At 38.0% G+C, this 72,089-nt stretch overlaps 4 protein-coding genes and 2 pseudogenes across 9 annotated transcripts in view; 2 read left to right on the top strand and 4 right to left on the bottom strand.

The window, feature by feature from the left end:
- The window catches only part of LOC117721831 (olfactory receptor 10J1-like), a 9,716-nt gene extending 6,090 nt beyond the window's left edge, over positions 1–3,626 (bottom strand). For 3 of the 4 annotated variants that reach the window (XR_013104478.1, XR_013104479.1, XM_076914528.1), the window contains exons 1-2: positions 3,365–3,626; positions 1,602–1,776 (exon numbers count right to left, since the gene is read on the bottom strand). The gene's annotated coding sequence lies outside the window, so the exon portion shown is untranslated. The remainder of the gene's footprint in view (positions 1–1,601; positions 1,777–3,364) is intronic. The other variant, XM_076914527.1, reaches the window with a different exon arrangement.
- A 24,580-nt stretch (positions 3,627–28,206) lies between these two features.
- Positions 28,207–28,915, bottom strand: LOC117721367 (PIN2/TERF1-interacting telomerase inhibitor 1 pseudogene; annotated as a pseudogene).
- Positions 28,916–28,964: 49 nt separating this feature from the next.
- On the top strand, positions 28,965–31,791 carry LOC117721366 (PIN2/TERF1-interacting telomerase inhibitor 1 pseudogene; annotated as a pseudogene).
- Positions 31,792–37,959: 6,168 nt separating this feature from the next.
- On the top strand, positions 37,960–44,188 carry Fcer1a (Fc epsilon receptor Ia). The gene is made up of 5 exons (XM_034520970.2): positions 37,960–38,054; positions 38,468–38,488; positions 39,668–39,922; positions 42,564–42,821; positions 43,798–44,188. The coding sequence occupies exons 1-5, from the start codon at positions 38,006–38,008 to the stop codon at positions 43,953–43,955; spliced, it is 741 nt and encodes a 246-aa protein (XP_034376861.1). The 5' UTR covers positions 37,960–38,005; the 3' UTR covers positions 43,956–44,188.
- A 3,920-nt stretch (positions 44,189–48,108) lies between these two features.
- LOC117721917 (olfactory receptor 10J3-like) lies at positions 48,109–54,383 on the bottom strand. Of its 2 annotated transcripts, none has more exons than XM_034520793.2 (2): positions 53,861–54,383; positions 48,109–49,998 (listed from the first exon to the last, which is right to left on the bottom strand). In XM_034520793.2, exon 2 carries the CDS (start codon positions 49,791–49,793, stop codon positions 48,852–48,854), a length of 942 nt encoding a protein of 313 aa, XP_034376684.1. In that variant the 5' UTR covers positions 49,794–49,998; positions 53,861–54,383; the 3' UTR covers positions 48,109–48,851. The 2 variants fall into 2 exon arrangements, with proteins under 2 accessions (XP_034376684.1, XP_076770640.1); XM_076914525.1 differs by lacking the exon at positions 53,861–54,383 and adding an exon at positions 52,889–53,842.
- A 4,114-nt stretch (positions 54,384–58,497) lies between these two features.
- Positions 58,498–66,613, bottom strand: LOC117721908 (olfactory receptor 10J3-like). 2 transcript variants are annotated; one of them, XM_076914523.1, is made up of 3 exons: positions 66,106–66,613; positions 62,758–62,905; positions 58,498–62,206 (listed from the first exon to the last, which is right to left on the bottom strand). In XM_076914523.1, exon 3 carries the CDS (start codon positions 62,179–62,181, stop codon positions 61,240–61,242), a length of 942 nt encoding a protein of 313 aa, XP_076770638.1. In that variant the 5' UTR covers positions 62,182–62,206; positions 62,758–62,905; positions 66,106–66,613; the 3' UTR covers positions 58,498–61,239. The 2 variants fall into 2 exon arrangements, with proteins under 2 accessions (XP_076770638.1, XP_076770639.1); XM_076914524.1 differs by lacking the exon at positions 62,758–62,905.
- Positions 66,614–72,089: the final 5,476 nt, after the last annotated feature.

Below are 72,089 nucleotides of genomic sequence, written 5' to 3'. Positions count from 1 at the left end.
ATAAAGGACTGTACTTCTGTGTTGTAAAAAAAATTATGCAGGCTTCCCCAGCACCTTACAAATGTCTGTACTCTCTCATGCACTTGTCTGCTTCATGAACACACTTCCACAGATCATTCAGCATCTGCAAGCCCGACTGTCCCCTATTACATTTTTTAAAACAAAGAATATTGCCCTCTTTCTTCAATATTGGCAGATGCCTCCTTTTCCTCAAAAATTTTTCTCAGTACTAGATGTAACCTGTCAATCAAGCTCCTTGTTGCCCAGCAACTTATTTTCCTGGATTGTGTGCATCTCCATGCAAAGGTACCTGGTCTCACTAGAGTAAGCTATCTTTTCTAATTTTTTTTTCAAGATAATACATTACATAGCTGCAGGGAAACCAATATTTTAACTTCTGTTCTCTCACTGAGGGATAATTTAGAACCAAAAGTTGCTTATGTTCAAAAATAATTGAGTAATGATAAGCAGTCCCTTGTAGCATTTTAAGGTTTTTTTCCATATGTCATTCAACATTATCACACCCTATATATTAGTTTATTTGTACTTCCCATCTAGCAGTATGGAAATTATGACACCAAAGTCAAATTTGCTCAAATTAATGCAATCATTTCCTTCTAAAACTAGGGTGGTTTGTTCTACATTACAGCTACCTAGGAAGTATCAATGGCCATAACATATATGAGAAATAAGATGACTTCTCATTTTTATTGGAAGAAAATATGTATTTTCCTCTTTCTCTGGGAATGAAATTACATGGTAAAGATATGGAAACCCAGAAATAATTTGGAAAACCAGAAAAATTTTAGAACCTAAAAAACTGAGAAAATATTAGCAGGTTAGTGATAACCTATACAAACTTTCCTTGAATTAATATTTCCACCTCTGATTATGTATTTTTAGTAAACGGTCAGATATGTGTGTCAAAATGTATGTACTTCAAAGAACTGACAATTATTTTTATTATGATAATCAAGGCCAGAAACAATGTGAATTAATAATTAACTGATAATTAAAATAATTGCCATATGCATCTGATGGGAACTGTGTGGTCAGTTCATAGTTAAATAGAGCAGACATGGGAAGTTTGATGGATAGGAATATCACAGACTGCAATTTACAAAACAAAACAGAATGAAAATGAAGAAGTACACACACACACACACACACACACACACACACACACACACACACGGAACACTAAGGAGGCACAGCAGAGATTATGCATGTATTCGTAACAATGACAACTGATGAAAAAACGGAGGACATGAATTTGAAAGTTAAAATGAGGAAGACATGGAGAGGTTTGGAAGAGGAAAGGAAAAGGGAGGAAATGATGTAATTATACGTTGATTTAAAAATTAAAATAAAAAATTTTTTTACAAAAAGGAAATAAACATTCAATAACATAAATAACATTAAAATGAAGAAAATCCACTCAAAATCTCCAAATGTTACCTTTTTAATCCAGACTTTTATATTTAATTATTCCTTTAGAACTCTAAAACTAAAATTTCTAAATATTTCTTCCCAGTCAAAATATATCATTCGATGGCAGAGGGGCCCAAGGAAGACAGATGAGGACAGGTGACTGAACTTACCTCAGAGAAGAAACAGTTGAAGGCACAGTGCCTCAGTGAGTTAGTCTTTGAGCAGGAAGTCGGTGGGAAGTCAGTCATGGATAACTTCCTGAGCAGTGATGGGGGAGACTAAAGCAGCGATGCTCATCGCGGGTGTTAAAGAACCACCAAAAGGTGACGACGACGATGCCTGAGGCTATATTTTAAAAATAGAATTAAATAAAAAAAACTTACAATGAACTAAATATCTTCGTTACCCTTACTACAGTGGGGTGCGAGGAGCTGACAGAAGAAGAATAATTTGGAATTTGTAACTAAAGATTTTGAAAAACAGTGAGAAACAGTTTGATAATATAGAGATATGGAAAAAACCCAGATAATACTTGTTTCCTTTGGAGAGTGTCTAATGGACTGGCCCTTAATTGCCCCTGTATAACCAGGACTCATCATATGCAAAATAAAATAAATTTAGGCAAAGTAAAAGGTTTTTGTTTTTGTTTTTTTCTTTGTAACTGGGAAGTCAAAATAAGCTAGGTTGTATAAAGACCACACGGAGCATATGAACTCTTGTGTTTCCTTAATTCTTCCTAATTAGGAAAAACGACGGCTCCTCACAATGGACAAAACAGATGAGTCCACATAGGGGCAGCTGGATCACAGTAGCCAAGGCGGCATCCCAGCTTCCTTCTGCGCTGTCCTGACCATCAAAGAAGCAACATTTTATGTAAATTTCTGTTCCATTTTTTTGGGGAGTAGAGGAAAATCTCACCCCCAGCTCCTAAAAGTGTTTAAAGAAATTCTTCTACAGAAATAAGTTCCTTCCTAGACCAAAAATCCAATTCTGAGCAAGCAGCTAATCCCACTCATTCCATCCACCAAGACTTCCCTGCTGGAAGCCAGAATTTAAAAAAGAAAAATACATTTGGAAGTTTTAGTTTATCAAATATGACTGAATCGTTGGACTCTAGGGTTAGAAGGTAATTTTCAAAGCACAGCATATATATTCTTCATATATAGTTCCCCAAATTCTGCTTCAGTGCTTCCAGTGATTAGAAATGTATTATTTTTTTTAAGTTAGTAGCCCTCTTTATAAAGAAAGGACTATGTGTGTCTAGAAAAATAAAACTACACTTTTAAATTACAAGTGTTCCCGAGTGGTGGGGATGAGCAAACTGAAAAGTTAGCTTCCTGTTCCATATACTCTGGTCTGTAGGTAATCGTGATTATTCGTCCTCCCTTAGTTTCTTTCTTTCCACTTGTTTATTTCTCTCTGGGACTTTTTTTTTGGTATATAATCTTAAACAGTTCTATACCATTTCAATTTTATACAACATAATTAGACTATACATAACAGTTCTAGTCTACCGTCTTCCACTGGAGTGTATGTCTTGAATGCTTCTGACAACAGTACAATTCATCTCATTCTTTAATCTCCAGAGATGTATACTATTCCATTATTAGCATCAACTCCATTTTTTGTCCTTAATAGTTGGAAAACATTACTTTCCACTGTCTCAATATCTATTTCCTTGCTAATTACCACCGGCCGCATCATTCCACTTTCTATGTCTTCTAATATGAGAGTATTTCACATACAGGTGGCTATGTTCATGCCACCAATAGGTTTTATGTTCCTCAGTCTATTGCCAGAGCATGATAACAAATAGCATTAATGAACAGGAGAGTCTATAGAGCCAACTACATACTGAAAACTGTAGAGGAAAAATAGCAAACATTTGAAAAACACACTGGGTATTTCATTCACATTTGTCACTGTGTCTGACCTTGGCAATGGGAAGCAGAAAGAAGAAGTGCATTCTGGAAGAAATCTTTACAACATTCTGGAACCTGCTGAGTCTGAAAACAGACACAAGTCACAAAACCCACATCCAAGAGGTATTGACAGTGGAAGCTAAGACTAATAAAATGAAGAAAATTCACCTCTCTGGTATCAAAAAACAAAAAACAAAACAAAAAAAAAATTACTGCTGTCCCCACTGATGTGGGGAGTTGACTTCTTTGGCATTAAAGTAGAAGCAAAAAGAAATATGGTCTTTTAGGTTGCAAATTTCAGGAGCTTTGATAGTTTATTTTCTCTGTTAACTTGTGAATCTCTTTACTACCTCTCCTGGGGATATTTCCTGTGGAGAATTCCTCAGGGGTCCTAAGAGACAAAAGGATGGAACCCAGTCTCAAGGGCTTCATTAAGAAGTTCTGAGACTGCTAGAGAAAATGCTTTCATTTGTTTACTGATTTGAGAACTGTCTGGGTTTCAGAAACTGATTCTGCATTGAGTTTTAAGGAAGTACACCAATTAGTATTGCTAAGCTCCAGAGAAGACCCTAAATGCTAATTTGTCTGTATTGGAAAGCCGCTTATTTCTTAACATTTATTCAAATAAATAAGATCCAATTGCTGCACCGGATTACTGGAGGCCAAGGCTTGTCTGGCTCAGCTTTAGCCTACAGTTGATTTCCTTAAGTCTCACTGATAAATGCCTCATGTTTACAGCCATTTACAGGAAAAAAAAAAAAAAAAAAAAACAAAACACCTGTCACCCACACTGGGACAAGACAGAAGTAAATCTTATTTTTTTTTAAACAGAAATTTACTTTTATTACATAAAGAAGCACATGCTTTCTCCAAATACAAACAAACAAACAAACAAAAATAAAACAGAAGTTTTTTTTTTAAGAATTAGGGGAATGGAAACAATATTAAAATAGATTTAATAAAATTTTGATACAAAATAATAATAGCAGAAAACAAACAGAAAAGATTAAAAATTATTAGTTCTCTGAGAATTTTATCCATTTTTTTTGAGACAGGAGTCATTCTTAGACCTCTTCCTTTGTTCCTTTGGCTTATTCTGGGTACTTTCTGGGAATAGGATGCTATGGCAACGTTTTGGTGGTCATCCCCACAAAGATGATCTCTGGTCCCGTGGGGAACCTGTGAGGAAGCACTTTAGCTCCTCCCTATTGCAGAAAATTGCCACAATGATCTCCAATACCGACCAAGGACATGTCAAGCACCACACAATTTCCTTTTCAGAGGTCAGCACAGTGCGCATTCATCACAGAGAAACATAAATACATATTCTTTACATGTATATGTTTATTTTTATCTTATGTGTATGGGTATTTTGCCTGTTTGAGCTTCATGTTCACGCAGTGTCTGCCGAGTGCAGAAGAAGGCATTGGATCCCTTGAAACTGGAGAAACAGTTGTGAACTGACGTATGTGCCTGGGAATGGAACCCAGTTCTTCTGGAAGAGCAGCCAGTGCTGTTAACCACTGAGCCATCACTCCAGCCCTACATAACTTTTGTATGAGCTGCATTGCAGAGGTCCAGAAGCTGCCACTGTCTTATTTTCCAGCATTCCTTTGAAATCTGGGTGGAAGCTGTAGCTCTTAGAGTCTCCTTGAATAGGAAACCAGCATCAAATGCATGGTGCCAAGGTTACGCAGTAGCTATGCACCCTTGGACCATGGCTGCAGGGATCTCTGAGTGCCTGGAGAACTGATCTCAAGAAAAACTCTGGGGGTACATTTGAACTGTCTTCTCAAAGCAAACTATCAAAACCTCCAAATGAGCTCAAACATTTGTTCTCTTAACCCTGTAATAGGCCGGGTAAGGCCAATTCCTATGCTATGCTCATGTCAGTTTTCCTATTAGCCAGACCCAAAGTTCTTGTCAAATATATTTTTCAGCAGTCACCCTTTTCTTGATTCCAACTATACATGTGCTTCTATTCTGGCCAAATCTTTAGATTTCCAAGGCTTTTGTTTGTTTTACTTTGTTTGATATTTGTTCCTGATTTTCACCCTAAATCTGAAAAAAAAAAAAAAAAAAAAAAAAGAAAGAAAGAAAAAAGCAGCCAGCAAAATGGATGTCATAGTCTGAAAACCATACTGTCTTCAGATTTTATCTATCAAATTAATCCATCACTTTTAAGTTCAGTTTTATTCAAAGTGTCAGGGCACAGACAAACTATAGAGAAATAATTTACAGAATTATTTCAGTGGCTCTGATCCAGGTCTCTACAAAACACTCATTTCCACAGGATATCTGTGGGCAGAGTCTCTACTGTCCAGATTTATCAGCATAAGGGCTCCTTTCAAATTTTTGTTTTATTAACAAATTATGTGTGTACATATGTCTACAGATGCCACAATGCCAGATATACTTACAATAGAAATTTCTTTATTGTTTACCAGATGTTCAACTTTAACTAATCAGCCTATATTTTGTCTAGGAGACTTAATTAAGGGGCAAATACACCATGTAACAACAATAATTAAAGAATAATAAGACATGAATTCAAGAGGGAGCTAGGGGTATATGGAAGGGACTGGAGACCAGAGGAGGAAGGAAAAACTGACATAATTATATTTTAATTAAAAAATTAAAAATTACAAAAGCAGGCACACAGTGCTTATTTGTTCAATTCTAAACAAATATAATTTAAAAGATTTTATGATTTCATTTCTTTGTGATTCCATACAATATATTTTGATAACAGCCTTTCCTCTCCCCCAACTCCTCCCAGATCATCCCTTACTCTCACCCACCCAACACTGTTCTCTCTTTCTTAACCAAAATAAATAAATACATAATATGCCTCAGATATTAAGGTCACATTATAAACCAAATATAAACCATAGTGTGTCAATTTTGAAAATTTGTATTTAATTTGCCTCGAAAGGTCAAATGATCAGTGTTTCTGAGGTAACAGCCTGATCTTCCATTTAAACTGCTCTCATCAACTGAAGTGGAAACTTCTATTTCTTTGGAAAGTTAGTTATATCAAATGATGTTTTGCTGGAACACACAGGTGAAAGGATGTCTTACTAAAGAAAACAAATGAAAGAATATTTATCTGAAGCAGACACAGGTAAAAGAATATTTTGATATAGCAAACATGTGAAAGGACACTTGATGAAGAAGCACAGATATGATGTCACAGACAGTGGGGGATGAGCACTGAACCTTGGTTGGTTCACTTCACCATGCTATTTTTGGCTACAGACATGCATGAACTGGTTCACCTTACATAGTGTTGTTGACCTCAACTTGTAATAACTCCAACTTTAACAGAAACTCACCCAAGAACTGCTTGGGAGGTTCCTGCAGCAGCTTGCCACTTCAGGGGCCTCACCTCAGGCTGGTTGGTGAGTCTGGAGGTTTCTTCAGGATTAAACTACAGCTGCCTGGTGTCTGCCTGCTGAAAGGACTGGACTGTAGCTGCCAGTTTACCTGCCTAGAGGACTGGTCTGCAGCTTCTGAATCGTATTTGGTGTTTACTACAAGACCAAACTGCTGCCCAAGAAGATAGAGCTCACCCCCAAAGAACTATTGCTGAACAAGTCCACTTCCTTCATAACCTAATAACTTTTCTCTTCCACTACCTCTACTGGGTGGCAGGATAGAGGAGAGGCTGAACCCTTATTAAAAGTAGGTTGCAAAAAATTTATGCCTGCAATCAACCTAATAATTTAATCATTTGATAATTAACCTTTAAAAATTTTATGATAAAGCATAAGATGCTACTTCAATCATTTTATTCATTTATCTCTATTGCAGTAAAATTTATATTTTGTATAGAAATTTCTTGCATTAGTTAGGTGCAATGTAAGCTACAAATGCAATAGACCCAAATCCTCATGTACAACACATTTAAATGTACAACTGCTGTTCCTTTATATCCAGTGAAAGAAGTAAATGCATTCACCTTTGGTTTGTTAATGATACATGCCTACAAATAGTCATGACCTGACCAACGTATGCAATATAATTAGCAAAGGTATGAAATGGCAGAAGTATACTATGGGACAGGACTGTATCTTCAAAGTCAAGGAAATGTATGTGATTTCCTAAGCATGACAGATAGATAGATAGATAGATAGATAGATAGATAGATAGATAGATAGATAGATAGAGACTCTAAGTAAGGATTATACTCAGAAGAGAAAAAGAAATGATGCAGAATTAAAAAACCTGTTCTGTCCTCTCATCTGGGCCACAAATTTTAAGCATTGTCTCAAAATAATATTTGCATCCAAGTAAACCGTCATGAATGATCCATGTAGAACAGAACTGCTTGTGATTTTTAGACAATAGGGATTTTGTTCATAAATAAATCATAAAAGGCTGAACGAAGGAGACGTCTTTAGCCATCTGACTGGAATAGTGAGTGTCTACAGATTGGGACTTGGCAGGACTGGGAACTTTTTCTTCCCTTTCATTTATTTACTTTATTGTGCTGTATTTCCAGTTAATTAAATTTATAGTCACATATCCCATGGTTAGAACAGTGGAAAGAGGATTATAAAGTCATTTTATATATTCTGAAAAAGACTGACAGGCTATCAGTCATAAAGGAAAACAGTCTATGATGCTAATTACCATGGAAATTAACTATAGAATATGTCCTAGGGGCTGGTTTTTTTTTTAAGCACAAATGCACAGACAAGACTGGTAGCTCCAAAAACGGATGAAGAGCTGGATATCAAGAGTGGTCCAGTGCTCTCTAGTGCTCTTTAATGTGAATACATAGTTTAGACATAGCCATTCACCTGTTGGAAGAGAAGATGATGTATGAGGTTGTAGTATCTTGGTGGAATCATCAATGTGTTAATTGCTCCTTTATCTCTCTAATAAGTATTTATTGAAAATTTAAACACCCCCTGCACTATTGTAAGCTCCAGGGAAAAAGAAATTGATCAAATATTTGTAGACACTCAATTCAATTGAGTATATGATGAGAAGATAGATAAAAATATGCTATTGTGATACATGCTATGATTGGTCAAAACTGAAGCACCAGGAGAACAATAAATAACTGATGGCATGCACTTTAATACACTATGCACACATATCCACCAGGAAGTGAGATTACGGAGATAACTATTTTATATACCTTTTCAGGAGCTCTTTCTCTGGGGAGACACAGACAAGTATCTACCTCATCCTTACAGGACATCATTCACAGGCCAAAGTATGATCCTACCAAAATCCAGTTTGGGTAACCTATGGGGTTTTTGCCCACTTAGAAAGCCCCTGTTGGATGATACTTACAGGATCATGGGTAACCAAAAGTAGCTATGCTGTTGAGCATCACCTCAGCATGGATGCTGGCTTGCCATAGCTACACAAATGGAATCCTCAGTTCAGTTTACCCTGTATAGACCTTGTGAAACCACAGAGCAACCAATACAATTAGGGCAGAATTCTACACAATTACCTAGGTGGTACAGGAGGGAGTGGTTGAGACATCGGGTGAGGATACAATGACCTTCTCTGTACACCTTTGTATTAGTCAGGGTCCTCTCAAGTCACAGAACTTATGGAATGTGTCTCTATATTGAGGGGATTTATTGTGATTACTTACAGTCTGTAGTCCAACTAACTCAGTAATGGTCAGCTGTGAATGGGAAGTCCAAGAATCTAGTAGTTGCTCAGTCTTATGAGGCTAGTTGTTTTAGCTGGTCTTCTGTAGAAGTAGGTTCCAACCGATGTGCTGGCAAGTAAGTGAACACCATGCCTGCATCTGGGACTTGCTTTGTTCCAGGCTGACCTTGAACTTCAAGATCTCCTTTTCTCAATTTCCTGGGATTAAAGGTGTGTACGACCTGGGCCTAAGCTTTTCATGGCTACTGTACCTCAAGATCTTCATGCCAAGATGCAGGTCAAAAACTTGTGTCTTTCAGCCTTAAGATCTCAAACACAAGTGAGCCCTCCAATTCTGGATTGTAGTTTATTCCAGATATAATCAAGTTTACAATAAGGAATAGTCATTATACCACTTCAATGAAGAAATGTCAACCGTTAACAGATGATAAATATAAATTTAAATGAACATGTTACTATTACGAGTTACTCTGAACTTTGTTAGTCTTAGGCATGAGTCACAGCCAACTCTAGTAAGCTCATCTTTATAAATTGGGGCAAATGTGATAGAGACAGAGACTCTTGACCATGGAAACTACACTAAAATTTAAAATATGTAACAATTTTTACTCATTCTTTGAGAATTCCATAGATGTATACAATATATTTTTTATCATATATGTTTCCTACTGCACCCTCCAGCTCCTTTTGTATTTTTCTCCCTAAGTCCCTTTCTGAACTTTATGCCACCAATTTTTTTTTTTATTTTTAAATGATACACTAAGTGTTGATCATGTATACATGGCTGTGAGGTCATCCACAATAGGAGGAGCACCTTACCAGCACCATATCCCTAAAGGAAACTAATCGTCCTTTTCCTAGAATTCATCATTAGCTGTGGTGGACTCTCTTTTGACTCTTCCTTGGCTTTGTTAGATTATTGATTGAATTAATATCATGCAGGTGTTTCACAGATAATCGAAGCTAATGTGAGTTTGTGAGGGCAATAGTCCTGCTATGTCCAGGAGATAGCTTTGCCCCAGTCATCCTGATGGATGGTTCTTACGATCTTTCAACATGTTCTTTGGGTCTTCCAGGGAAGGAAAATGATATAGATGTCACATTTACGGCTGAACACTTGTAATCAGAACTGTAATCAGTTATGTATCTCATTAACTTTTATATGTTGCACAAAGATACACTGAAGCTTTCCAGTTTCCATCTACTTGACCACCCTTGATTCTTTTCCCACCTGAAAACTGATGAATTCTATACACTTGATCCTTCTCCATCTTGATGCTCTCTCCAGTCTGGGTTGTGTGACATTGCCAAGTCCTGGTGATACTAAAAAGGGCTTTACCAGGTATTGTCAAGGAGCATACAAGGGTTCATTGGCCTGTCTATTCTTCAGAGACTATGGTGACTGCAAATTTGGTAGTCAAGAGAACTCATTGGTCTAAATAGGTAAATGAACCACCTACTTGAGTTCCATCTTGTCACTCTGACTTATTTCCTGGTTCGTATCTGTTACATTTTGTTCATTCTGTTTTTTTCAGTCCTCCTTTGTCTTTCTCTCCACGTCATGCTCCATACGTCATACAAACACCCTCTCCCTTGTCATTTCTGAGTCCTTTTCATTGTTGTTGGTCTTTATTTGCTATTGATTAATGGTTTAGTTATACCTTTCCCACAAACCATTCTGTGGTGTTACTCTGGTCTCAAATGAAGCCAACTAAATTGGTTATCTCTAAATTATTTTTCGATTTTAACGTCTATGTTTTGATGCTTTTGTTGTTACTTTAGGACTTTTTGGTAAAACCTGAGTAGGAAACTTGAGCTAAATCCTTCATGTTCACATCGACCGACTCACTTTCATTCTTCTGCTTTTAACTCCCTTTTTCTTCAGCTTCTGCTTTCAGATCTGTCCCTACCTCCCACTGCTTTTTCTTTTCACCTGTGCCAGCTTTGAGACAGATTCACAGAAGGCAAGGTTTCTGTATGTGCTGAACTGTCACCCTGGCAAGTCAGAGAGGAGAATAAGGGACTCATCCGACAGCCAGCTGGAGTCACTGCACTTAGGCACCACCACAATGCCATATTGTCCTCTTGAAGTCCTGTACTCCTCACCACCAGGACACAATTGGATTTTAGACCCACCAAGGACCTCCAAGCACATAGTGTCCAACCATTGCACTTCATAGAAACACTGTTTTGGAAACAGTCTTAATACTGTGGTCCTATTCTTATAATGCAGCTTGTAGACCAATTCCACAGTCGTTTAGTCACTCCCCATTAGTTAAATAGCCCATTGGGGTTAGTAAACAGGAATACCACAAATACTGAATTTTAAAATTTTAAATCTTACCTTAAATTTCTGCACACTCCAGTCTCCTCTGCTCCTCTACTCACCTCCTGTATGGCAAAAGCCAATAGTTCCAATGTCTTGTTGTGTATTAGGAAGTAGTAACTTATGCTTGATTTTCTTTTTTATTATGTTTTTATTATTTAAAACACTTTACACTTAAATATATTTTGATCATATTTCCCTCCCTAAGTCCTTTCAACAACAAGATCTCCCAAAATAAAAAATGCAAAAAAACCCCCAACACTCAAATAAAAACAACACACACACACACACACACACACACACACACACACCAAAGTAACAAAAAAATATGCAAAAATCACTTATGGAGTCCATAATATGTTGGTCAATTACTGAACATAAGGCCTGTTCTGGAGTGGTTGATACACTCAGTTTCACTTCATTGGCCAAGAAAATAGATATTTTCCCTCTCTTATCAGGTAAAAATGACAATTCAGTTGCTAACCTTTACTTGAGTGGGTAGAGTTTGTTTGTTTGTTTGTTTGTTTGTTTTTTTCTTTCTTTCATTGTTCATTCATTTTTAACTATAAGAAAATAAAATATATTAAAATAAAACAAAAACTATCACAATGAAGTTAGACAAGATGAACCAACAGAAGGAAAAGATCCCAAGAGAACCAAGGAGAATTAAAGACCCACTAATTTACACAGTCCGTAATCCCATAAAAACACGTAACTGGAAGCTATAATATAAACCCAGAGGATCTGCTGTAGGCCAGTCCAGGTCCTGTGCATGCTGTGTCAGCCTCTGTGAGTGCTATGAGTTCTGCTCATGTTGATTTAGAAACCCTTGTTTTCTTACTGTTACCCATCTCCTCTGGCTCTTACACCCTTCCTTTCTACTTCCTCTTCTATGGCATTCTCTGATTTCTGATGACAGAGATTTGATGGAGACATTTATTTGGGGCTGAGTGTTTCAAGGCCTCTCACTCTCTGTGTAATGTCTGGTGTGAGTCTCTGTATCTGTTCCCATCTGCTGCAGGAAGTAGCTTCTCTGATGATAATTGAACAAGACACTGATCTATGAGTATAGCAGAGAGTCATTAGGAGCCATTTTACCACTACACATTTATTTATTTATTTATTTATTTATTTATTTATTTATTTATTTAAGGCCAGTTGTATTTGGTTACCTTATGTCCCTGGGCTATCTAATCTGTTTCTTGGTCACCCAAGCCTTGTTAGATATGGGTTCCATCTCATCAAATAAGCCTTAAGTTGATTGGTTACTCCCACAAGCCTTGTGCTGTCATTGCCTTAGCATATATTGTAGATAGTACACCATTGTAGATAAAGGGTTTGGGAGAAGAGAGAATAGAGAAGAAGGCAACTATCTTAGTGAACGGCAGCCAGGTTCTTGTTCTGTTGTAAGTCCTCTTACTGTATATTAACCCCCTTTTGTAAGTTAAGGTCAAGGAGTAATAGGCTTTCCCTTGTGTTGGTTGTCACAGTTAGTCTAACATTGATCGCCTTTCCTTACTTGATCGTTGTTCACATGTTGTTTTGTGGGCATTCCTTTTTAGTTTCTTCATAAGGATCTCTGCTTGTCCACCTTCACATCTCTAAGAATGACTTACCCATCTGAGACTTTATCATTTCACTCATCTCTTACTGCAGAAAGCCTATTCCACAGCCTCTCACTATTATAGCCCTTGTCAACCACAAATTGTCTCTCCTGGGGTAAATTGCTCTGAGGCTTGAGATTTTATCACATCTATATCTATCTAGATAGATGGATAGATGATAGATGGATAGATATTGATATGTAGGTTGTCTATGAGAGATCTAAGTAAATTCCACACGAAATTGTGTCTGTATATGACAACTCCATGTGTCCTTTTGGGGAAGTCTATCACTCCTGATACTCTCCGATAAATTCTAGCAGTCCTGAATGCTCTGGTGATACAATGCTTAGTAATTACAGCAAAATTTAGATATGAGAGTCCAACTTACAGAAGATGGAGAGAATGGTTCAATAAACCCAACTTTTGTAGCAATCATGTTAAAACAATACAACATGCTGAATGCCTTTCTTTTTCATATATAAGATACAGCAGAGACACTTTGAACAAAACCAACCTGGCTATTAATTGTAATACTAGATGCCATTCTATACCTTTTAAATAGATTTCTTCCCCTCTCCCCCACCAAAAGAAAGATCCTGGCTATCCAGATCTTTAAACTTCAAATATTGATTTGGTAAGTCATGTGATCTAGATGTCTATATCTTATGAAAGCCATGGGTGCTAGCAGAACTCATAAGATTCCTGTGGATCTTAAGTGGGAAAAACACAGCATCTGACAGACAGTAAATATTCAGTAAATGCTATGAATTAATTATGGCTGTTCCATAATTATTATTTTTACTAAATTATGTTTCAATGTTTTCATTGTTATTTCTGCCTACAGAGATTAATATTTTTAAAAAGCAGGGCATTTAAAAAGAAAAAACCCAAACCCTTTTGTGAATCTTTGTCCCTATATAGTATTCAGTGTATTGCTAACACAGAGCAGCTGCTTAATGGGTGTTTTCACAAAGCTGGAGTATTACTATGACCCAATGCATGTTTATGAAATTCAGGTTTGTTCTTGTTTTATTATCAAGACAAAGGATAATAATACAAAGTGGAAAGCTCATACACAAGTTTTCATAGCATGATAATACATTATACTACCAAGGCAGAGTTATTGAACACAAACCTTCCTTGTACAGTAGAATACACTAAGTATAGAGTCCTTGAACAGTGGCTATTCACTCCAAGGTTTACTACTTGGTCAAGTTTTGACAATAATCTGACTTGAGAATAATTCATATATTTTCCCCCTGGATTTTATGTATTTTATCTTTTCTCTCTTATCAACCACTGGGAATGATAAATCTCTGTGTGTATTGTTGGTTTTACTTAATTTTTAACTTATATGTTTAATTATTTGGTTGAAATTTAAATGTTAATGGTCTAATGATAGGTTTTGCACAACTTGAGACATTTTTCTTAAGGAAGTGTTATTTTTAGTGCGTTTTTGCAAGATGAAAAAAAATTAAGAATCTTATGCAGAGTATTATGGCAGAATCAACTGTATTATAATCAAATGGTGATAACTATTTTTCTTTTCATTTGCAGAAGGGCTTTTCAAGTGTCTACCCACCTTTTCAGTTTTCTAGACCTAGCTCATAAGCTGAGAGATGCCATCTAAGTCTTTTTCAAATGAGAACTCACATTGTCCCTGCATGCTCCAACCCCTCCAGCCCACTTGAAAGTTTCTCTGTCATTATATGCAAGAGTTCTTTCTCCCTCCTTCCTTCCTGTTCTTTGTAGCCCACTTCAGCTTGACTTTCACGTGCACCCCTCCACAGATATCACCATCATTAGTTCCCAACAACTTCCACATTGCCAGACACAGTGTCCTTTATCTACTCATTTTACTTCATCTCTCGGTAAGATTCAGCAATGAACCATTTCTCTAGAAGTATGCTCTCTTCCCAGCTCTGGTGAGGACCCTCTCATCTTATCAGCTGTTTCCTCTAGTATCTTTTCTGGACCTGTCGCCTCCTCCGACCTTGAGATGTTGGCCTTCCTTAGTGCTCCATCCTGGGATTTGCTTTGTCTTTTTTCTTTCACTTACTTTATATTTTAGCCAATTTCATCTTAGTCAGTCTCTTCAGATACATGCCAATGATCTAAATTTACATTTCTAGTCAAAACATTAATTCTTTCAAAACTTCTAAACTATTTATCATTAGCATTGTATAAAAAGAGAACAACATTCTTTAAATTGAAACACTTCATTTTCTTCCCTGAAACGGATACTTTTCTAAGCTGTAGTCCTTCCTCAGCCTTCACAAAAACACAGTGTCATCATTCACAGAGTTATTAAAGGTAGAAAATTAGGAACTATCTTTTATGCTTTCTTTATCTTCCAATCTGCCAGTAAATCCTCTTAATGCTCACCTTGGACCCATGAACCCTTTACTACCATCTCTCTAGGACAACTTATTATCATGTTTTATTGTCAATTAAATCATATTTTAACAATCTCCTAAGACTCTGGAAATCTATAACACATCTGACTGCAGATATGTCTGTGTGCATATCTATTTCAATATCTGTGCAAATAAATGTGGGCATGCATTTAATATGTATATACACATGTCATATCCATATGCATTTAAAAGCCCCCCACATGTCTCGATCGAGGGAATACATATTTATACAGGCACACACCTGTATATCTACGTGCTCTAAACAGTCATCTCATGACCATTCAAAGAAATTCTGAGTCTTTGCTATGTTCTTCAGACACTCACAATCTGTCCTGTTCTCAGTTCATCTCATTTTGTGCTCTCGTCTCTGCTCATCAAGCTTCCATCTTGCTGTTCTCTTAATTTCTGGATCTCAATGGTCTTTCTTGTTACAGGGACTTTGAATTCCCCACTGTTTGAAATTTTCTCATCTCAGTTTTTGGTGTGTGCATCTTATCTCATCCTTTAATACTGTGCCTATTGAAAGGGTCCCCCTTTAAAATAGAATTGGCCTGCGCTTCCACACAGGGACATCATTTACTTTTGGAAAACTTCAATGAAATGAAGCAGTTCTTCATAAGTTGTTTTCTTTCTGTCGGCTAACAGAAGACTCATCACAGATGGAAACCATCTTGTCTTTTAACTTTTTACATCAGCAGCCAATAATGATGTGTTTGACACATAAATATGTATACAACATAAAATGTATATGCATGATTAACTTTATTCTTCTATTGTAACTAAATGTTGTGCTGGGTTGAATGGCAGAAGGATCAAGGTCAAATCTTAGCCTGCATTTAATTCATTTTTTCTTTAGTTATGATATTTGAAGCTCAAGAATTTTCTATTTGGAAAATATGGTATGCAACAGGGTGTTTATTGAACTTCACAGCTCAACTTCTGCTTTTTTATGAGATTAGACCACATAATTTATATAAAAAAGCTATGTTTAGATTCTAACTTTAATGAGACAGACCTTGATAATTAAATTTAGTCTTCTTATTTTAGATATCAGTATTATGGCATTACTGAAATATTAAGTAAATTAGTAGTATGAATTCAGTATGAAAATTAAGAAGACAATTTTGCATTTTATTTTGACTATTATGCATTGCTTCTAATTAGGCATTGGCCCTTAGGTTAAATGAAAATAGAATTTTCTACATGTATTTTTCTGTAATATGACTTTGTACTAGTGATGATAAAGAGTGCTCTTATGTTTGGAGACTTTTATTGGTGGGTTTTGTCCCTTTATTTGAGCATTCTAAACACCCTTTCTCCATTCTAAATGCTTCTAAATGTACAATAAGACAATTAGAATTAATTATAATTTTAAAAATGGAAATGCAGAATGGTAACTTATTAACTAATCATGTAAGTAATCTGTAGTATTTATACTTATGTCTTCTTTGTTGTCAGTGAAAATATGCATGTACTGTCATTTTAAATGTGCTTCTATCCTAGGTCACTGGTATATCCAGGCTTTAGGTCCTAGCTCTCTGGGCTGTGTCAGGGGTAGGCTCCCTCTCATGACATGGGTCTCAAGATGGACCAGTCATTGGTTGGTCCACCCGTAATTTCTGCAGCATCTTTACCCCTGCACATCTTGCAGGTAAGATAAATTGTAGGTCAAAGGTTTTGTGGCTGGGTTGATGTCCCAGTCCCTCTACTGGAGGTTTTATCTGGTTACATGAATAGCCTGCTCAGGTTTTGTATCCCCTATTACTAGGAGTCTTAGGGTCACTGTCATATATTCCTGAGTCTTTCCGTTGCACTAGGGTTCTAGTTTATCCCAGAGATGCCCCAAAACAGGACTGGAAAAAGTGTGTGTGTGTGTGTGTGTGTGTGTGTGTGTGTGTGTGTGTGTGTGTGAGAGAGAGAGAGAGAGAGAGAGAGAGGGAGAGAGAGAGAGAGAGAGAGAGAGAGACAGACAGACAGACAGACAGAGACAAAGGCAGAGAGAGAAGTGAAAGTCAATGGTTTTTAACGATATTCTGCTACACTCACAGATTGGTGCCTAGTCCAATTGTTAACAGAGAGGCCTGTAAAACAACCAGCAACTGATGGAAACAAATGCAAAGACCCACCACCAAACATTAGGCAGGGATTGGGGGATCCTGTGCAAGAGGGGAAGGAAGATTGGAGGAGCCTGAAGAGTCAAAGACACCACAAAAAAACCCCACAGAATCTGCAAAGATGGGCCTAGAGGGTCTCACAGAGATTGAAACACCCAACCAGGGAGCCTGCATAGCACTGACTTGGGCTCTCTGTAGACATGCTACAGTTGTGTAGCTTCATCTTCTTGTATGACCTCTAACAGTGAGAGCAGGGGCTGTCTATGACTCTGTTGCCTGCTTTTGAACCCTTTCCTCCTGCTACGTTGCCTTGCTCAGCCTTATGAGAGGAGGAGGATACTCTTACTGCAACTTGGTAAGTCATGGCTGGTTGGTATCCATGCAAAGCCTGACATTTTCTGAAAAATAAAGAGAAGGGCGTGGGAAGAGGGAGGTGGAGAGGGAAGGGACTGGGAGGAAACAAGGGTGAGAAAACTGGGGTCGGGATGTAAAGATAAACAGACAAACAAACAAACTAAAACAAAACAAAAATCTGGCAAACCATGTTTGGGATAAAAATGGGCTTAAAGAACTGGCCAAGGAGTATTCCTGAATATTCTGACAGTGACTTTATTTTTACTAGTTAAGCATTACAGTGTTCTAATCACATGTCAGACCCTGAATTTTTTTCTGGGGCCAGATCCCTAAGATTTTTCTTGAACTTCTCCTATCTGTGAGTCTTACTAGTAGTCTGGGATGAGGGAAACACAAAGCTGTGAGCGATCCCAATGGGCCAGACTGTGTTCAGGGTGTTGTTTAGCTTTCTGAGCCCATTTTCCTTCCTAAACCTAGACCAGTGACTTCCATCCCCAATAGGGCTTGTTTGCTCTCATGCCTGTCATAACACCCTGTGGTGATCTGATATGACATCTACAGACCAGAAACTGACTGATAGATACTTACAGTAAGGTTAACGAGGGTCAGTGCTTCCTGTCTTCTCACTTACAGGACATCTCCAAGGCACTAAATAAATCTTACATTTTTATGAAATTTACAAAATTTAGATATCTCTGGTACATCCAACTACTGGACCCCAAATGGAAGAGTTAGAGGAAGGACTGAAGGAGCTGAAGGGGACTGCAACCCCATACGAAGAACAGTATCAACTAACTGGACCACCCAGAGCTCCCAGGGACTAAACCATCAACCAAAGAGTATACATGGAGGGAGTCATGACTCCAGATACATATGTAGCAAAGGATTGCCTGACATCAGTGGGAGGGGAGGAAGGCTTCATGCCCCAGCATAGGGGGATGCTAGAGGGGGTAATACGGGAGTGGGTGGGTGGGTTTGGAGCAGCCTCATAGAGGCAAAGGGGAGGGAGAGAAGGGGGATGAGATTGGGGGATTTGTGGAAGGGGGATATCATTTGAAGTGTAAACAAAAAACGGTTGGATAAAATAAGAATAAAAACAAAGATACCTGTGGTAGTAAACTTTTTGTTCCTATTTTGAAAATGTCTGGGTGCTATTAACTGAAAAATATAAAACTTTCATTTTGCTCACAGTGTGTGAGGTTCTGGTCAGTTTTCCCTCTTGCCTTTGGGCCTGTGATAAGGCAGAACATCACAGCAAGTGGGCAGACCAGATCTATTTGCCTCATGGTAGCTAGGAAGCCGAGAGAGGAAGCTCAAGGAGAACATTGGCTGAGGGCTGCTTAGCTCTGTGTTAGTGTAATAGATGGTTTAAGTAGCTTTCATGTGCAGTGATCTATTCTAGTCCTTCCTGGTGTAGGTGTGAGACCCTTCCTCCAAAGCTGGCTCTCCTGCCTTCACAGCTCAGAGATGGAAGGCTAACCAACACGCTGCAGAGTAATGCGTCTGCCAATACAGGGCATTGCACATCTGTGGGCAGAGATGGAAAGACAAGAATGAGATCTCTGTCCTGAGAAGCTAATATTTAAAAAATTATAATCTTCAGATATGTCTACTTTCATTAGCAGAAGATTTGAGTTCTTTCGATGCCTAATGAAAAGATGAGTCCCACACAGACACACAAAGTACTTATTCAATCATACAGAATAGAAAACTGTAAATACATCCCAATGATTTTTAGCCTTCATGATGGGAATCAAGCACCCAGTTGCATTAGAACGCCTGCGTGTGTGAGCATAAGCTGTCAGCTCTACAAACAATAATATCACATGTTGAAATTGCATCTGCCATGCACTCCAGCTGCAATAATGGAAAATAAACACTCATCAATGATGCTAGAGAAATGAATTATACTTGTAGATTCCCTGCTGAAGGGATATTAGAAAGTTATTCTCCAATAAAGAAAAGATCAAATAATTTGAAGTAAAAACTTGCAGTAAAAAAAAAAAATACAGTAGAAGAATGTGTATTAGCACAAGCAACAAATTAGTCTTCTCTGGATCTCACGTTTGTGTTACCAGGTTTTGTTCTTTTTAGTGTACGGAGGTTTATTTACTTGTTTCAAATAAGTTGTCATTGAAATGCCTAATATTGTATTCATTATTTTCTATTTATTCATCTTTTAGGAAGATTTTCCCAAATTACATAAATTCCAGAGTCCTAAAGCTGGATCTACCTTAATGTACTACCTACACAGAGATATATTTTCAAACCTGAACAACTCAGAATTTTAAAATGAGAAAGTAATAAAATACAGACATTTTATAAGGAAGTGGGAGAAGGGTCAGTAAGTAAAACCACATAGTCTACCACGAGCAAGGTATATGTACACTGGCCACTTTAGCTGCTGATGAGCTTATTCTTTGGAACCGGAAGATGGAAGGATGCAGTTCCAAGAATGGGACATAGTACTACTCCTTCAATATTCATGGAAGTTTCTTTTCTGTAAAATCAGGTATATATAAGAAAATGCAAAAACTGCTTTTTGCATTTGTTTGCCAAAGTCAAGATAAGAAATCATAAAATTCAAAATGATGTACAGAAGCAGGGCAGTTCTTAGCATGGAAGGCTGCCCTGGTGCCTTGGGTGTTTGGCTGCCTACTCTTTCCACAAATATCTTCCTTAAACTTGTTACTGAAACAAGCAGTCACCAATACACACACACACACACACACACACACACACACACACACTTCCCAAGGCTTTCTACAAATCTTCTTTTCTTCCTTTTTCATTTTACTGTTATTGCTATTTTGTGTGTGTGTGTGTGCATGTATGTGTGTGATGTATATGTTTTTGTGTGTATGTGTTTACATGTAGGTGCAAATATGTGTATGCATGCATGTGTGCATGCTACAGAGAGACCAGATTTCAATATTCAGTTTTTTCTTTGATAATGATCTCCTTATTTTTGGAGACATGAATCTCACTGGTTTATCTAGCCATTTAGCCAGACAGCTCCAGTGGTCTAGTGTGCCCACCTGCCATCACTGGGGTTAAAGTAGGGTGTCATTTCTCCCAGCCTCTGCATGGATGCTGAAGATCAGACCCTGGCCTGTATGCTTGGAAGGGAAACACTTTACTAACTTTTCTCCAGCCCTATTCATTGCTTTTCTTTCTTTTTGAGACAGTCTTACCTTGTCAGCTCATGCTAGCCTCAAGAACGCAGCCATCCTCCTAGGTCTGCATCCTGAGTGTAGAGATTACACCAAGAGCCAACACTAATAGCTCTCTCCTGGTTTTTTGTTTTTTTTTTTTTTTCAACTCCAAATCAGAGCTGGCTTCACTTCTTAAAACACACTTGTCACAGTACAGTGTAACCGCAGTTCTGAAAGATTAAAATTCACAAATCACTTATTAAAATGCAAATACTCAGGGCTGGGCCAAGACCTCTTGTCTTATCTGCTCACAGACTAAAGGGATTTCTTTAAAGGTAGGCTGTTTCCACACTTCGGTTCTGTAAGGAAGCATAAAACAACATTTGGCCAGTGGGCTGAGAGCATAACAGGAATTTCCATCTGGAACCACATCTGTAGATGACTTCTGGCTCCTGGCCCTATCCCTACAGGCCAGAGAGTGATGTAGGAGCTGGTTCACTACGGTGAGGACAGCACTCCTAAGTGTGACCAGACTCGAAGGATTGTCCCCATCAGCTCAGAGTGCTAGTGTTGTCAATAAAATATCACACACTAAAAGTACATTTAGCAACTATTCTCCATTCAAATTTTGTTCCTGGGAAAACGTTCACCTAAATATCTCTTCCCTAATATCGAGAACTCCATAGAAAACACTCAATTTACCAGTAATAGGGTGCCATCAGTAGGCGCAGTATCTACTATGCTTTATGCTAAGCATTTCACTGTATTAACTCATTTAACAAACACAAACAAATGCCTATAAGGCAGGTACCATCACTACCTGTAATTCACAAGGGAGGTTTTAGAAGCATAAGGAGGCAGTGAAGCCCAACCCACCAGACATTGCATCGATGCGCTGGACTGTGCCTGCCACTGCAATGGTGAATGTGTGATGAAGAGAAGAGAGAGATGGAGGAGCAGCGTGGTGCATGCGCTGTGGAGAAAGACAGACTGGAGACACGATGGTGGCGAAAGGCATGAAAGACATTGACAGTGGAATAAGTCTTTAAACCAGTGAGGTTATCAGGATGGTGTGCAGCTGCCTGGAGCTTACAAGGGTGCACTCAGCCCGGAAACACAGTCTGGCCGCGCTATCACCCTGGCTCTTGGCAATGATAGATACCGGAGATGGAAAAGGTTCACTTTTTGGATTGGACCATGGTCTGTGATGCCACTGAGGGCTACATATGGGTCAATGATCTTGATGCGGCCATGGGCCTGGTTAATGTCCTTCGCCCAGGTTACCACCTAATGCTATGAGGACATCGGTGGTCTAAATCATGGTCTGAAGCCATGCTGACATCTGCGGGCTGTGCTGCTGTTGACCAGGGCCATACTGGTATGAGTGGCCTGTGATGCCATGTTGATGTCTGTAATCCAGGTTGCCTCTGAGGGCCTTGTCTGGGTCTGTGATTCTCTGCAGCTGGGGTTATAGTCTGTGTTGCTAACAGAAACTGTGTGGAAACTCATGACCTGAGTCCCCCCGACTGTTAACAGCAGGGAAGCTATTTTGGCAATGGTATCAACGACTGCAGACATACAATTGAGGAATAGGTATATGGAAGGTTTTGTAACAACCCCGTCTCCCAAACACTCCTCAAAAAGCAATAGCACAAAGGAAGCCTTCAGCAAGAACTCTGGAAACTTGTGATAAGGATGCTGAAGTGTGGCTCTCCACTCTTGATGCCTCTGGTGTTGGTGCAGGTAGAGTATGACTTGGTTTTCTTTAGTATGCAGGCCAATGCTTAACCATGCTCCAGTAAGTATATGGACAACACAAATTGAACATTAAAAAATATCCTGTTGGAGAGACAAAGGTCACAAGTGTGGGGGTACAGACATGGACTGCCTGTGAAATGCAGTATGTTCATTGTGTATAAAGTGAAATTACTAAAGAATCAATAAAAATATTATTTTGGAAACAAGAAAAAAGAACCATAAGGCCATTTTGTACCTTGAGAAAGCTATATAGAGCATGAGCCATCTGAGCTGAGAATCAAGCTTTAAAGTCTGTTCACATCCTTTGTGAACATAGTTTCTTTGAAATACATTCAGATAATCTTTTTTATTTAAACAACCTAATATAATATTTTAATATTCAGATGACTTTTCACCACTGCATCCCTTCTGCATCTTCCTCAGCAGGCTTAGAATACAGTTCTCCCTGCTCCGAGTGCTCTGGGCATGCTCACCCCACACCTGCATCTGTAGGAAGACAGAAGGCAAGTCTGAAGCCCTTTGGGTCTCTTGGCTAGAAATGATGTTCACAGGCAAAGCTTATAGTCAGTGCACATTAGAGTTCCTCATGGCTCAGACTCCTCCTCAGCTATAAGATGCCACAAGATGCCTCACCTGCAAAGTGAGTGGCCGATTACATATCTCAAAAAGAAGTAACTTAAAAATCAAGCATGTCTGCCCTATGTGCTATAACACAGAGTATGACATAAACTATATTATGTCCAATTTTTGGTTCAACTCAGGCAAAGTACAGTGAGCCTCTGACTTTTTTGTATATTTTATAAATTAGTACCCAAGCATTGTAACACTGGTTAGTAATGTTATTTTCAGTCTATTGAGTTTTCATTTGTACCCAGAAAAGAACCACATATTTTTTACCATTCGGCTTTCACTAATGTCAATCAATTGGCGTATCTGGCATGGCTTATTTATACACAGTCTACATTATATAACTTCAATTCTATTGTTTTATTATCCAACTATGGTTGCCTTTAAGTTTGAATTACAGTATAAGTGGGAAAATTTCCACTTGATTCTTCCTTTCTAGTTAGAGAGAAATTAATCTTCAAAAGAGGGAGAAAAAGGATCATAGATGACATTATTTCTTAAAGTCTCATTTTTCTTTTTCTGGAGTAATAATCTCAATCTGCCAAGCCCAAGCCAGGGTTCATGTAATCCCCCATCTTTCTCTTTCTGAGCGGCATTTACTGTGAGTTCCACGAGTCTCCATTTATTTCTTTCAGATTATTATTATTATTATTATTATTATTATTATTATTATTATTATTATTTGTGAACCAAAAGTAGGTAACCATTCAGGTCAAGACAAGAAGTGAAAAATATCAAAGCCACTGACTTCAGTGTGAAAATGTATCAGCTAGCTAGCACCCACTTGACTGCTCTTTCTTGAGCAGACTCCTGTTTAAGGTGCTGGAAGGAAGACAAGGCAGATGCCCTTCTTGTCCTAAAAAAATCTAATGATTATGAGGGGTTGGCAAGGTTACTCCAGTTAAGACTGTTTACAGCTCTTGCAGAGGACTAGAATTAAGTTCACAGTACAAATAAAAACCTTTAAGTAAAAAAGAAATTGTGGGATAACACGGTTAGGATGCCACCATGGCAACTATATCATGTGGCTATACATCCATTAACCATCCCTTGGAGTAAGGACAGGAATGTGTAGAACAAGAAGTGCATGAACTAGATCAATGATTCCCTGTTTGGGTGATGAACTCTGGACAATCTAAGGGCTTTTTAAATAGGTATGACTAATCCTCAGGCACTCAGTCTTGATATGTTGATTGAAAAAAATAAAAGACAGACATACTCTGTCTGGATATGCATGTGTGCTTTCCTGCCAAATTGCCTGAGTTTAAATCTTAAGTATTTAGTTCACCATTGTTATGTCCTTCAACCAGCTGCCTAACCTTTCTATGATATATTTTCTTCTTTACTAACCACATAGAGCTGGTAAGAGGGACAAAGATGATAAGATGTACTGAATACTTAGTCCTGTCCCCGATCATTTGAGTGTGCTGTTTATGAGATATATACACTGTGAGGAGATAATGCCTTTTCAACATTTTGTATCCAATATTATTGGCCCTTGGGTTTATAAAACATAGAATAAGCCAACATATTGGCCTTTCTGGTTTCCGATTTTGGAAGGAACAGGCTAAGCTCTGCCACTTCTCTTTCAGACATATTACAGGACAATAAAGTTCTAGTTAAAAGCTCATTACTCTAAATCCAACTTCCAAGGACACCTCATAGAACAAAAGTCCCATCATTTATGCATGGCTATTAGAGTTTTATGTCTCCATGCCACAAAATGAAATACTGATTAAGTCTTCTGAGAACTGGCAACAGGTTTAAATCCAAGCATGAGATGTCATTATGTACTGCGTACATATGTTTTCAGATTCAAAATCCTGTGGTAAGAAATGAGATTCTATACAGTGTACCAATTTTGTTAAATACACATTCTTCCTTCTTTTTTTTGATTCCATAATTTAACTGTCATAAAACCTTAAAAGGCATAGGAGCCTTTTTTTTTTTTTTTTTGTACCCTGAGCTTATTGATCCCTTTCAGAACAATGTTTTCAAATACATGCTCACAATAATAATAATTACGCGGGAAACCAATTAGTTTAAAATATAATTTCCATGTATTAAAAATCTCCCTGTGCCTCAAAGCACATGTTATTAATGAAGATAACGTGAGTAAAAGAAGTGAATAGTTACACCGTACAGACAGTGAATACAACATAAATCTGGAGGCTTCAGAGCATGCTCTAAAGTGAGTGAATAATAAATAAATAAATAAATAAATAAACAAACATATATTTGGAGGGAATTTCCAAATAAGGTTAAAAGGTACAGGATTCAAACTATATTAAGCAATATAAGTGAAACTCTTATTTAATCTTGGTGCTTTGTATTTCTTTCAAGTTTTTGTCTTGTTCCTTTTCTCATTTTAGAAATATACTCTTGACATAAATGTATGGTTTATTCTTTCTGATGTTCATGTTGCGAGTTGTTTAGGGTTAAAAAGAAAAATTATGATTTGTTTTTAAGCTTTAACGGACTCCTTTGGTTGTACCTGCTGTTTTTCTGCTGTTGCTGCTTCTAACATACCTCCTTCATCTCAGTGTTGGGCACATAAGTATAAGCTTTAGATGGTGAAGCAAATAAAAATGATCTCTCCAGCAACCTCTTCCTCTTCAGACTAAACAAGCACCTCTCAGGGAATGCACTTCTGCTCCCACATAAGTAGGAGCTGTTTGGACAGTGTATAGACTTCAGGGAAAACCCTTGTAGAAGCTGTTTGAGCCAGTAAGGTGATAGCATTTCAGACAATTTTACTGGAGGACCTCTCTCCTGGGAAAGAAGAACTCCCAAGTCTCTCAATAAAATCTCAACAATCTATAGAGACTAATCTGTCTCTTTCTGTTCCAGGGTGGAGGAATTCAAACATTACTCTCCTAGCACCAAACCAAAACACTTCTTTATTTTCCCTTGCTTTCTCTTCGCACCAAACTTCCTTCCTGATCCTTCTATTTCCCTAGGACTCCAGAGAGGACTGAGATTACGCAAAGGGCCCTGCCATAATATATCAGCCATTGCATAAAAAGCTTATATAGGTTTCTATTGCCTTAACACAGTCAAAATAAATGGTTCTATTAAATGTATTTAGCAAATAATACTAGAAAATGGAAGAATATATATTTATGAATATTTTCACATGCTAGATGCTGTGCAATGTGTTTTACATATAAGATTTTTTATTATATCTTATAATGAAGCCAGGGCCTAGATATCACTGTTCCTAGTTTATAAGAAGAACCCAACAACATGGTCATTAGGAGTATTTGACCCTGCCTTGTAAATATCAACAGCATATGGTTGTTTTCTTCCTTCCTTACTTCCTTCCTTCCTTCCTTCCTTTATTTCTACCTAACTTCCTTTCTTTTTTCTTTCTTTCTTTTTTCTTATAATTATTCTTCTTCTTTTTTTTTTTTTTTTTTTCAAAATAGAAAGGATACTTTATTTTAAGCAAAGTGGTAGTACCAATCAGAAACAAATACACTGTCAAGAGTGAAATCAGGCCACATGAGTAAACATATGAAAGGTTTATGTTATTTTGTGGGACTGCTTTTAATGGGCTTCAAGAGAAGGAGCCAGCAGAATTATTTAGGTGGTTCTTTAGTTAGAGTAACAGTTTTGGATTATAAAAGAATCCAATCACTGTGTATGACCCTTTCTATAATGCATATAAATGGAGTCATATTCACATCAAGGTATCTATAGTCATGAGAAGTTTAATATAGATTCTTTCTAAAAAGAATTTAGATGACACAGCTTTCCTTGTGGAGCAATCACCCCAAAACAGTTCAAATTGAAATGTCATTCCACAAAGACATACAAGGGTATAGTAGAATAGAATCTATAATGGTTGTAAAGTAAGAGAGAAACCTTTTCAACTGTTTAAAACAAGTATGAATGTACCCTGATGCAGGTGGAAGTCCCAATTATCAATAAAATGCTAGATATATCTCTAGGAAAAGGTATGTGCAGCACCCAACTGAAATGGAGTCACAGATAGCTGAGTTATTTCCTTTGGTTTCCTGCCTCCAATATCTCTTACATCCTTTAGAAACATAATTTTCTGGTGATTTCTCACCCAACGTGTCAAAAGCCAATCCTCCATCATACTACAAAACAAACTCCAAACCAAACGGAGTATTTATTTTGCCACATTTGGCCATGATTACTGTGTCAGATGCAGGTTTACTGCTTACTATAACATTCTCGAGACATCATTATATGATATATATTTTATCTAAGTTATAAATCTTATTGAGTTAAATATGATAATTTTTTTAAAGCTCAGATTCACGTTTAGAAAGAGGTAACAAAGAGTAGTCTTATACTCTCATAGAACGCTTAAGCTTATGTTGTTAATCTCTGTGGTCTAGAGCTAATTCATGCTCAGAAAAGTTGCTATAGATTCTGGCATCCTTTCCCTGGAGTGTTCTTAAAGTTCTTTTATCTAGAAACATGTGGTTTTTCAATAGCTAAAACGTCAAAGGCAGTTGGAAGGAAAATGAAGAAAAACTCTAGGACTAGTTTTAGGATGTGTGTGTTTGGTGTGTGTGTGTGTGTGTAGATAAAAGAATAATTTATACATTTTTTAAGTATAAATTATTTAAAATAATTATAAATTTAAATAATTTAAAAAATTGAAAGTTTTAAATAGATTTTTTAATTTTGATTTTTAGTTTTGTATTAGATTTTTTTTAAAGAATCTATTTGTTTATTAAAAGTTATTTTATTTATTGAAAGCCATGATCTGGAACATTCAAATCAGTTCTAGGAAGGTGACTTGGGAGAAATGGTGACTTGGTGAGTAGAGCCAGCAGTCTGTAGGCATGTTAAAAGATGCTGAGCTGCCTGGGCATCACTGTGCTCTGACTTCAGGCCGGAGCATTTTGCCCTGCAGTGTGCTGACAGTTGAGTGGTTGGAGACCCTAGCTAGCGACAAGTTGTCTGGAAACTTTCTTCTTCTTCTTCTTCTTCTTCTTCTTCTTCTTCTTCTTCTTCTTCTTCTTCTTCTTCTTCTTCTTCTTCTTCTTCTTCTTCTTCTTCTTCTTCTTCTTCTTCTTCTTCTTCTTCACTGGTGCTCTGTCTACTGTGGTGTCTACTGCTATTCCTTCTGGCCTTTGCAGCTTTTTCTCTGCTTTTCTCTTCTTGGGCTTTGGGACGTCATCCTGGCTGTCTGGTGTTTGTTTACAATCTTCTCGACAGAGGCATAGGAACACTCGTCCCCACTGGGACCTCCAGGCTGCAGCTCGGCTTGGTCTCTTTTTTTGGCCACAGAGCCCCTCTCTGCTTTCATACGCTTCTTCTTTTTATGCCTCTTGGCCTCGTGTTGGGGAGAGTTCTCTACATCTATGCCTGCTGCCTCTTTGTTTTTGTTTTTTCTTTTCTTTTCCTTTTTCCATTCAACAGTGGTCTCTGAAAGGCTTGGAGCCTGGAGCTTAGGCATGTGGCTTGCTCTTTAACTGAGCCATTATCTTGACAAAATATTCCTGGGTGGTGAAAGCACTACTTGAAGCACTACTTGTGGTCGTAGTTGTGGTCAGGGAGGTGTCCACCTCATCTTCAGGCTTCTCCTAACAGCTGTCCGCCAGGGCAGAGGCAGCGCTCAACAGACTTGCGACAATGTCGATGCTAGCAGAGTGTCGGCGGAAGGAGAAATGGGCTATGGATCCCAGAAATACTGCATGGAGTAATAATGATTCCAAGTTTGGCCAGAAGATGCTTGAGAAGATGGGGTGGTCTAAAGGAAGGGGTTTGGGGCTCAGGAGCAAGGAGCCATAGAACATATTAAAATTAAAGTTAAAAATAACCGCTTGGGACTTGGAGCTACAAACAATAAGGAGGACAACTGGGTTGCTCACCAGGAGGACTTCAACCAGCTTTTGGCAGCACTCAACACTTGCCATGGCCAGGTGAAGACGCCATATCCTGACACATCTTAGAGGAACTACTGCACTCAGAGCATCGGGTAAGAGCCCTCCCCCACAACCCTACCCCTCAGAGCTGCAACTGGAAGCCTGGGGCACTCTGGATCCATCACCCACCCAAACCCCACCCTCTGGAATACCACACCCCTCTGGCTCTTCGCTTGGTCCTTTTGGATGGGGCAGACTCCTAGCTGGCCAGGAAACAGCAGATTCCTCAGAAAACAAGGAAAAGAAATCTTTTAGCCTTGAAGAAAAATCCAAAATCTCGAAAAAAACTGGGTTCATTATATGAAATTCACAAAAGAGAAGGATCTGTCCTCTTGTAGCAAAACTGAACTAGACTCCATTTTTGGGAAAAGGAGGAACAAGACGCTTGCTTAGGATGGCTGCAGCAACTCCACTGAGGATGAGGTAGATAATTTCTTTATTTACATTTCAAATGTTATCTCCTTTCCCAGTTTCCACCTCCATGAATCTCCCTATCCAATCCCCCTTCCCCTGCTCCTATGAGGGTATTCCCCCACTCATCCACCCACTCCCGCCTCCCCACCCCAGCATTCCCCTACACTGGGGCATCATGCCTTCACAGGACCAAGGGCGTCTTCTCCCATTCATACCTGACAAGGCCATCCTCTGCTACATATGCAGCTGGAGCCATGAGTCCCTCCATGTGTACTCTTTGGTTGGTGGTTTAGTCCTTGTGAGCTCTGAGGGGTCTGGTTGGTTGTAATATTCTTGTTCTTCCTATGGGGTGGCAAACCTCTTCAGCTCCTTTAGTCTTTTCACTAACTCCACCATTGGGGACCCCGTGCTCAGTCAAAAGGTTGGCTGCGAGCATCCCCGCTCTGTATTTGTCAGGCTCTGGAAGAGCCTCTCAGGAGACAGCTATATCAGGCTCCTGTCACCATGCACTTCTTGACATCCACAGTAGTGCCTGGGTTTGGTGACTGTATGTGGGATAGATCCACAGGTGGGGAAGTTTCTGGATGGCCTTTCCTTCAGTTTCTGCTCCATACTTTGTCTCCATGTTTCCACCCATGAGTATTTTGTTTCCTCTTCTAAGAGGAACCAAAGATTCCACACTTTGGTTCTTCTTCTTCTTGAGCTTCATGTGGTCTGTGAATTGTATCTTGGATATTCCCAGCTTTTGAGTTAATATCCACTTATCAGTGAGTGCAAAATGTGTATGTTCTTTTGTGATTGGGTTACCTCACTCAGGATGATATTTTCTAGTTTCATCTATTTGCCTAAGAATTTCATGAATTCATTGTTTTTAATAGCTGAGTAATACTCCATTGTGTAAATGTACCACATTTTCTGTATCCATCCCTCTGTTGAAGGACATCTGGGTTCTTTCCAGCTTCTGGTTATTATAAATAAGGCTGCTATGAACATAGTGGAGCATATGTCCTTGTTATATGTTGAAGCATCTTTTGGGTATATGCCCAGGAGTGGTATAGCTGGGTCCTAAGGTAATACTATGTCCAATTTTCTGAGGAACTGCCAGACTGATTTTGAGACTGGTTGTACCAGCTTGCAATCCCACCAACAATCGAGGAGTGTTCCTCTTTCTCCACATCCTTGCCAGAATCTACTATCACCTGAGTTTTTGATCTTAGCCATTCTGACTGGTGTGAGATAAAATCTCATGGTTGTTTTGATTTGTATTTCTCCGATGACTAAGGATGTTGAACATTTCTTAAGGTGCTTCTCGGCCATTCCATATTCCTCAGCTGGGAATTCTTTGTTTAGCTCTGTATCCCATTTTTAAATTAATTTTTATTAAATATTTTATTTACATTTCAGATATCCCCTTTCCCCATCCCCCCCCACACACACACCCAGGAACTCCCTATCCCATCTCCCTTACTCCTGCTTCTATGCAGATGTGTACCCACCCACCCCCCAACTCCCACATCACCGCCCTCAAATTCCCCCACACTGGGGCATCCAGCATTCATGGGACCAAGGACCTCCTTTCCCACCTGTGCCCCACAAGACTACCCTCACATACATATACAGCTGAAGCCATGTGTCCCTTCCTATGTGCTCCCAGGCTGGTGGTTTAGACCCTGGGAGCTATGGTTGGTTGGTATTGTTTCTCTCCCCATGGGGCTGCAAACCCCTTCAGCTCCTTCGATCTTCTTTCTAACTCCTCCATTGGGAACCCCATGATCAGTTCAATGGTTAGCTGTGAGCATCTGCCTCTGTATATGTCAGGCTCTGGCAGACCTCTAAGGAGACAGCTATATCAGGCTCCTATCATCATGCACTTCCTGGCATCCACATCAGCATCTGTCTTTGGTGACTGCACATGGGATGGATACCCATGTGGAGCAGTCTCCAGAGGGCCCCTCCTTCAGTTTCTGTCCCATACTTTGTCTCCATATTTGCTCCCATGAGTATTTTGTTACTCCCTTGGATGTAACTAAAACTAAAATGCTGTAATCCCATAATCAGAGATTCCTATCTACCTTCCTTTTCAGGAGACTCATGAGAACCCAGTGGAGCTGCTCCCATGAAAACACCATATCCTTACACATCCTAGAGGAACCACTGAACTCAGAGCAATGGGTAAGAACCCTCCCCCACAACCCAATGCCCCAGATCTGCAACTGGGAGCCTGGGGCACTGAAGACCCATCAACCACCCAAACCCGACCCCTGCAGAATACCACTCCCCTTCCACCCCTCACTTGGTCCTTTTGGCTGGGGCAGACACCTCGCTGGTCTGCTCCCTTGAAGACACCATATCCTGACACATCCTAGAGAAACCACTGCACTCAGAGCAGCAGAGAATCCACTGCACTCAGAGCAGCAGGATTTCAGGATGCCAAAGGCAGCCTGAGTCCCAGGAGCTCTTCCACCCAGGAGCTCAGGATCACAGGATCACAGGATCAGAGACAGCTGGACTATGAGGATTTCTGACACAGGCAAGGTAACTGGAAAGACAGGCTTCAGTCAGAGAAAGTGAGTGCAGGTCTCACCAGAGATAACCAGATGGCAAAAGGCAAGCACAATAACATAAGCAACAATAATAAAAACATCAAATGCACAAAACAAAGAAAAAATACTAAAAGCAGTAAGGGGAAAAGGTCAAGTAACATATAAGGGCAGACCTATAAGAATCACACCAGACTTCTCATCAGAGACTATAAAACCCAGAAGCCCCTAGCCCCTAAGAGAACACAAATGCCAGCCCAGACTACTATACCCAGCAAAACTCTCAATCACAATAGATGGAGAAACCAAGATATTCCATGACAAAACCAGATTCACACAATATCTTCTCACAAATCCAGCCCTGCAAAGGATAATAGATGAAAAACTCCAACAAAAGGAGGGAAACTACAACATAAAAAAAAAAAAGCAAGAAAGTAATCTTCCAACAAACCCAAAAGAACATAGCTACACAAACATAATTCCACCTCTAATAACAAAAATAACAGGAAGCAACAATCACTTTTCCTTAATATCTCTTAACATCAATGGACTCAATTCCCCAATTAAAAAAATGTAAACTAACAGACTGGATACATAAACAGGGACCAGAATTTTGCTGCATGCAGGAAATGCACCTCAGTGACACAGACAAACACTACCTTAGAATAAAAGGCTGGAAAACAATTTTTTAAGCAAATGATTCCCAGAAACTAGCTGGAGTAGACATTCTAATATCAAATAAAATCAACTTTCAAGTAAAAGTTATTAAAAAAGATAAGGAAGGACACTTCATACCCATCAAAGGAAAAGCCTACCAAGATGAACTCTCAATTTTGAACATCTATGCTGCAAATGCAAGGACACCTACATTCATAAAAGATACTTTACTGAATCTTAAAGCACACATTGCACCTCACGAAATAATAGTGAGGCATTTCAACACCCCACTCTCAGCAATGGACAGATCATGGAAACAAAAACTAAACTGAGACACAGTGAAATTAACAGAAGTTATGAACCAAATGGATTTAACAGATATCTATAGAACATTTTATCCTAAAACGAAAGAATATACCTTTTTCTCAGCACCACATGGTACCTTCTCCAAAAAAGACCATATAATTGGTCATAAAACAGGCCTCAATAGATACAAAAGGATTAAAATAATCCCTTGCATACTATCAGATCACCATGGACTAAGGCTGGTCTTCAATAATAACAAAAACAATGGAAACCCACATACACATAAAAACTGAACAACCCTCTAATCAATGATGACTTGATCAAGAAATAAATAAAGAAATAAATTAAAGACTTTTTAGAATTTAATGAAAATGAAGGCTCTTCATACCAAAACTTATGGGACACAATGAAAGCAGTGCTAAGAGAAAAACTTGTAGCTTTAAGTGCCTACAAGAAAAAGCTGGACTAGCATACACTAGCAATTTGAGAGCACACCTGAAAGCCCTAGGACAAAAAGAAGCAATACATCCAAGAGGAGTAAACAGCAGAAAATAATCAAACTCAGGGCTGAAATCAACCAAGTAGAAACAAAAAGACCTATACAGGAGATGGTTCTTTGAGAAAATCAGCAAGATAGATAAACCCTTAGCCAAAATAACCAGAGGGCACAGAGACAGTATCCAAATTAATAAAATCAGACCTGAAAAGGGAGACATAACAATCAAAATGAGGAAATTCAAAAAAATCATCAAATCCTACTACAAAAGCCTATACTCAACAAAACTGAAAAATCTAGATGAAATGGGCAATTTTCTAGACAGATACCAGGTACCAAAGTTGAATCTGGGACAGATAACCCATTTAAACAGTCCTATAACCCCTAAAGAAATAGATGCAGTCATTAAAAGTCCCCCACAAAAAAAAAAAAAGCCCAGGACCAGATGGTTTTAGTGCAGAATGCTCTCAAACCTTCAAGGAAGACCTAATACCAATTCTCTTCAAGCTATTGCACAAAATAGAAACAGAAAGAACACTACCCAATTTGTTCTATGAAGACACAGTTATGCTCATACCAAACCACACAAAGACACAATGAAGAAAGAAAACTTCAGACCAATCTCCCTTACGAACATCGATTCAAAAATACTCAATAAAATTCTCACAAAAGGAATCCAAGAACACATCAAAAACAATCATCCATCGTGATCAAGTAGGCTTTATCCCAGGAATACAGGGATGGTTCAACATTCAGAAATCCATCACTGTAATCCACTATATAAACAAACTCAAAGAAAAATACCACATGAACATCTCACTAGATGCTGAGAAAGTATTTGACAAAATTCAACATCCCTTCATGTTAAAAGTCTTAGAAAGATCAGAAATTCAAGGCCCATACCTAAACATAATAAAAGCAATATACAGCAAGCCAGTAGCCAACATCAAACTAAATGGAGAGAAACTTGAAGCAATCCCACTAAATTCAGGGACTAGACAAGGCTGCCTTCTCTCTTCCTATCTAGTCAAAATAGTACTTGAAGTCCTAGCCAGAGCAATTAGACAACAAAAGGAAGTCAAAGGGATACAGATAGGAAAGGAAGAAGTCAAAATATCCCTATTTGCAAATAATATAGTTTACCTAAGTGACCCCAAAACTTCCACCAGAGAACTCCTAAACCTGACAACAACTTCAACAAAGTGGCTGGTTATAAAATCAACTCAAATAAATCCGTAGCCTTCCTCTACTCAAAGGATAAACAGGCTGAGAAAGAAATTAAATAAATGACACCCTTCACAATAGTCACAAATAATTTAAAATACCTTGATGTGAATCTAACCAAGCAAGTGAAAAATCTGTATGACAAGACCTTCAGGTCTCCAAAGAAACAAATTGTAGAAGATCTCAGAAGATGGAAAGATCTCCCATGCTCATGGATTGGCAGGATCAATATAGTAAAAATGGCCATCTTGACAAAAGCAATCTAAAGATTAATGCAATCCCCATCAAAATTTCAACTCAAGAAAGTACAATTTTCAATTCATTTGGAATAACAAAAAACCCAGGATAGCAAGAACTATTCTCAACAATAAAAGAACTTCTGGGGAAATCACCCATCATCCCTGACCTCAAACTGTACTACAGAGCAATAGTGTTAAAAATTGCATGATATTGGTGCATAAACAGAAAAATTAATGGAATTGAGTTGAAGACCCAGAAATGAACCCACATACCTATCGTCACTTGATCTTTGACAAAGGAGCTAAAACAGTCCAGTGGAAAAAGGACAGCATTTTCAATAAGTGGTGCTGGTTCAACTGGAAGTCAGAATGTAAAAGAATGCAAATCGATCAATTCTTATCTCCTTGTACAAAACTCAAGTCCAAGTAGATAAAGAACCTTCACATAAAACCAGATACACTGAAACTAATAGAAGAGAAGGTGGGGAAGACCCTCGAATACCTAGGCACAGTGGAAAAGTTCCTGAACAGAACATGAATGGCTTATGCTCTAAGATCAAGAATTGACATATGGGACCTCATATAATTGCAAAGCTTCTGTAAGGCAAAGGGTACTGTCAATAGGACAAAACGGCAACCAACAGATTGGGAAAAGATCTTTACCAATCCTACATGTGATAGGGGGCTAATATCCAATATATACAAAGAACTCAAGAAATTAGTCTCCAGACAACCAAATAACCCTATTAAAAATGGGGTACAGAGCTAAACAAAGAATTCCCAACTGAGGAAACTTGAATGGCCAAGAAGCACCTAAAGAAATATTCAACATCCTTAGTCATCAGGGAAATGCAAGTCAAATCAAAACAACTCCTCACAGGAGTCAGAATGGCTAAGATCAAAATCTCAGGTGACAGCAGATGCTGGTGAGGTTGTAGAGAAAGAGGAACACTTTATCATTGTTGGTGAGATTGCAAGCTGGTACAACCACTCTAGAAATCAGTCTGGTGCTTCCTGAGAAAATTGGACATATCATTACCTAATGACCCAGCTATACCACTCCTGGGCATATACCCAGAAGATGCTCCAACATATAACAAGGACATATGTTCCACTATGCTCATAGCAGCCTTATTTATAGTAGCCAGAAGCTGGAAAGAACACAGATGTCTTTCAACAGAGGAATGGATTCAAGAAAATGTGGTACATTTACACAATGGAGTATTACTCAGCTATTAAAAACAATGAATTCATAAAATTCTTAGGCAAATAGATGGAACTAGAAAATATCATCCTGAGTGAGGTAACCCAATCACAAAAGAACACACATGGTATGCACTCAGTGATAAGTGGATATTAGCCCACAATCTCACCATACCTGAGTTGCAACTCATAGACTACATGGAGGTCATGAATGAAAAAGGAAGACCAAAGTGTGGGTGCTTCAGTCCTTCTTAGAAGGAGTAACAAAATACTCATAGAAGAAAATATGAAAACAAAGTGTGGGATATAAACTGAAGGAGGGGCGGTCTGAAGACTATTGCACCTGGGTATTCATCCCATGTGCAGTCACCTAAGGCAGACGCTGCTGTGGATGCCAAGAAGTGCATGCTGACAGGAGCCTGATATAGCTGTCTCCTTAGGGGTCTGCCAGAGCCTGACATATTCAGAGGCAGATGCTCACACCTAACTATTGAACGGATCATGGGGTGCCCAATGGAGGAGTTTGAGAGAAGACTGAAGGACCTGAAAGTGTTTGCAGCTCCATGGAGAGACCAACTGGAGCTCCCCCAGCGTCTAAACCACTAGCTTGGGAACACATAGGGGGGACGCATGGCTCAGCCTTACATGTAGGGGAGGATGGCCTTGTGGGGCACAGATGGGTGAGGAGGTCCTTGGTCCCATGAATGCTGGATGCCCCAGTGTGGGGGAATTCGAGGGTGGTGATGTGGGAGTCGGAGGGGGGGCACATCCTCATAGAAGCAGGAGTAAGGGAGATGGAATAGGGGGTTTCTGGTGTATGTGGGGAAATGGGGAAAGGGGATAATAACTGAAATGTAAATAAAATATCCAATAAAAACAAAAACAAAACAAAACAAAAAGAGAACCAAGTGGAGGAAGAGACTCTGAGACTATCTTCAAAGCACCCATCATATAGTAGATCACAGTGAATCAGATGGAGACTTACAAACGAAGCAAAGAGCAGGAGACCAAGTAGGAGAAGGACAGTAACTTAGAGGATCCTCAAACCATTTCATTTATTGTTCTCCAGGATATGGAGTGTTCTTAAAAAGAGCATCACAGTGATGAAGATACTCACTTCAAGTTTATATATTTGTATGTCTAAAGCATAAATTAGCCTTTTAATAGGTGGCATCATAATACAGATTACTTAACCTTTCTAAGATCTAGTTTTCTATTAATACAGTATAGATTATAAAATCTAATTAAATTATACAGTAATATCTAACACATGAGATTTATTTTGTATGTACAGTATCAGTTATATTTAGCATAGAGCCTGGCACTTATCGTTTTATAGTTCTCTATACTTTCGTGTTTTTAAGTCTCAAATTAAATTCTTGTGCATTGAATGTCACCTTAAGAAATCCACATGACTCTGCTTAGATCTTTAGTTCCTGTCTACCAGATTCTAGGTGTCAGTTGAAGGTACAATAGGAGAAGATGGGTGACTATAAAATTGCCCAATTTGGCACAACCGTATTATTATCTCTGGAGAGAACCAAGCCCAGGCATAGCTGATGAGTTAATCAGATATGATGCAGAAAGCATTTCCTTCTCCTTTGTAGTTTCAAGCCTATTTTCAAAGCCATAGCTCTCTGGCGCAGTTAGCACCTGAAGGTACGGGGTGATGGCCACTGGAGGGTCTGCCCAGCTGTGCCTAGCTCTGCTGCTCATGTGTAAGTACAGGCTTAGGTTATTCTCTGCCCCAAGGGACCAGAATGCATCTAGAGAGTGTCATGGTGGGGGGCATTGATGGTTTTTGTTTTTTGTTTTTTGACTTTGCAGCACATACACAAACCATGGGGTGTTTTTCAGGCAGTCTGTAGTAGAAAGAAGCAGAGAAAACTGGGCTGAGCACCATTGTCAGTGGGAATCCAGGCTAATAACTTAGATCTTTTAAATCCTCTGGCATCTACTAAAGCACAAGACAGAAACCAACGGAGGAGAATAGAGGAAAGGGTGCAGCTCCTGCTCCACATTAATTATTAGCATTTCATGAATGTGGGTCTCATCCCCATACTGATTCCAGAGCTCTGGCATCCGGGATCACTGGGGACAGATGCTAACTTACCCTTTATTTATTTTGCAGCTCTGGGTGTCATGCTAACAGGTGAGTCTTTTGTCCTTTTTCCTTCAATGTGTCTGGACATTGCTCTCTCTTTGGGTTTGTTTTTATCCCATTGTGTGTGTGTGTGTGTGTGTGTGTGTGTGTGTGTGTGTGTGTGTTTTATAGCTCAGATTCTTCTTCCTGGAAAGTCTGTTTTCCAAATTCACCTCACCCCTCCTTTTTATTGCCTGTCCCAAAGCCTCCCATGTACCGTTTCCCCTCTCAAGTTATCTCTTCTGCTTAAGCCAACAGCCACATCTGCACTGGTGCTCCTTGGCATATCTTGTGTCTAGGTCTTTACGGTCATTCATCAAACCTTCACTATTCTTACTGCTATTTTGTAATTAAGAATCCTGTAACAGATTACATCACTTACTGGAGGTTTCACCACTGACAAAAGCTGGACTCTATCCTAAGTCTCTTGGGTCTAAATATTTTCCTTGACTATATCACCCCTTTGTTATCAGCACAAGCTGCTTTTCTTAGTCTCTGTTTACATTGTCCCCACTTTCCCTTGTTCCTGGAATCCTTTCAAGGCTGATACCTCTTGGTACTTTTCATGGCCTTTAAAAATTGCCAGCATTTTTCACTGTATAGATTCATAATTAAATAGTTATAAAAATCTAGAGCTCATAGTTTATCAAGTCTATTATATATTTTTATTATCATGAATGTGATTTACTTACAAATATTGTATACTAAAATGTACCAATACTTGCTATATAACCTGAAATGACTGACAGTTGCTCCTGACATGTATTAATGAAACCAAGGCTTTAACATTCATCCATTATTTCTATATTTAGCCATTCAATAATTGTTTAGCAAACCTTAATTATATACCAACCATCATTTTAAGAAATGATCCAAAAAATGACCATAATTTTTGAAGACTGATACTGAAGTCCAGAGAATTAGAGTAGGTTTTCATATCATAAATAAATTACTTCAATTGTCTCCAAACTTCTTGTGTTTGTGCCCCATTTTGATCCCTGGATTGGTTGCTCCCTGACACCACATCATTATTTACTTCATCCTTTATTGCTTTTCCTAGACATCAGGGCAGAGGATTGTTACTAACAAGATGGACCATTGATTGACTATTGGCATGTTTATACTTTTGAGACTGGATAATTCTCAATGAATTAGTTTATTTCTCTCCACAATTTTACCTTCTTTAAGCCACTCAGAAATCTGTTGTGTCCTTGGACCCACCGTGGATTAGAATATTTACAGGAGAGAAAGTGATCCTTTCATGCAATGGGAACAAGTTTCTTGAAATGAACTCTACTAAATGGATCCACAACGGTATCACCTCTAACGTGACATCTTCACATTTGGTCATTCTGAGTGCCACCATTCAAGACAGTGGAAAATACATTTGTCAGAACCAAGGATTTTATAAGAGTAAGCCGGTGTACTTGAACGTGATACAAGGTATGTTCCAGGGATATGGGAATGTATATCTTTCACGTGAAGAGTGACCCACTAGAACAGCAGTACTTTACCTTCCTAATGTTGCAGTCCTGTAATATAGTTACTCATGTTATGGTGACACCTAACCATAAAATTATTTTTGTTGCTAATTAATAACTGTAAGTTTGCTATTGTTATGATTCATGAATATCTGTGTTTTCCTATGGTCTTAAGCAACACATGTGAAATTGTTGTTTGAACCCCATAAAGGAGTTGTAAGCTAGTGCATTAAGAACTAATGTGGCCAGGCAGTGGTGGTGCACGCCTTTAATCCCAGCACTTGGGAGGCAGAGGCAAGTGGATTTCTGAGTTCAAGGCCAGCCTGGTCTACAGAGTGAATTCCAGGACAGCCAGGGCTACACAGAGAAACCCTGTCTCGGAAAAAATAAAAAAGAACTAATGCACTAGAAAATGGCAATAATGTATGTTATTCTAGGAGCATATCACTCAAGACATCTCATGTCTTCTTCTCTTTAATCATTTTGTAATAGTCTATTCTGTCAAAATACTATTCATATGCCCTGTTTTTTAAAATCTGTTTTACCTAGATATAGATGAATTGTGTGATAGGATGGTATTATAGGCATATGGATACCACAAAAAGCTGTGTATGTATGCTTGCATCATAATGTTTGAGTAATGCTCTGAACAATCTATGAGCCATGAAGGACACTTCTGTTAATTCTTCATGTGTTTTACTATTACTAAAACCAATTCTATTATTTAGTTCAAGAAATAGTTTATTACTCATTTTTGTGACAAAACAACATACTTAGGTATTAGTAAATATTGAATTAGCATACTATCTTTTGAAAGGAAAAGTTATAGATTATATTTTCTTTGGTTGAAAAGACATGTTTTAACACTTATAAAATTCCAAATACAAACTGAACCATGAATAACAGTCTTACATTTCCTGGTAGTAGATACAATATGCTTGCCTATGTTAGACATGTTCTCATTCAAAACTCCCCATTTGTGAAGAATGTTTTACAATTCTTTAGAATGACATTAGCCATAGAATATGATTCTTACAATTTACAGAATCATTATTGACAATTAATCACTGAGTGTCTACAAACTTCTCAACACTATGTTAGGTACTACTGAAAAAACAGAACCAGATACATCTCTGTATCTTCATAGATCTATATAGCAAAACTGACAATAAATAAAAATTAAACAAATAATTAAAATTGGTGTACATATTTTAAGGAGGTATTTTGGCCAACTTATAATTAACAACAGAACTGAGAAGCCTCTTGGAAGAAAGAGCAAAAACATTTCTTCATTGCTCAAACCTTTTGGAGTATATCTGTCTGCTCCCTCTTAGCTAGACAGCTAGAATAGATTTGAAGAAAATTCTTGCTTTGGGTTTCCACATAGGGGCCCAGTAATGCAAGACAAGACACTTTATGGCTCCAGACTGACTTGTCAGAGGGATAAAGGATTCACTGGTGTGGGTTTCAAGTTATACATGTTATTTTATCTTTATTCCTTTTTAAACTTAAATTAATTTTGTTTTACTCATTCACTGTATATCGCCCTCACTGCCCCCTCCCAGTCATCCCCTCCTATAATCCTTCTCCTATCCTCCATTCCCCTTCTTCTCTGAGTGGGTGGGGACCCCTCTGGATAACCACTAATTCTGGCACTTCAAGTCTCTGCAAGGCTAGCCACTTCCTTTCCCAATAAGAACAGACAAGGCAGTCCAGCTAGAAGAACATATCCTACATACAGGCAACAGCTTTTGGAATAGCCCCCACTCCAGTTGTTCGAGACCCATATGGAGACCAAGGTGCACATCTGCTACATATGTGCAGGAAAGCCTAGGCCCAGCCCGTGTATGTTCTTTGCTTGGTGGTTCAGATTCTTAGAGCCTCAAGGGTCCAGGTTAGTTGACTCTGTTGGTCTTCCTATGGAGTCCCTATCCCCTTCTGGACCTGCAATTCTTCCTATTATTTTTCCATAAGAGTCCCCAAGCTCAATCCACTGTTTACCTGTGAGCATCTGCATCTGTCTGAGTAAGCTGCTGGGTGGAGCCTCTCAAAGGATAACTTGTTTCTGTCTGCAAGCATAACAGAGTATCATTAATAGTGTTAGGGATTGGTGCTTGCCCATGGGATGGGTCTCAAGCTGGGCAGGTTATTGGTTGGGCATTCCCTTAGTCTCTGCTTCATTCCCTGTGCCTGTATTTCTTATAGATAGGATAAATTTGGGGTTGAAAGTTTTGTGGGTGGGTTGGTGTCTCTATTGCTCTACTGGGGTTTCTGCCTGGCTACAGGAGGTAGCCTTTTCAGGTTCCATATCCCCAGTGTAGTGAGTCACAGCTAAGATCACCCCCACTGATTCTTGGGAACCGCCCTTATCCCAGGTTTCCATCTTGTTCTGGAGCTGTTCCCCACTTCCTCAACTCCATCTATTTCGCATTTCTATTCATTTTCATGTTTAATTGATCTTATAAACAAAGAAATTGGTTAATGGTCATTCATGGATGACTCCTTTTTATCTGTCTGTGGATCTGTCTGTCTGCTCCACTTCCCCTGCTTCATTTCTTATCCATTATTAAATAAATAACACTAATGTAATGAATGTTCTTCAGAGTGGCTGCTCCTTCAAACATCTGCTGATGTGGTCTTAGACAATGGATCCTTTGACATCAGATGCCATGGCTGGAAGAATTGGAAGGTCCGCAAGGTGACCTACTACAGGAACAACCATGCTTTCAACTACTCTTATGAGAGCCCTGGCATCTCCATTAGAAATGCCACACTTAATGACAGTGGCACCTACTACTGCACGGGCTATCTTAAGAAGCTGCCATATGAATCTGACAAATTCAGAGTTGCTATAGTGAAAGGTAAGTTGATGAAGGAAAAAAATAGTTCATAGCAGGAGAAGAGAAAGTGGGCTTATGAGTCAGTGTTTAAAGTTAGTACAACAAGGCCATTGTGGTTGACTAGAAAGCCTAAAAAATTTGCAATGAGGCGACCAAGGATGTATGTCCACAGAAGAGTCCTTATTTGTTATGTGTTGATGGTAATACCTGTGCACTAAATGGAAATTTATAAAGATTAATGAGATACTTTTGCCAAAAGGCTTTATAAACTGTAAAAGCTTGTCCAGACATAACATACTATAATTAACATTTGAAAATTTTTATCTATTGCTTTCTAAAGAAGAGTGTTTGTATTTATCAAATTGAAAGTGGTTTAGGAAGCTGAAGGAAGTAGAGACAAAGAGTTTGAAGAGTCCATATTAACTATTGATGGTAGGGAAGAAAATCAGATCCTCAGAGAACTATGTGTGCAGATCAAGAAGGATGAGAGTGTGCCTGCTGAGGAAAGGCAGGTGGGCTGGCTCTATGATTCATAAGATAAGCTGCTCTTATGTAATGTCACATAAGAGGGGAAGTTTGAAATGTTTGCTTGCTGCTGAAGGCAGAAATTTTGTTTTATTTTGGCATTTTTATAATAATGTATAAAAAAGCAAGATGGTAAAACATAGAATTATGTTCTGGTGTTTAATTATCTCTGGCTTCATACTGTGTCCTTTATATATCCAAGTCATCAGATAGTAGCATCCTGTTTCCTGACTTTCACTCTCTAGAAGAATTGGTAGACAGGGTTTATTGAGAAACATTTATACTTCCACAGTGCTTTAGAGAGCACAGACTGTGGAACTCAGGATCCTGAATATTCTCTCTCTGTTCCTGGATACTCCATTATACTAATGATGGACAAGCATGCTTGTGTTCTTCTTAAAGATGACTCTGAGTCCCATTTTTCATTTCCTAATGTGAATTGTATACTTATTGTATCTACATTCCATTCCAGCTTACAAAAGCAAGTATTGTTGGCTACAACTAATTTTCCCATTGTTGGTGGTGATTCTGTTTGCTGTGGACACGTGTTTATTGCTCTCAACACAAGAACAATTCATATCAGTCTTGAAGAGTCAGAAGACTGGAAAAGGCAACAAAGTTGAAACCTAACTCCTAACCTAGGTACATAAAAGAACTTATGTCATTGCTGAAGAGACAATTCTTAACAGTAATTTTCCACAGTATCCTCAATAGCTTTTCAACTGTCAAAGGGCACTCATGTTATCCATAGAAAAGTCTGTTCCACAGGAATTGCATAAATGCTTCATTAAACAACTGCAGCTGGTTATGCGAATGCAATAAATAGCAAATACTCAATAAACACTGATTTCTTGGTTAAAGAATTAGCTGACTGCTTTATCAAACTTTGTAAAAGAGAAGCACAATTTGAATAAAGTAAGCATGAAATCATGTAGAATGGTACTTTTAGAGATAATGGTCTTATTAATTTGTTTGTTTTCTTCTAGAAGAATGACCATCAGGGTATAAGTATATTATCTCTTTTTTTTTTATCATTATAAACAGTAGGTGGCACAGAAGACATGGTAGGTAGGATACTGGTTAGGTCAGCCAGTTTGCATTCTGCATTCCATTGTTAGAAGCTTTGATTATCAAGAAAAATTAAGGTGACTCAGAAGACCAGGATTCATATGTGATCAATTCTGCCCTACCACTTTAATATATGAAACTTGTATCATATCTCCATAGACTGACAGAACAAATAGCTTTTGAGTAATCCCAGAAATGATAAGCACTGTTCATAGTCTAAGACAAAATAAGTTCTTGGGTAAAAGAAATATGTTTATATGTTTGTATTTTATGTCTTTCATTTTGTTACCAAAGTATTCGCTGAAGGCCAATGGTCTATCTCACAATATGAATGGGATTGGCTTTCTTCCCAGCAAGTATATCCGTTATTACGACTAAACCACACAGTAAAAGACATAGATCCCAATCTTGATTCTTTTACTTTCTGGGCTTGTGATTTGCAAAAATCAACTTATATATGTATAAGACAAGTGTTTCATTTCTAAAATAGGAATGAGCCTAGCATCGTGTCTAGCTCAGCTCCTGCTCAGTGCCCGTATAGACAATGAGTTGGGGCTTAAGGAAACGTCTAAGAGACAGAGGCATGCTGACGGTGCAGAACACTGGCTTATGACAACCAACATGTGAGATCAGAGGGCCTCAAGTTTGTCCAGACTCTGCACTTACTAACAGTGTGGGGAAACGTATAAAGGTAATTTTCAAACATTGACTAGACTGAGATCTTCATTTGCCAAGAAATGTTAGTGGGGTATACATAGTAATTGATTCAGGTTTTTAAAGATGGGCATATGAGAATCTTTTTTGTATCTTCCTCCCCAATATTTTCATCATTTCAGAGTAAGGAATGATTGCATTCCTACTACATGGTGTTTGTTTGTTTGTTTGTTTGTTTGTTTGTTGTAAATAGGTATGATGAATGTAGAAGAAATTCCTACTGAAATACAGGCAGGGGAAAGTCCCCACAGGGAACTCTTGGGTGCTTTTATGGGAAACTTTCTTTGCTACCTGCCCAAGATTTATTACAAGATAAAGCCTTCAGACCACAATGCTGCCTCTACACACAATTGAGACACATTGTTCCCGAGAATTCCCTACAGTGTCAGTGTCTCTGATACTGAGGTAGAAGGGAATTTCCTCCTTTATCTCAGCTTTGGTGTTTTTGCCAAATCCTCAGAGTTGGGAAATGAGAGGTGCTTGAAGTGGTAAGAAATTCCAGGCACAATCAGCTTGAGAAACTTCTGAAGAAAAATCTAGAATCCTGAACATTGCTGTTCACATTTGCTTCCCTCCTTCCTCAGTCAAGCTTGGAAGGGCCATGGATAGAACAGAAGCAGTCCAAGCTGCTTCTCACTGGGTGTGGGACAGTGCCAGGCCACTTGTTAGTCTTTGAGGTTCTGTTTGTTCCTGTATGAGAGGGGACTGGACAAGGTGGTTTCTAGAGTCTCCTTAATCTCACACTTTGTTACTCATTTTCCATGTACTGATCATCAAGGGGCAAACTGTCAGAAGTCTTTGCCACCCAGTGCAAGGGTGGATTTCTTCTCAGGCTCCACCACTGGGCAACCAGATATGTCACCACTTTAGTATGTTGATTGCCATATATAACTGCTAATTAATTTCAGATCTTGCCTGCCATTTCTGTTTTATTTCTTTAGCTTTTATGGTCATTCACATACTATTCCAAAAGTAACATTGAAAATGAGGTTAATATTCAAGTAGTTACCAGCCCCCAAATTATACATTATACTTCTTCTAATGGTGTCTCATATATATGTATATGAAGTATTTCAATCTGTGTCAAAGAGTCAGTATGTTATACAGGTTAGTCAAAAAAATTTCCTTTCTTGATTTACCTGTGGCCTCTTCAGTCACCTCTGATCTGTACTAAATAGGTCCCAGACAGAGCATAAAACAACATTTGCTCCCTCAAAATAGATAATCACAAATCTTTATAAGTTCCTGATACTTAGGGAACAGGAAAACAGATGAACATCTCTCGGCTTGTGACCCATGGAAGATAAATTCCATAGATACCTCCAGAAAAAGATGCCAACAAAAGATATATCAAGAGACTGCTGAGAAACTAAATCCTTAGAGGCTAGGTGTGTTTCTTATCAGATGGGAGATGAACACAGGAGTACCTCTCTAAATCTGGAGATGCATTTTCCTCCTGTGGAGATCAGAAGTGCCAGAGCAGCCCAGGCCTATGGATGATCTCAGAGTCTGTCTTTCCAGCCTTATATCACCCGCCCAGATCCAGACAGTTACTTCCCAAGTCTCTGTCCCCCCTCTTGTGCTCCATCAATTGCTACAACATTCCCACTGAAAGCTGGACTCTACTAATGTGTTCAGAATCGCTATCAAGGTAGCCTGCAGATACCACCTGCAACACCCACTATCTTTCACTTTCAATATTGAAGTGCATAGGTGTACTGTCAATTTTGTGGATGTTCAATACTGCACAGACAGTGGGCAAAATCTCTCTATAATATTGTGAGGGCAGGGAACAAAGAATGTGAAATTTCAGAAAATTCAGACAGAAAAAATTCATATATTTATTTCTTAACCAATTTTTAAGATCATATAAGATAATTATCAGGTAAATTGTGTCATGGTAGATATGACTTGGTACTTGTAACAAAAATATATTTTAAAATAAAATGAAAACATCTCATCTAACTGTGCTAGAATAAGTTAAGGCTAAAACTTATGTTTCCACAAATGCCAACTGTCCCAGACACAGAATTCTAAAATGCTGCTGGCAGTTGCTGGCCTTAGGAAAAGGACTCCAGGACAGAGGCTTGGATGCAGCATCCACACATTTGCTGGAATGAAAGAAGCAGGGTTGAAAGAGACAACCTGAAATGGAAAACAGTCACAGCAGAAACCCTAAACAATGTCACCAATGACAGCTCTAGACCTGGGATAGCTCTTCATAATCACTGTAGAGAGGAGACACCACGAATTACACAAACCACTGGAGACAGCATGTCCCCAGAACATGTTAAAAACACAAAGATGCGGTTCCTTAGCCAGGATGCTTCCTGAAGGGGACTCACTGAGAGCATCACTCCAGGGGACTCACTGAGAGCATCACTCCAGGGTTCTCGGTTGCCTGGGATTTCATGAGTACCTTTTCTTCATATCTTTACTTAAACCAGAGTTACTAGAATTGCCAATTGTCCTATAATCAACTCTACAGAAAGTACCTGGCTCTACTATTCTAGAAATCTGGACACATAGCTCTCTTCAGTCCTTCCCCAGGCAGAGTTCACATTCTAGTGTTTTTGTTCAAAGTGTTCTGTTCCACTCCTGTCAAACAGAAGATCTGATGTTCCATTCACTGTATTAGCTACAGGCTCCTTCCAGCTCCTCTCTCATTATTGCAGCCTTGAAAGGATGAATAAAGCCACTTTGTCCAGATGTCCCCATTCTCCGTCTGAGTCTTATGTGTGTGTAAAAGGATTGTAGAGAGGCCACACCTTTTTAGCTGATGCATTTTTACTTTCTTACATCTGCAATTCCACCACTTTAAAGACATACTTTACCTCTCTTGAAAAATACTCAAGTTATCAGACAAATTAACATGATATTTGTGAAAACAGACAACAAGAAAAATTGTGACATAAAGATGTGTGTTTCTGTATCAACTAGCCACTGCAAACAGGTCTTTCTAGGTTTGTTTCCAAAACTGATATTTATCAGATCTAGAAACTTTAAGGATTTAGTGTTTTAATAAACTTAAATCAATACAGTCTTGTATGACTGCCAATGAGGATCTGTTCTGAAAAAAATAATATTTGCAAACAATTTTGTCATTGAACCAATACAATAGAGTGTAGCTACATATCACACATTGTACCAGCTCATAGTATACAATGAGCTGTATGGTTTCTGCAAGTATATATGAAGTCTATCATTGGTTTAAAGGTGACTGTGTGACACATGACAGCAACTCAGAATATGCTCATGGAGAGTGCCGCCATGTGCACATGTGAACAATTCTATACACAAAGCAATTTGGCTCTTAAATTGAGCAAGTCTAGGCTTGAAGGAGTTGGGTGGGGAAATGAAAAAGTATTAGTTGAACATGACATTTATAGTTGGATAAAAGCTTAGAAACAAAGGGGAGGTGGGATGAGATGGGGGATTTGTGGAGGGGAGGCTGGGAATGGGGACAACATTTGAAGTGTAAATAAAAAGAAGCCTACCAAGCCTCTGGCCATACGTAACTTATGGTTATAAAATTTCTTTCTACTTTAAGTACATAAAAAACATTATCTCTTCCTCCAGAACATAGCACAGAGAATTCTGATGGCATAGAGGGAAGCCTCTGGGTTATCAACCATCAACATATTCTGGTTTTGCTGATGCCAGAAGATAAAGCATCATCAGAAGCAATTTATAATAATTGCATATTCACCAACAGAAAGAAATTAAATTCACAAATGAACCTGATTAAGATGAAAGTGCCTTCTGCCACATGGCTCTGCGTAGGGCATCTTTGACCTCCTTATTCCGCAGACTGTATACCAAAGGATTCAGTAGAGGGGTGATAAGAGTGTAGGTCACTGAGATGAGCCTTTCCTGCCCCAGCAAGTTCTGTGACTTAGGTTTCAAGTAGATAATTGCAGTGCAGCCATAATGGATGATGACCACCGTGAGGTGGGAGGCACATGTGGCAAAGGCCTTCTTCCGACCTTCAGCTGAAGCAATCTTAAGAATAGTGGAGATGATCACAACATAAGAGATGAAGACTACACCCATTGGTAAAATAAGGACACACACACTGACAACAAAGTTGATGATCTCATTGATAGTGGTGTCTGTGCAGGCCAGCTTCAGCAGCGGTCTCACATCACAGAAGAAGTGAGGGATAACAAATCCATTACAGAAAGGCAGGCTAAATACTGATGTAACCTGGACAATAGCCATACATAGACCAGTTCCCAGTGACCCAGATGCTAAGTGAACACAAGCCTTCCTACCCATGATAACTGAATACCTTAGGGGGTTGCAGATGGCCACATAACGGTCATATCCCATGACCATGAGTAGGAAACAGTTGTTGATGCCAAAAGTTAGATAAAAAAAGATCTGGACCACACAGTCTCGAAAAGCAATCGTGTGGTAAGGATTGAGGAGGTCAGAAAGCATCCGTGGTATAATGGTCACAGTGTAGCAGGTATCAGAGATGGACAGTATTGCCAGAAAGAAGTACATGGGAGTATGCAGATGATGATCCATGTGAATAATACTCACAATGATCACATTGCCAGACATAGTGAGAAAGTACAATGTTAGGAAAATAGCAAAAAAGGCAAGCCTATGCTGCCAATCAAAGCTGGAGAAACCTTCAAAGAGGAACTCTGTTACAAAGGTTGCATTTGATTTTAGCATTGAGACTAGTGTATGCTTCAGAGAATTAGGCAAAGGAAAGAAAGCTTTGATGAGTCAACCATGAACCAGAGTAGGCTGCACCAAGGTCTTCAGTGAAGAATGTGTCTATCCTGGGCAAGGCTGGAGACTGCAGTCTCAGCTATTGGTGAACTGCTCAGTGTTCCTTTTTGTGCCATCTCTCCTTTGGAACTATAGAATCCTTAAACTAGGTCCATGGGATTGAAAACACAGATGGAGGAAAGAAACCAAGTAGATCAAAATTAAGAGATTTGTAGAAATAGCCTATTTTCTTAATTATATAGTTCTTATTGAGTCACATGTTAGTCCTGCTTTAACCTTCATGAAATTTCCTCCACTGTTTCAACTGATCATACGCTTTGTCAACAGTGTATAAGGTTTACACTCATTCAGCTATTTTCTAACACTTGTGTAGATTAATAATGATTATTATTATTATTCACAATATCATATATGTTTATAGTCTATTTTGGATCATTAAGGTGTGTCATCTAATTGTATATTTTAATGTTAAGTGACTTTGTATGCTTAAATTAAAAACAAAAAATCAAAGTTTTATCTTTACTTTCATATTTATCACAACACTATACACTGTAGCCAACTTAGAGGAAAAAAATTCCAGCTGCCTGTAGACAATAAAATGATTAAAGGGAATTGACAATTGTGTAATAGTGTATAGTTCATTCTGAAGGGAAGGAATTCTGAAATGTGTGTCAATAAAGATTCATCTGGAGGACATCACACAGTTGAAACAAGGTAGTCAGGAGTAGACACACATGGCCTGATTACATTTGTGTGTCACTTAAAATATTTAAAATAATATATATTATATCAGCATTATCAATAATTATCATTAGCCAGAGTAAAGAAAATGGGGAATTGCTCTCAACTATAACATGTTAACATGCAATGTAAATTACTTCTTAAGATTTTTCTACATAGCATATTGGCTATGCCAATAACATTGTGATATATGTTAAACATTTGAGAGGGTAGAACACACAATAAGGCATTAAGAAGCTCTAGGGAATATTTGAAGCTGATAGATATCTATTTTTCCTGACTGTGGTATCCACACTTTACTAGTATATTTGTTCAATATGCATGGTTTATTGCATGTCAAGTATGCTTCAGGAAAATTATCTTAAGAAAATAAGAAACAGTGCCATCAAGATGGCCCAATGAAAAAATGCCAAGACTGAAGACTTGGTACCAATATCCATATGATAGAAGAACAGGATCAACTTTGAGAAGATGTTCTTTGGTGTCTACATGCATATCATCAGTGTGCATGTGTGCAGTGCGCGTGCACATGCACATGAGTGTGCATGCACACACATGTGCACACACACAACATCACATACACAAATAAAAATGAAATAAATTTATTTTCAAGTAAACAACTATCTGACCACTAGAGAACTGGATCTAGGTCAGTGCAGGACTGATACTGAATGTGATAAGCTTCACTACAAAAAATAAAAAGAACAGTGATTTAGTAAAAGACAATGATAAAAATAAAGATGTGTGGGACTAAAACTCTTTCTACATATTATATTATCATCCAATGCCAGTGCCAAGTCCACTCTTCAGAAGGAGCTCTCTAGTCTACTCTCGACTAGACTAGAGAACTCTGGTTTAGTCATAGTCTTTGCCTCCTTAACCCTGGCATCTATCTACCCGGTCATTCTCAAAGATCCTAACATTCACTTATTATTTATGAACTTTCCTCCACCGTTTTCAACAGACCATATGCTTTGTTTCTATTCCATCAACAGTTTATAAGATATGCACTCATCCAACTATTTTCCAACACTGGTATATATTAATAACACTTACTTATTATTATTCACAATATCATACATGTTTGTAGTCTATTTTAGACCATTAAGATGTGTCATATAATTGTATATTTTAATGTTAAGTAGCTTTTGTGTGCATAAATCAAGAGTGTTTACTTTATCAAAGTATTGTCTTTACTTTCATATTTATCACAGCACTGTACACAGTAGCCAATTTAGAGGAAAAAGTAGGGCTATTCTTCCTGCAAGCCCTGTAACCACTGTTCTCTGACATCATGAATGTTTCATAATATTTCAATAAATGCATTCTACTACTTCCTAGAATTCTAGCCAAAGGAAGGAAAGGGGAACAACATGAGCCAAGCATCTTCTACAATGGGATAATGGAGTTCTTATGTGGAAGCAATGAGAAAATTCATTTAAACAAAGAAGGAACTGAAATCTCATGGTTCACTTTATTTCTTAACATTCCAAACAATGTTAAGAAACAAACAAAAACCAGGACCATCTAGCATGTGTCTTTTCCCCAGGTGCAGCTAGAATAAGAAACTATAATAGGGTAGAAATATCTTTCCATCTTTATTAGGCATATCCTTTACTTCCATCCAGAAAGCTTAGAGTTCATTGAATTGCTTCCCTTCCCTTCTGCACTGCCCTAAATGTATAGTTTTCTGTAACTCCCCATCTTATCTCTTCTTCCTACTTCCCACTTGCACCCAACACCTGATGGCCATCCTCCTCCTCTCCTGGATCACTGAACAATTGTTTCTATTTCCATTTTATACCTTTCTGTTGAGTTGACCATTGCCCACACCTGCACTTGAATGCTGTAACTGTGCTTTCATGAGAAACTACTTGGACATCTTGCATAAATTCCTTCAGTCACTTCAAAGTTTTAACCACAATGTTCAAAATTCACTTGCGGGCTGATTATAGTAATAAAGCACAGGACTGCCATGAACATTAAACAGGTTTAACGCAGGTAAGGAATTTGATCTGGTTCTTGACGAACAGGAAGCCCAAAATAAGTACTCATTTTATTAGCAGTTATTGCTTTGTGTTTGACAACTTAGCCAGTTTAAATTCAATCACACCCCTCTGTACTTGTAAGCAATTCTTTGAATATTTCAAACACGGTGTTATACATTTTCCAATTTCCCCTTTTCATTCTCCTTTGGAATCTTTTTGGAGGTGCATCGAGCAGAATCAAATCACAAATTGCTACATGAACTGTTCTAACAAAAGTATAGATCAGGTATGTTACCCAGAACTTACTTCTTTCCAAGGACACAGTGGCTGCTCATCCCAGGTACAACTGGGAGCAACAGGCAGTTTCATCAGGATCGTTGCCTGCTATGCAACTGATAATTTGGAGGTCACTCCTTTACAATAGGTTTATACTATACCTGTATATATTGAAATTCATGTATTTATGTAAATTCTTAGGATTTAATTTTATTTCAGGGAACAGACGGCATTATTTGGGTCTGTTGTTTTATGCTCATGACCTGGAATATTTTCTCTTCCCTTTGTGAGACCACTTATTCAAAGTTACTAACACCCTAAAATTTTCTCTCAGTACCTTTATGTAAGAACCTCCCTAACAGAGAAGAATAGGTAGATTAGAGACACTGACAAGAGTAGGGCTGCTCATCTCAGCCATGGAGATGGAGGTGAGGAGGACAGGATGTAAAGTAGAGAGTGGCAGTTGGATGGAAAGCACAGGATTCAGAGAATGCTTTAGAGTCTAGTTTTCTTATTACTTTTCTTTTCTATTAAGTAGATGGCATAAAAAGTGATACAGAATCTTGTCTCTGGACAGCTTCTGAATGAGTGTATTTATTGTGGCACTTCCTGAATGCTTCAATCAAGAATGATTGCTCAGGTTGCTGAAACCAAAATTGGTTTGGTTCTCGCCAGGAAAAGCATGTCTTTAGTAGTACAATGTATTCAAGGGTTGAAAAATAAGCACTGTGATAGTGGAAGAGAAACATGGTCAAGGTAGCCTTTTGCTTAGGGAGCATACATTCCTGAACTGCTTCAGACTTCAGACTTAATGCAAAGCCCTGCAAGTGCTTCAGTCTCTCTTCACCACATTATACAATATGTCCATCTGTATTTCCAGATATATCCATATGAAGGGCCATATTCACTTTGCCTCTATAGACTGCCACTGGAGTGGATATATGACAACCCAGGGTTCTTGTAAATGTTCTTGATATGAACAGAAAATAAAGTGAGACTCACCATGTATCTTACTTCTTACATCTTCTAGGAGAGTTGTGTTCAAGCCTGATTCCCATGTGTTATTCTGCAAATGTTATTATATATAGTAACAAATTATTATTTTTTACTAGTAGATACAAGGTGTTTCCAAGGGTTTTTGTCCAGCTACTTCTTAAAATTATTTAAAATCCCACTAGTTACTTAAATTTTAAACTACTTAGCAAAAAACAATACTATTTTACAAAATATACAGAGTTTTGCCACAGGTTTACTGATGTCTTAGGAAACCCTGATTTGTTGGCAGCTTTCTGACAACCTCCCAGAAGCCACACCTAGAAGTGGCTACTTCAGAGGATGGAAGCAATGCCCTTCTAGGCATCCTGTGCCTGAGACCAAAACAAAAGTCAAAGGAAGTCTAAGTTCCTTCAGATTTTCTAGTCCTGCCTATAGTGAGATTTGTGGGTCACAAAGCAGTAACTGTGTTTGGGAGAAAGGTAATAAACTACCAAACTTCTGTCAGTATCCTGGGTATCTTTCTCCCAAATAACACTTTTTACTCCCTAATGATTAATGGAAGAAAACAGAATATATACAGCACAGTGTCTTGAGACCTCATTACTGAGGCAGTTTATTATGTAATCCTGACACTCACACTTGGGAGAAGAGAGCTGGTTGTGTTCTTAGGAGCTATCTCTCTGGGTTAAAAGGTTACTTTTCCATCTTGGAGTAGGCCAGGGCCCTGTTGGGATCTAGGCTATATTTGCTGTCCAATTCCTCAGTGCCAATGGAAGGGTGCATAATGTCTTATGTATTCTAAAAAGAGAATAGAAGCAGATATTAAACAGAATTTGAGCAAGAATATCTCTATTCCAGATATGGATGGTTTCTGGTATTGACACTTAAAGTTAGTTTGAAGTGTCTAGGTGGAATCCTCAAGCCTGTCCCAGAATATGTTGTTGAACTTTTATACTTTTAAACTTAGCTTTCTTGTCTCTGCTCCAATCACCTCACTCATTCTTGGGTCTTAGCTCAAGTTGGCACCAACCTCAACCTTGCTGGTCATTCTCTGTACCCTTTGGTCATTTGATTTCCCACAGTCAAATTACTTGTTAATATTCATTTACAGTTTTCAAATACATAAGGTTAGGACTCATTGTCACATTTGGGAAAATTTTAGAGTCTATTACATTTTTATTTATTCTCTTAGTATTCTTAGAATTTAGTCTCTTAAGCAAAAATTACTAAAACCTTTCATATGTTCTTATAAAGTTCTACATATAAAGCTGGACAGTATACCGGGATACATAATTACTCATTTTACCTCCCTCAAAAACTACTTAGAATATAAATATACCTGACTTTCAGAAAAGAAAACTGTTAAATTGTGGAATCATCTTATTTTCCCTAGGATATTATCTAACAAATCAGACACCAGCATTAAACACAAGACACCTGATCTCACACGATGTGTGTGTGTGTGTGTGGGGGGGGGTCATGGGTGTAAGAAACTGAGTACAAGTTAGAGAACTGGAAGCATTTATCCTTTACCAGAATTATTTTCAGCCTCCTGATTTCCATTTCTTCTACCACATCTCAGAAACAATGTTATCATGGTTAACATAGATATTATTACATTCTTTAGGAGTCAAGCCTTTAGACTGAAAGAGTGTAAATAAATACGTTAGGCTAACATTCAACTCCCTGTGGTCTCTTTCAGAAACTGTTGTTTATTGTTTGTAGTCTTTGGTCAAAAGAACCTAAAAACTGATCGATGCATCGGCAATCTCCATATGTGTTTATACATCAAAGAGTGGGTAGAAATAAATTAACCCTCACAAAGATTGAAACCTGATTCAAATGAACTTAATCCCTAGTTTGATAAATAGGATGTTGTCCCTACTACCACCTGCCAGGGAGCACAATAAAATCCCTACTACATGAAGATAGTGTAACCTAGCGCTTCAATTTGTGTTTATAATTTATTCATATATCACATGCCTAAGCAATTATGGTCTGCCAGCTGATATGACCACCATCTTTTTGTGTGTGTGTGTGTGTGTGTAGATTGCAAGATGGAGAAGAGTTTAGAATCTCAATCAATTAAAAATAAATAAAATAAAAGTTATTATGTAAAAAATATGTATATGTTAATTTTATTAGGCACATGTTCAAGTTGGTTCTGAATGACTATTACATTAAATTATATATTATCTATAGCCATTTTTGTGTTACCTGTGTAATATTTAATGCAAAGAAGATTATGGTCCAAAACCCTAAATTATTTATTATTGGCTCTTATCAGAAAAGATTTTAGACTGTTCAGAATGCAATAGAGCTGTACAGATACAACATCAGAAGAAAAGAACAAACTGCTAAAAGTCAAATAGAAGGCAAAATACACAATAGGAAGAGACCAATAACATTTACTCAATGGGCTTGATAGGATGCAGCCTTAAGATGACTTAAGTTGTTGCAAATCCTCCCAAAGAAGCTCCACAGTGAGTGTCACCTCTGTATAAAGCATTGCCTTTTGCTGTGGACGGAGCTGGACTTGCCTCTTCCTAATGTAATGCAGCCAAAATGATGTCACCCCATGCTAAAATGCATTCTATGGAGATATGTCTTGTTATTATACATGTGCATACAAGGACATGTACAGTTAAAGCCACAATAAATTTTAGAAAGTTAAAAATCTATGTAATCAGGTGGAGCAAGAGACACTTTTTCAGTGACTTTGAAGAAGCAATTTGTTGTGTTTTAACAGCACCTGTAAGAGGAAAATGTGCAAAACACCTTGCTACAACATTCCTATTCTAAAACTATACTCTGCTGATGTGTCCAGGGAAAACATGTAGTTCACTGTCTTAAGTTGGGCTTTCTATTGATGTGATAAAACACCATGACCAAAAACAAGCTGAGGTAAAAGGGTTTGTTTTTCTTACACTTTCACACCACAGCTCTGAAGTGGAGATTTCTGGTTTCTTTCGACAGTTGTGTCATGTGATTTTTTTTTTCTGGAACGTGCCATATGAGAGGATGTTTTGCTGAAGCAAGCACATGAGAGGATGTTTTGCTGAAAACAGATATGTGGTGATTTTTCTGGAAGCTACCTAAAAAAAAGGGGCATGTGATATTTTGCTGGAGCAGATGCTTTGAGAGAATACATGACGTTTGGAAAAGGGATAAGTATAACTCAACAGATAATGGTCAACACGCTGGCATTGGTTCACCTTGCCACTCTTTGCTAGTGTTTGTTGGGATTTGCTGACACTGGTCTTCACTCACAACACTCTGGAATTTCTTCACCTTGTCTTCTTCCTTGATCATTGCTTGTCACAACTTCATTGAGAATAATGCACCAGAGAGCTTCTGGTGGTGTTCCAGCAGCTTCTTGCTGCTTTCCACAGACCCACTGGCAGAGCCTCCTGATTTCTTCTGGATCTGTCATTGCTGATTCATGGGAACTGAACTGCTGATATATCTACAACAAAGATTAGAGTCACCCCAAAGAGCTATTTATAAACAGATCCACACCCCATTTTGCCCTGTTAAACTTTCCTTTACATTACCTCTGGTGGGTGGTGGGATTGAAGGGAGGTTAGAGTGTTTAAGAACCCTTATTTAAGCTGGTTTTGAAAAATCTAAGCCTACAACAGTTCATCATTAAATGAAGTCAGGAACTCAAGAAAGGCAGGAACCTGCAGGCAAGAGCTGATGCAGAGGCCATAGAGGAATATAGCTTACTGGCTTGCTCCTCAGAGCTTGTTCAGCCTGTTTTTTGTTTGTTTATTTGTTTTGTTTTAATTTAATTTATCTTTTTTACTTATTCACTTTATATCCTACTCACTGCTCACTTCCAGTCACCCTCCCCAGAATCTGTTCCTTATACCCCTTCCCCTACTCCTCTGAGCAGATGGGGACCCCTCTGAGTATCCCCCACACCCTGCCACTTCAAGTTTATGAGAGACTAGGTGCTTCCTAGCCCACTAAGGCCAAAAAAGGCAGCCCAGTTAGTAAAACATATCACAAGTACACAGCCTGCTTTCTTATAGTACCCAGGACTACCAGCCCAGGGATGGCAGCATCCACTATAGATTGGGTCCTTCCCCATTAGTCACTAATTACAAAAATTCCTTATAGGCCTGACATTTTGTTAATTAAGGTTCCCTCCTTTCAGATGACTTTAGCTTGTGTTAAATTGATATTAAACCATCCAGCACATTCATTTACATCGCTTACATTACAAGCTCTTTCTTTTTCAAACACTGGGAAGACATAAGCATACGTTCAGCACAGTTTGCTATTGCTGCTTTTCAAGACATTAATATTGTTGAAGCTTTCTTACTGGAGGGTAGAGTCACAAGACTGAAGTGAAAAAAGCTGCTCATGAAGGGCTGTTAGAAAATAAAGACTAGTCTGAAGGAAAAATTAGATTTTTATTTTAAGCCAGTTTCAAGATGATAATACTGTATTTTTTATAACTAAATTGAGTCACAGTGAATTTAGCTCAATAAACATGATGGAATCATTTTTTAACATTTCACTACAACATATCATAGCTAAAATATCGAGCAATTGTCTTATGCCAATCACTGTTCTAGAAATAGACTCATAAAATAAGGTGCTGGTAACAGACTGAGCAATAGACTTAAATGTCACAAATTCATTCTTGGGTGTTCCCTTCTACCACACCTCAGAGATGAGGAAGAGGGCATGAAAAGGGAAAAGAGTTGAAATGATAGGCAGTTACAGCAAAATCCTCAGACTCTCTCATAGATGAGAACGCTGGACACAGGAGAGCTTTCCATAACCATAATAGAGGGGAAGTACCCCAAAACAGAAAACCACTGGAAGTAGCATACTTGCAAACAAAGGAACTTAGAGGTTGAGATTTCTTAGTGAGAATGATTCCTGAAGGGGACTCACTAAGAGCCTCAGTCCAATGTTCTCCCTTCCCTTGGAGTAATGTATATGTAAGCCCTGATGGGTACAAGATGGAGATATACATCATTATCCACCAGATGACATCAGAAAAAAGACGGCATTGCATTCACCATCAGACTTAACGCTCAACACACCAGCAATTCTCAAAATCCAGACACTAAAGCAAAACTATCTTATTCCTGATCAAACTCCATGTGTCATATTTTTTGCAAAGTGACACATGTTTGTTTGAATTTGAAAAAAAAAAAAAACTTGTTCATTTTCACAGACTTGCTCAGTCCTCAGGATCTCACAGATCCAATGACATATTTACAAAAGATGCATTGCTCCTGCAGAATTATACCGCAAGATTAGATGCACCATAAACACCATAGAAACTGCTTGAAACTCAGGGAATGTTTGTTCCCCCAACATAAATAACCAATGCAGAGTACAAAGGTGAGAGAGAAGCTCCCTCCTCATCTCAGAATACCCATCCTCTTCTGTGACAGACAGAACAGACATTAAATGCTGCATTGTACTTTAAAGTGGGAATTAAAAAAAAAACTTTGAAGATTAACCAAAAAAAATTAAGAAAATCTATATCTGTTTAGTGAAGTTTTAGCCTTCTCTTCATTAATCAGTATTATCTAAGTTGTAATTAAAGTGCTCACATTTGCAACAACTATGTTTAAGTTCACCCTAAAAATGAACTCTATTTTCCATTCCATGAGCTCCTATCAACCTCTATCTTTACTCCTGTATTGAGAAGTAAAAATAAATAAATAAATAAATAAATAAGTCATGTTAAACCTTTTTTTCTTCTGTTTTTGAGATTGCAGTTTTATTAAATCATTTCCTCTTTTCCTTTCTGCCTCCAAATCCCCTCATATACTCCTTGCTCTCTTTCACACACACACACACACACACACACACATATATGTGTGTGCATATATATACATACATATATACATACATATATATACATATATACATATACATTTATATGATATATATTCAAGTAAAACTAATTAACTTATATATTGTTATTCATAATTAACACACACATATGTTTTTTTTTTCTAAAGACAACCTTCACATTGTGTATAATACACTTCTATATATGTTTCTGGGGCTGACTGTTTGAAATTGGATAACCAGTTGGTGTGCCTGAGTAAGACTATTTCTCCAGGTCTCAGAATTCCTTAATTGTCTCTAGTTTTTAACATATTGTGGAGGCCTCCTAGGCTTTCCCCCATCTTCTTTGGTGTGTCTGTATGTGTTGTCCCTTTTCAGCTCATCTTTAGGTTCATTTTGGTGAGACTTTAAATGTGTAGCTTCTAACATTACTATAACATTACTATGAGACATAGAAAACTCCCTGAAATTCTGTATCTTACAATCTTTCTTTTCCTTCTTCTGCAATATTGCCTGAGTTCTAGACATGGAAGGTGTTTCGCAGATGTTCCCCTTGGGACTGAGATTGCTATCCTATTCATACTAGATAGGAATGGAAACAGCATGATTGTTCTTCATGCATGATAAATGAACAATGAAAATGTAGTGTATATACATTATAGAATATGGTTCTTCTGTAGAGAAAAACGAAATCATAAACTTTGCAGGAAAATGAATGGGACTACAAAAGTCCATTTTCAATGAGTTAGCCTAGGTCCAGAAAGATAAATATTGCATGTTCTCTCTCATTGGACGCTCCTAGCTTCAAATCTTCAGATGTAAGTTTAGTCTTTACCCCTCATCAATGAAATGTCTCTTTAAGACAAAATACATTACAGAAAACCACAACTGATAGAATGAAACATGTTCAACTTTTGACACGACCTCCATTTCTGGTTTGTGTTCTCAGCTATGAATCTCAGGACTTTGAGCAGTACACCTCTTTTTGTATCTGACACATTTTCTATTCCTGTATGCACTCACTATTTCTAGGTCAACAGAGCAGTTCCATCTTCTTAGAAGATGTGCCTCTAGAGTTTTGAAGTTACCCTGATTATAATGTTGTATTAGCAAGTAACCAAAACAGAATAAAAAGTGGTTTTTATAGAAAGCTGTAAATATATATATGTGTCTTCTCAGTTATCACAAAGGCTACACACTGACACCTTTAACTACACCAAAGAAGTTTTGTCAAGTTATGTTCAAAATAATTTATTCATGTCTTTCAGGATCCTGCTAGACTTTGAGTCTTTCTTCATTCGTGTAAATAACCAAAACCACAGTTATATATAGTCACACACATGTATATAAAGGCACTAAAGTGTAAGCAGCACAGATGTGCTATTTTTCTACCACCTATTTCCATGTATGCTTAGTGTAGGACCCAGACATGTACCCCAGAAGGAAGCAACTGTTTTATCAATCAATTTTAGCTAAATTGCATATATATATAGTTGAAATAGCAGAAAAATAAATTTGTTCCTATATCATCAAAGAAAATAGCTTCAAAGAATGTCTTATTAAAAGGAAAGAGGCCTAACACCTATGGCCTTTTGTAGAGCCTCTTTAACCTCCTTGTTTCTCAAACTGTACACCACTGGGTTCAGTAGAGGGGTGATGACAGTGTAAGTCACTGAGATGAGCCTATCCTTCCCCGGGGAATTCTGGGACTTTGGTTTTAGGTAGATTATTGAGGCACAACCATAGTGGATGATGACTACCGTGAGGTGAGAGGCACATGTGGCAAAGGCCTTCTTCCGGCCTTCAGCTGAGGCAATCTTAAGGATGGTAGAGATGATAACAACATAAGAGATGAAGACGAGGCCCATGGGTAGCACAAGGACACACACACTGACAACAAAGTTGATGATCTCATTGATGGTGGTATCTGTGCAGGCTAGTTTCAGCAGGGGTCTCACATCACAGAAGAAGTGGGCAATAACAAACCCATCACAGAATGGTAGGCCAAACACTGATGTAACCTGGACAATAGCCATGCTCAGGCCAATTCCCAGTGACCCAGTTGCTAAAAGGATACAGGCCTTCTTATTCATAATAACTGAATACCTTAGAGGATTGCAGATGGCCACATAGCGGTCATAACCCATTGCTGTGAGGAGAAAACAGTTGTTGATGCCAAAAGTTAGATAAAAGAAGAGCTGGGTTGCACAGCCTTGGATATCTATGGCCTGGTGAGGATTCAGGAGACCAGCTAGCATACGAGGAATAATGGCAATGGTATAGAAAGTCTCAGAGATGGAGAGCATGCTCAGAAAAAGGTACATGGGTATGTGGAGATGGCGGTCCAGACGAATAATTGTCACAATGATTGCGTTGCCCAACAGAGTCAGAAGGTACAATGTTAGGAACACAATAAAAAAGCCAAGCCTGTGCTGCCAACCAAAGCTGGAAAAACCTTCAAAGAGGAACTCAGCCACAACTGTGGAGTTTTTCTTTGGCATCGAGGCAAGTGTCAGCTTCAGGGAGCTGGGTAAAGGGAAGAAAGTTATGATAAGTCAAATATAAAACAGGGTAGGCAGGACTAAGACTTTGTGTAAAGAGCATGTCCAGTCCGTGCAGGGCTTTAGACCCTAGCATCAGGATGACTTAGCTATTGGTGGTTTGTTTTATCTTCCTCTGTGACAACCCTCTTCTTTGAAAAAGTAATTGAAGGGGAAGCCTTGGATTGAGGGTAGAAAGGTAAGTGATACATATAGTAAATTCAAGGTAAATTGACAGTGATTTTATTTCAATTTTCAACCATATAGCCAGAGATTGAGTTGCTGAAGCATTTGATAATTCTATCCTTAAATTTTAAGGATTTTTCCTACCAATTCCATCATTTTAAATTCCCACAATCAATATAAAAGATTTCCAGTTCATCCAAACCATTTCCAACTCTTGCTATGTCTTTATAAGAGGTTTGTAACATCGTTTCACTGTTAGCAACTATCTCCTTGTGCTGTGTATTTGCCTTTCCCTCATGACTAGTGACACTGAATAACTTTCTGCACACTTGAATTGAAAATAAAACTTACGAGGTGAACTCATATATATTTGCATTCACTGTGGCTCAGTGCATGAACAGCAACTTATGGAAAGAACTTGGATATCCCTAGACTTGAGAAACATGGCATCCATATAGAGCAGAGTGCTATTCAGCCTTAAAGGAAGGGAATACTGCATCTGCAACAGAATGGATAAACATGTGTTATAATAGAATAAGTAAAATGGATGTCTCACAGAAGAGCAAATAGTACACATTTATATGAAGTTCTTAAAAGTGTCAAAAGATAAAAGCAAAGAGTGGTATTTACCAGAGTATAATACCAGGAAATTATGGCGTGGTAATTCAAGTGCTATAATATTTTAGTTCTACCAATGAATTGGGGTTTCATATTATCTCCACATAATAGTGTGTAAAGTTGATGGTATTGCATCACCAACTTAAAATTTGTTAAATGTTTTGATATTGTGTTAAGAGCCTTACTACCAAAATGGAGAAAAAGCACCAAGAGGAAATCCTTCAAGGTGATAAACATGCCTTTACTTGGTGATGGTGGTGGTGGTGGTGATGATGATGATTATTTCAGGAATAAATGTCTATCTATAGTCAGACTTGTCACTTGTATATATCAAGCACATTCAATTTAGTAAGTAAATAAATAAGTTTTGGTAAATTCCCACCCTAGTCTTTATTATCTCCCTAGTCCTGGCATTGACCACCCACTATCTTCCTGAAAGATGGAAAAAGCTGCGTGTCTCCTGCCCTATCTTCCCAGAGAGCCTGCAACAACTATGCTCTAACAGAAGGGAACATGCTTTCTTTAAGGCAGAATTCTTGAATACTAACCACAAAAAGGAAAGAGCATAAATGAGTCTGACATTATCCTTTCAAAAAAGGAGTGAGCATCAGAAAGGGGAAATTCACTTAACCACAGAAACACCCACTATCCTATATTCATTTCATCTCTTTATTCTATGCTGTCTTTGGGAAAGAAAGGAACTAGCCATTTATACTTCCCATAAGTGATCTCATCTAGAAAGATTCTACTGGGGCAGATTCAATCTTGTGCACTTAGCCAAACTCTAGGGAGACAGAGATCTAAAGAGATGACTCAGTGCTTAAGAGAACTGAATGCTCTTCTAGAGGACATTGGTTCAATTCCCAGTGCCACATGGCAGCTTACAGCCATATGACTGTAACTCCAGGATCTGATATCTTCATATGGACATACATATAGGCAAAACACCAATGCGCATAAACAAAATAAAATTTTAAAGGTACATTGAATTGTTTTTCTTTCATTTTTCATCCACTCCAAGGCAATTCGTTCTAAAGATCGTTTTTCTGTCTCTATCCCCTCTTCCTTCCTACTTCCCACCAACACTCAACGTCATTCCCACTAACAGTTAACATCTGACGTCTGTGATAATTTCCTGTATTGTTGTCTCTAAACCCATTTTCCTTATTTGGTTGATTGAAGCTCATATCTTTCTCCCAAATGCTGTAATCATGCTTTTCCAAAAGATCTGCCCATAGTTAATTAAATACTTCTGCATAAATCCTAAGACTGTTCTTTAAACCTTTAAGTATAATATTCAAATTCACTTGAATATTAATTACATAGCACAGAGCTTCCATGGACATTAACCAGGTTAATGTAGGTGAAAAATCTGATGTGGTACTTTACATATAGGAAGCCCTTAAAAATGGGAGTTTTATTAGTGAATTTTTTTTTTTACTTTGTAAAAATGAGCCAGAATACATTATGGTAAGGATGGAGGTGGCGGATTCAGTTAAAAATTCAGATATTTGTAAACAATCATTTGAATATTGTAAAGTTGACTTAAATTTTTTATGATTTCTCTTCTCTTGGCACATAGAATTTTTTCATAATTAAAAAAAATTGAGCTTTTCTTGGGCTAAGAGATAGCTTATTGACAAATAAACTAACCATGCAAATCTGGATACATGAGTTAGTTCCCTGACCCCATCTAATAGTAAAAAGAGAAAATTAACACCACAAAATTATCATCTGACCTTGACATATATTCTGTGGGCACATGTACCTACACACATACATATGTCTTGTACACACAAGCACACAATAATGAATAAAATGTATTTAATAAAACCCTCTCTGGATGTTCAGCAATCAGATGTATACATACAAGCTATCCTTATTAATGTATAGAATATGTGAAAAAAGTAGTTTTGTTTTAATATGCTTTCATGATGATACCAATCATTTTACTTCTCCTTTGGATCAGAACAACCTATCTAGTTAAAATATGTGGGGACACTCTTCAGTGAGACCCAGATTCTTTGTTAGGATATGGTTAATAGTTTAGAGCCCATTAGTGATAAATCAGTCACAACATGTGCATATAAATTTCACACTAAAATTCATGCATATTACTTCTAACACTAATCCCACTTTATTTAATAATAACCCTCTTTTGAGCCTATAATATGGTGGATGCCTGTTTCTATTTTACACCATTTCATTAGTCAGTTGTAAATTATTAACATCTTTAAAGACTTAATCCCAGCACAAATATGTGGTAGATTCCAAAAGACACAATAATTAGCAGACAGCATAGAATAGGATGATACATTAAAAGCCTTGGCAAAAGTAAGAGTATATAATTAGTGTCTTGGAAAGTCAGATGAGGAGGAAAAAGAAAGAGAGAAAAAAGCAATAATGTAGAGATGAAAAGAAACCATCAAACTCAGAAAATGTCTGTGAGCTTAAATTTTGTGTTACCTTTCCTTCTTCAAATAAACAATAAAATGCAAACACAAGGCTTGCCCATAGTCCAATATTAGGTAAACAAAATATCTCCAGTTTTTCCTAAGGAAAAATCTCACCCTGTTGCCTCATGATTTTTTTAATTTTTTGTTGGTTTTTGAGGTTATAATTTAATTATAGCATTTCTCCCTTCCCTTTCCTCCCTCCAAACCCTCTCACATATCCCTATTCACTCTCCTCCAAATTCATGGTCTCTTTTTTCACTACTGAATTTTTAATGTCTTCTATGCATTTTGGTTGCTAAGACCAAAACATATTTTATTTTATCCCTCAAAATAATTTCTACAGCAATTCACTTTGTTCAACAGTCACAAATAAAAGACTATCTTAGAAGCAGGGAGAGAGACAAATGACCATAGTAGTCTTTACATTCTTAAATAGTCTTTGGAATATAACCCAATTAAAGCTTCTCTGCTTTATTTAGTGATTCATCTATATCCCCAAATTCCCAAAAATCACATTCTCCCTCTATAAGAGACTGGGCTCCCTTTCTCCAACAGACTTCAGCTGTCTGGAACAAATGCCCCACTGAATCTCCCCTCCCTAAATACAAAGGGAAGTCAGACTCACCAGGTGTTCTCTTCCTTTAGGCTTTTACAGGGCTATACTCATATATGAGTCACATCCACCACTCTGGAAATGTGAGCACTTAAAATAATAGGCTGCAGATTTTACTGAATTGTAAAATGTTTCATAGGGTTTTGTTAATGTCCTTCATAGTATCATTTTAAATCCACCAATTTCTTAACTACAGGATGCAGAATAGTCTGGGAGTTTCCTTATAATAGTCACTAATGTGTTAGATGCAAAGTTATGGCCTAATCACTACCTCCCCTTTGCTGATAATTCTCTGTGCATCCCCCAGAATGTCATACCTAAAGGCAACAATTTAAAAAAGGAGACAAAGCTGGGTGCAGCCTTTCTGTGTCTGAGACCAAAGGGAAGGACTACCAGTTCTACAAGACTTTCAGTCCAATCTGGAGGAGTAAATAAGCAGTAGGCTAGTTAGAAGTAACTATGGATGGGATTGTTAGTAAAGTATTAAACTGCTTCCCAATTGCTGGGCATCTCTCTCCAAAACAGCACATCCCCCCACCCCCAGTGGACAATACAGAATTAAAATACAAACTACAGAGTAGTACCTTGAGACCTTGTTACTGAGACTGCTTATTACCTAATCCAGACAGCACATGGAAAAACAGCTGGATGATCTATTAGAAACAGTCTCTGGAGTAAAATGGCTAATTTTCCATGAGGGAGAGGCCATGGTCCTTTTGAGGGATATGTCATGTGTCCATTTTCTCCAACAGAAGCAGAAGGCCTTATGCATCCCGAGAAGCAAGCATAAACAATTATTTAGTAGGACTTGAGCAAGGATCCCTATTGCCAGGGACACATAGGGGTGATATCTGATGCTCTGACACTAAAATCAAGTTTAAAATCTCTGCATGGACTCACACATCCTGTTTAGAATTATTTTTCTATATTTTATTTTTATTTAATTATTTTTTACAGCTCAACTAAAGTTTCCCTTCTCTCCTCTCAGTCCCCACTCCCAACAACCACCAACCACTCCTCTGTTTCTCTTCAGAAGAAATGCAGGCCTCCTATGGGTATGAACAGGGCATGGCATATCAACTGTCAATAAGACTATGCAGCCCCCCTCCTATTAAGGATAGATGAGGCAACCCAGTAAGAGGAAAGGATCGCCAAAGAAAGCAACAGAGTCAGAGACAGCCACTGCTTCGATTGTTAGGAGTTACACAAGAACACTAAGCTATACAACTGTAACATACATGCTAAGGGCTTAGGTCAGTCCCATGAAGTTTCCCTGGTTGTCAGTTATCTGCAAAATTCTGTGAGTCCAAATTAGTAGATTCTTTGGGTTTTCTTGTTGTTTCCCTGATATCTCTGGCTTCTACAATCCTTCCTCCCTTCTTTCACCTTCCCCCCCTCTCAGATTCCCTGAGCTTTCCTTAATGTTTGGCTGTGTGTCTCTGCATCTGTTTCCATAGGTTGCTGGATGAAGCCTCTCTGATGACAATTGGGCTAGACAGCAATCTATGAGTACAGCAGAATATCAATAGGAATCATTGCATTGACTTGGAGTTTTGTTTGCTTGCCAGTCATATTTGGTTCTATTCTATGTCTCTGGGCAATCTAACTTCTAGCTCCTGGACCCCCATGCCTCCAGGCAGTGTCAGGGGTGGGCTCCCTCTCATGACATAGGTTTCAAGCTGGATCAGTCATTCTTTGGCCACTCCAACAATTTCTGCTTTACACCCTAGCACATCTTGTAGGTGGGGCAAATTATAGGTCAAAAGTTTTCTGGCTGGATTGGTATCTTAATCCCTTTACTGGAAGTCTTGCCTGATTACAGGAAATATCTCTAATCTATCTAATCAGGCACCAATGCTCCATTGTTAAGAGTCTTAGGTAGGGTCACCTTTATAGATTTCTGGGAGTTTCCATTGCACTGAGTCACTATTGATGTGCAGGATTCCATGTATTATTTAATCTTCATTATGTTTCTTCTACAAATATGGTTGCCTTAGATTTGGGGTATAGATGCTCAGAATAGAGACATAATTTCAGTGAATTCTTTCTCTGATGAATATAAAATGTGTTTCCCCATCTCTTTTGATTAAGTTTGGTTGAAAGTCTATTTTTTTTTTTTTTTAGATATTAGAATGGCTACACCAGCTCACTTCTTGGGTCCATTTGATTTACCAATCACTTTCCAGCCATTTACTATAATGTAATTTCTATCTTGGATATTGAGGTGTGTTTGTTGTATGCACCAGATGACGGAATCTTTGCTTCCATTATGCTAGTCTCTGTCTTTTTATTAGGGAATTGAGTATACTAGTGTTAAGAGATAGTAATGATTAAAGATTGTTAATTCCTACTATTTTGATGCTGGTTGTGATAGTGTGTGTGTGTGTGTGTGTGTGTGTGTGTGTGTGTGTGTGTGTGTTTTGTTCCTAGATTTTCTGATGTGAAATTATTTATTTTGGTGTTTTCTTGAGTGTGGTTAACCTCAAGTCTCTTTTATAGGACTGGATTTGTGGATAGATATTGTTTAAATTTGTTTTTGTTAATTTTTATCTTGTTTCTCCATCTGGAGTTATTGAAAGTTTTGCTGGCTATAGTAGCCTGGGCTAACATCTGGGATCTCTTAGAGTCTGTGAGCCATTTGTCCAGGCCCTTCTGGCTTTTAGAATCTGTTGAGAAATTGGGTGTGATTCTAATAGGTCTGCTGTTATATGTTACTTGGCCTTTTCCCTTACAGCTTTTAACATTCTGTCTTTGTTCTGTAGAGTTGGTGCTTTTCTTATTATGTTGTAGGGGGACTTTTTCTGGCCTAATCTATTTGGTGTTTTGTAAGCTTTTTGTATGTTTATCGGCATCTTTTTCTTTAGGTTAGGAAAATTCTCTTCCCTGATTTTGTTGAAAATGTTTTCTGAGACTTTGAGCTAGGAATTGTCTCCTTCTATTCCTATTATTCATAAGTTTGGTCTTTTCATGTTGCCTAGGATTTCCTGTATGTTTCAGTTTAAAAACAATTTAGATTTAATATTTTCATTGACTGATATATCAATTTCTTCTATTGCATATTCTTTGAGATTCTTTCTCCAGTCTCTTGTATTCCATTGGTGTTGCTTATATCTGTAGTTTCTGTTCACTTTCCTAGGTTTTCCATCTCCGGGGTTGCCTCCATTTGTTATTTCTTTATTTTTTCTATTTCCCTTTTTGAGTCTTGTATAGTTCTATTCATTTCCTTCAACAGTTTGATTGTAGTTTCCTGTATCTCTTTAAGGAATTTATACATTTCCTCCATCATTATAATAAGATTGGACCTGAAGTCATTTTCTTGTGCTTCAGCTCTCTTAGAATATCCAGGGCTTGATGTAGTAGAATAGCTTGGCCCTGTTGGTGCCATATTACCCTGGCTGTTGTTGAGTGTGTGGAGTGCTATTGTATGCTGTTGCATAGGCTTTAAGGAGTATTAGTAGGCTGTGCAAGGTGTCTTATCTGGGCACCTTAATATCGGAATGGCCTCCAGTAAAGCAGAAGTCTTCTGCTGGATTTGTGGGCCAGAATATGGAGCCCAGGGTAGGGGGCAAAACTTTTATATTTTTAAACTAGTATGTTTCAATTCTGCATTGGTTATCTCATATCTTACACCAATTCTGAAGCCATCAGCTCAATCGGCCTTGGGTATTAGGTCATTCACCATCTATTATTTACAGCTACATTAGACTTTTTATAGCCTGAATATAATTTAGTAGGTCTTTATATCTTCAGAATTTGAAACAATTTTTGAACATGTTTACCTCTTTACTCATTTTTTTTACATGGACCTTGTACATCTAGCTTAATTGTGATCACCTTCATGTGGAAACTTTCTACTTGCTCACATTTTGTTACCTTATTTCCCTTAGAACTAGTTATTCTAAGAACCATTGCTAAGATTTATCATATGTAATATATAAAACTATGAAATGTAGTTTTGTTTTTATTACATGTTTAATTAAAGTTGTTGAAGTATCTCTAGATTTTGTCTTATATTTTAAAATTTCAATATTGTTTAACTTTATTTACTCTCTTTGGTTTATAAGTAGAATTTGCTGTATAATATAATAGTTAGGTCTTCTTAGTTGCTTAAAAGCATCACCACTGTTGCTGAGTAAGCCTGGAATACAAGGATTTTCCCTATGACTACTTAGTTGAATAGTCAGTTGATGGTTTGGGCAGATTGCACACTAATAACTGGAATCCTTCAGGGTTCATCTTTTTTATTGAATATTTTCTTTATTTACATTTCAAATGTTATCCCCTTTTTGGATCTTCCCTCTGGAAATGCCCTAGCCCATCCTTTCTCCCCCACCCACCCACCCACTACCACCTTCCCAGGCCAAGGGTTCATCTTCTAATCAACTTGTGTGCAGATAGTAGCAAGAATGTAAAGTTCTAGCTCCTTCTTCAGTTTCTACTGGGGTTTTTTTGTAAAATAATATTATTTTTTGTATCTTGAAAGTTCCATACATTTATGCATATACATTTATCATATAGTTTTCCTTTGCTTTCATGTTTACTCAGGTTCTTGCAACTCTCCTTTGTACATTCATTGTTTCTACACAACTAGAGATTCATGAGGTACTCAGCTGCTCCCATCTTATTTCAAGATCTCCCCGCTAAACTTGTGTGGCTTATTAGGGATTTTTTTCAGAGTACTGATGTTGATGGTTGTCTTTATGCACTCCCAAATAAGTGGACCACACTGAGCCAGTGTATTTACAGGTTTTATTCAGCCTCCACTGAAAATAAAGACGGATTCCACTGACACCAAAGCACTATTTGGCAGAGAAAGGTCAAAGCACAAATTCTAATCCCTGAACTATGTGAATAAAAGGATTGGTGGCTGACCATTTGATATTGGATAACCAACTGGGAGGTCTCTTTCCTGGAGAACAGCATTTTTCCAACCCTATATATTCACTGGTTATCTGTGATTTTTGTCTAGGATTGGGGTCTCTTGAAATTTGCCCTTTATACATTAGCGTGCCTGTTGTTGTCATCTTTATCTTTTTAGGCACCCACTTTGTCGAGGCTCCACAGATACTTATCTTCACAGATATAATTTCTAGGAGAACTAATCCCATTTCAAAATTTCTGTTTCTCTTGCTACTAAACTCTTTCCAACCCTCTTCCATGATGTTTCCTGAAGTTTAGATGTGTTAGTTGTGTGGATCAGATGGGGCTGGATCAGGTAAATCAGATGGGCTTGGATACCACAGGAATATTTGTTGTAGTTTTCTGTAATGCTCCTCATATGCTACAAAGAGCAGCTAGCTTCTTTGTTGAGAGATGAAAGCTACGTTTATTTGTAAGTATAAGGATAAATATTTAGAAACCATATGCATGTAATTACCATATGCCTTAATCAGATCAGATCGTATTTATATATTTAGAAACATCATGCTAAAGTGTATATGTATATATGTGATATGTGTGTGTATGCATGTGTAAAACAACAATAAAGGAAAATAGAGGCCATAGAAGTGTAATAGGGGTGACTCAGGCATGGCTGGATGGAAGAAAGTTAAAATTTCGATAATTGTATTTTAATTTATAAAAATTTAAATACTGGGTGGCAGGAATTCAAATGGATAAAATATTTACAGACTCTTAATATTTCAAATTCACATTCTAGATAATTTTAGGTAGTTATTTGCCTTTAGTGAGTTTCTATTCCTATTTCTGAACAAGTTGTTTACTAAAATGTAATTTTATTTTATACTTTTGTTCAATCTCTTCTTTATAGAAGTTTTATCAATTCTATCATTTATAACTGTCTCTGAATCCTCAACTGGCTCTAAGTCATAGAACCATCAACCTGGTGGTTTTTAAAAGATATACTTACTTTCAGAATATTACTGGTCAATGCTCCTGAACCGACACTTATCCATAGATAACAAGCAGTGTTCTGCTTTAAGAATCTTGGATCTTGGCTTTAATGTTTCTACAATAAATACTTTATAGTGACTTCA

This window comes from Arvicanthis niloticus, chromosome 16 (assembly GCF_011762505.2).
Source record: "Arvicanthis niloticus isolate mArvNil1 chromosome 16, mArvNil1.pat.X, whole genome shotgun sequence".
NCBI classification, from domain to species: domain Eukaryota; kingdom Metazoa; phylum Chordata; class Mammalia; order Rodentia; family Muridae; genus Arvicanthis; species Arvicanthis niloticus.
The sequence above is the reverse complement of the archived record's forward strand: the minus strand, read 5'-3'. Positions and strand labels throughout refer to the sequence as shown.

What these genes read in the sequence shown, in the direction of transcription:
- LOC117721908 (XM_076914523.1), bottom strand. Translation starts at nt 62,181, where the DNA reads ATGCCAAAGAAAAACTCCACAGTTGTGGCTGAGTTCCTCTTTGAAGGT.
- LOC117721917 (XM_034520793.2), bottom strand. Translation starts at nt 49,793, where the DNA reads ATGCTAAAATCAAATGCAACCTTTGTAACAGAGTTCCTCTTTGAAGGT.
- Fcer1a (XM_034520970.2), top strand. Translation starts at nt 38,006, where the DNA reads ATGGCCACTGGAGGGTCTGCCCAGCTGTGCCTAGCTCTGCTGCTCATG. An exon ending in CCTAGCTCTGCTGCTCATGT is followed by an intron (nt 38,055 to 38,467) that starts GTAAGTACAGGC and finishes TTTATTTTGCAG; the next exon opens with CTCTGGGTGTCATGCTAACA. An exon ending in CAGAGTTGCTATAGTGAAAG is followed by an intron (nt 42,822 to 43,797) that starts GTAAGTTGATGA and finishes ATTCCATTCCAG; the next exon opens with CTTACAAAAGCAAGTATTGT.